Source organism: Nelumbo lutea, chromosome 3 (genome assembly GCF_056320005.1).
Source record: "Nelumbo lutea isolate HS-2025 chromosome 3, American lotus-T2T, whole genome shotgun sequence".
Classification (NCBI taxonomy): Eukaryota; Viridiplantae; Streptophyta; class Magnoliopsida; order Proteales; family Nelumbonaceae; genus Nelumbo; species Nelumbo lutea.
This window is the reverse complement of record NC_142686.1, coordinates 75,883,243-75,955,331: the sequence shown is the minus strand read 5'-3', so window position 1 is coordinate 75,955,331 and position 72,089 is coordinate 75,883,243. Positions and strand designations below refer to the sequence as shown.

Genomic DNA, 72,089 nt, shown 5'->3' with positions numbered 1-72,089 from the left:
TCAGACCTCACCAACTTCCTCAAAACATGCCAAAACCCCAAGAAACCAAATTTTAACTCAAATACCCTCAATATCACCGTTAAATCCATAAGATTCTCTTCCGATGGTCCCGATTAAGCCACATCACCATAATCGTTGCCTGATCAGACCCCATCACATGAAACCAAACCATCAAAAAACCAATCACACCAAATTTCAGCCATAAATTCATTGATCTCGCCATTCACTGATCAAAGATTTCATTTTGACACATATAACACTACGATACTTTTCAAACAAAAACCTATGATCCGCACATCCTTGATATGACCAAACCCTCTCCACAACCTTGTAATTCAAATCCATGCCACTCCACCAATGTCAAAATTAAAATTCCCTCATTTACCCATCCATCAACTTAAGATTCCATTTCAAGCCCATTGCTCGTTACTATCAAAATCATAGATATCCATCACAACAACTCCCCCAAGATGCTCAAATCTTCCTAAAACCTCCATCAGATGACCCCTAATAAACCATCCACCATATTTTAGACCCCAAAATGGCCGTTTTGTCCTGAATTCAAAAACATTCCAAACAAGATTAATCTCAAGCCTAGAACTCAAACAAGCTTAATTCCAAGCCCATTTCAGCCTAATGTCTAAAAAGCTTAGATCCAACCTATCCTATCCTAGTATCCAAATAAATTAGACCCATGACGAACTCGGCATAGCATCCAAATAAGTTAACCTCCACCCCCATCTTAACTTAGCATCCAAGCAAGCCTAGACCCAAACTCATCCTAACTAAAGGCAACTTATGCCTAAACCCAAGTAATCTTAGAGTCAAGCCCACCTTAGTGTAGCATACAAACAAGTTAGACCTGAAAGAATGGTAGGATCTATCTTATGGACGCCAAAGAGGTTGCGGAATGGGTGGGCAAATTTCAAAAATTTTCCTACCTTCTTCCAACTGGGAATCATATTCCCTAAATTTAGAATACAATATTCAAGGATGCTACTTGAACCATAATCGAACCAAATCTGAACCAAAAGGCAAGAGAGGATTTATACCTGATCCATAGAAGCAGTATCTCCCAAAGTTGGTGTTCATGCCCAAAGAGAACACCAAGATCCGCTCATGCTGAAAATGACACAGCAATATGTGGAACGGAACCAACAGAGTGCGTCCTATACACCGAATCATTCGCAAGAATCCTCTGGAAACACCGAGTACCGAAACTTTTCAGATCTTTGATATCAAGAACTGATTTCTTGATTTCTTTTCTTCAAAGATCGAATCTTTTCATAGAATGGCGACGGCTGGAGGAGAACTACTAAAATGAAGATGGCAAAGAATGCTTCTCTTCTCTCTGGAGTGTATGAGATCCTATCTTAATTCGTAGCAAATTTCCTTGCTCAAAATCCTAGGTTCGAATTATGTTGTATCTCTCTTAGGGTTTCTCATCTTTTCTTCTTTCTTAAGAAATCTCCTAATTAGGAGTTATCCCAATCCAAATCAGCATCTGCATGGGGGATGATCTTAATCCTATCTGCATATTACGTTAGCTAACTCCTGCTCTTATCAAGAGATTACCATATTCAAATCTGATTTGAATTTGGTCTCCTATAGTGGATTAGGTTAAAGGCCCAACCCTTTTGCTTGCCTTAATCTCAGATCTGCCCCTATAGTGGTGATCATATCAGCCCAGCTCGAAATAGGCTTTTGGCCCATTAAATAATCAGTGCTCAATTAGTTTCCAATCTGCTGCCCAGTTGGACTTCTTTGTATGGCGTGGGACCCAAACATTGATCTACACTCCAACCACAGGGGTTCGACCCAGCCTTTATTACAAGGCCTAGCTGAATTCACTGAGAAGCCCAGTGAACCCCTGAGCCCATCATATGGACCCTATGGGCCAAACACTTACACTAAGTGGTCCCTGGGCCAAACCATCTTATAAAAACTCGGGGACTGTGGGCAGGTGCAAAATTAGCCCATCAGGTATTATCCTAAATGGCCTTACACTTAACCTCTCAGCCCATAATGATCAAGCACTACTAGACAAGAGAGGACCTCCCCCTCGGCTGCAAGGAACAGTGTTGCACTCTCCACTCACATGGATCCCGGGAATTAAAACCATTTGCAAATTGAAACTATATATATATATATATATCATATATAAATTTTGTAAAACAAAATTCCAATGATTGAAATCAACTGTCAGCAGTTTGGTTTCCAACAGAGAAAGTGCATATCATTACCTTTGTCCGACAAAGGCGCTAATCCTATCACTATGATCACCCACTCAGATGAATTCTCAGACTGCCCCAACATGCCCAGATTTTGACCCCCGCTAAGGATCTCACTAATTGGCATATCAAAGACAGCCCGATCCGACACCTAGTGAAGTATCATAATCGAGTTTAGGGGTCAGGTGTAACTTTCCAATTTTGCCCATATTTCTCTAAGGTCTAGGGCAATACTGGAAACCTGGTTCGGTTCAAGGATTCGAGTAATCCCATACTGCATGTGCCTTGGGTCTTACCCTGGTGGTCGAGACAAGCCATCCCAACACTTGGCGGCACACTAGTATCAGCCTTGGCCGGATGAATCTCCCCAGACTTACCTAATGGCTGTGAACATTTAAAACTTACACGAGTCTCAATAAGTGTCCAATTTTAGGGTCTTACACAGAATCATACCGAACAACATGAATCAAACATGCACTTTATTTATTTACACTAAATGTCAAAAGTACATCAAATCAGATTGAAGCTAAGGGCATACAAACCATTTCCATTGCTCGATACTCTCAAAATCATAGATATCCATCACAACAACTCCCCCAAGATGCTCAAATCTTCCTAAAACCTCCATCAGATGACCCCTAATAGACCATCCACCAGATTTTAGACCCAGAAATGGTCGTTTTGCCCTTAATTCAAAAACATTCCAAACAAGATTAATCTCAAGCTCATTCCAGCCTAGAACTCAAACAAGCTTAATTCCAAGCCCATTTCAGCCTAATGTTTAAATAACTTAGATCCAACCTATCCTATCCTAGAATCCAAATAAATTAGACCCATGACGAACTCAGCACAGCAACCAAATAAGTTAACCTCCACCCCCATCTTAACTTAGCATCCAAGCAAGTCTAGACCCAAACTCATCCTAACTAAAGGCAACTTATGCCTAAACACAAGTAATCTTAGAGTCAAGCCCACCTTAGTGTAGCGTACAAACAAGTTAGACCTGAAAGAATGGTAGGATCCATCTTATGGACGTCAAAAAGGTTGCGGAATGGGTGGGCAAATTTCAAAAATTTTCCTACCTTCTTCCAATTGGGAATCATATTCCCTATATTTAGAATACAATATTTAAGGATCCTACTGTAACTATAATTGAACCAGATCTGAACTAAAAGACAAGGGAGGAATTATACCTGATCCATAGAAGCAATATCTCCCAAAGTTGGTGTTCACGCCCAAAGAGGACACCAAGATCCGCTCCTGCTGAAAATGACACAGCAATATGTGGAACGGAACTAGTAGAGTGCGTCCTACACACTAAATCCTTCACAAGAATCCTCTGAAAACACTAAGCACCAAAACTTTTCAGTTCTTTGATATCAACAATTGATTTCTTGATTTCTTTTCTTCAAAGATCGAATCTTTTCAAAGAATGGCGGCGGCTGGAGGAGAACTCCTAAGATGAAGATGGCGGAGAATGCTTCTCTTCTCTCTGGAGTGTATGAAATCCTATCTCAATTCGCAGCAAATTTTATTGCTCAAAACCCTAGGTTTGAATTATTTTGTATCTCTCTTAGGGTTTCACCTCTTTTCTTCTTTCTTAAGAAATCTCCTAATTTGGAGTTATCCCAATCCAAATCAGCATCTAGATAGGGGATGATCTTAATCCTATCTGCAGATTAGGTTAGCTAACTCCTGATCTTATCAGGAGATTACCATATTCAAATCTAATTTCAATTTGGTCTCCTAGAGTGGATTAGGTTAAAGGCTCAATCCTTTTGCTAAACTTAATCTCAGATCCGCTCCTAAAGTGGGTGATCATATCAGTCTAGTTCGAAATGGGCTTTTGGCCCATTAAATAATCAGTGCTGAATTAGTTTCCAATCTGCTGCCCAGTTGGACTTCTTTGTATGGCGTGAGACCCAAGCATTGATCTACACACCAGCCACATGGGTTTGGCCCAGCCTTTATTACAAGGTCTATCCGAATTCACTGAGAAGCCTAGTGAACCCCTGAGCCCATCATATGGACCCTATGGGCCCAACACTTGCACTAAGTGGTCCCTAGGCCAAGCCATCTTATAAAAACCCAAGGACTGTGGGTAGGTATAAGATTAGCCCATTAGGTATTATCCTAAATGGCTTTACACTTAACCTCTCAGCCCATAATGATCAAGCACTACCAGACCATAGAGGACCTCTCCCTCGGCTGCAAGGAATAGTGTTGCACTCTCCACTCACATGGATCTCGAGAATTAAAGCCATTTGCAATTTGAAACCGTATATATATCATATATAAATTTTTCAAAACAAAATTCCAACCATTGAAATTAACTGTCGGCAATTTGGTTTCCATCAGAGAGAGTGCATTCCCAATCATTACCTTTGTCCGACAAAAGGGATGATTCTATCACTATTATCACCCACTCAGATGAATTCTCAGACTGCCCCAACATGCCCAGGTTTTGACCCGCGCTAAGGATCTCACTGATTAGCATATCAAAGACAGCCCGATCTGACACCTAGTGAAGTATCATAATTGAGTCTAGGGGTCAGGTGTAACTTTCCAGTTTTGCCTATCCGTCTCTAAGGTCCAGGGCAATACTAGAAATCTGGTCCGGTTCAAGGATTCGAGTAATCCCTTACTACATGTGCCTTGGATCTTACCCTGGTGGCCGAGACAGGCCATCCCAACACTTGGCGGCACACCAGTATCAGCCTTGGCTGGATAAATCTCCCCAAACTTATCCAATGGTTGTGAACATTTAAAACTAACACGAGTCTAAATAAGTGTCCAATTTTAGGGTCTTACATAGAACATACCAAACAACATGAATCAAACATGCACTTTATTTATTTACACTAAATGTCAAAAGTACATTGAATCAGATTGAAGCTAAGGGCATACAAAACTGTCTAACAAGACCATGACCCAAGACTTAGATCCATGACCTAGGGCCCAAGACCCTTCATATCCACTATCCAAGACTTGGGATCCAAAACCCACATCCTTGACCCAAGATATATGACCCATATCCTTGACCTAGATCCCATAGCCAATGACCCATATCCATATCCATTACCCATAAACCATAACCCATACCGACCATCCATAACTCATGATCCAGATCCAATGCCCATGACCCTGACCCGAATTAGAACCATGTCCAAATTGACTTACCTAGGCCCACCTCAACCCAACCCTTATACCCTTAAACATTAAGGTGTTTGATATTTGTAGACATATTGTTTATTTCTTATATGATTTGACATGTATGTGCTTGTTTTTTTTTTATTTCTTTCCTATATTGCTTTTGTATATCTACATGCATTGTGTATCATCTTAGAATGCTAGGAACCTATTGTCCTATAGGCAGAGGCTAGTACACAACGGCCATTAGGACTTGGCACCCAATGGTCCTTATGAAAAGCTTCAAACCGTTACCAACCTAAGAAGCCCATCCAATGGGTGAAGGTTTAAAGACTGGCAACCTTGTTGAAACCTTTAGTCTAGGTGTCTAACCCAACCTTCATGCATTGCATATTGTGTATTAGTTAAGTAAGTAGAGAGTCACCCGCCTTTGTTCGTCGATTGTTCCTTTGCATGTTTTTACTTTATTTATTCATTTAGAGGGGCCCAAATTAAAATAAAAGTTCTAAATAAAAAAAAGGAAAAGAAAATAAAGTTAAAATGAATCTATATCTTCCAAGTCTTGCATGTACCTAATCCTATTTGGCCTTAGGAACCATAATCAATTACTCATACCCAGAACCAAATCTAAATCCAAATCCTAGACCTAAATCTAGATCCATACCCATACCTAGTTCCTAGATCCAAACCCAGACCTAGATGCTAGACCCTGACCCATCCTTAAATCCATACATAGATCCAAACCTATGCCCAGATGGAGATCCAAATGAAGACCAAATGTTAGATCCATGACCCAAACCTAAATCCATATCTAGATCTAAACCTAAACCTAGATTCCAACCTAGATCTAGATCTAAGCCAAGATCTTAGATCTAAACCCAAACTCAAGCCTAGATCCAAACATAGATCCAAATGCTAGATATTTAGCTAGGTTCAAACCCAAACCTAGATCCAGACTTAGATCCAAATCGTAGACTCCTATGCAAGCCCAAACTCAGACCTAGACTTAGGCAAACAATACAAAGCTAAACTAGATCCAAATTGTAGACACCTATGTCGACCAAAACTTAAACCTAGACCTAGATATAGATACGAATCCAAAACCTAGTCCTAAACCTAGATCCAAACATAAATCCATGTGCTAGATATCTATCTAGATCCAAACCAAAACCTAGATCCAGACTTAAATCTAGATTGTAGACACCTATATAGACCCAAACTTAAATCTAGACCCAGACATAGGTGCAAATCCAAACCTAGTCCTAAAACTAGATCCAAACTACATCTTGACCCAAACCTAGATCCAGACATAAACCTAGATTGCAGATACCTATGTAGACTCGATGCTACATCTAGATCCTATGCCCATCACCCAGATACTAAGTTTATCTCCTAAATCCATGACTCAATGTAACTTTGGACTGAAGCCTAGATCTAGATTCCACATACCTATACTTGTCCAAAATGCTTATATCACATCAGCTTAAATCCATATCACAAATACCTACATAGATCCAAACCTAGATCAAAACACACATTCAGGTATAGACTCAAATCCCAAATCCCTGACCTAAACCCTTAGAAATAGAACCTAAGCCCGGTCAATGACCCTAACATAAATCCAAATCAATTTATGATAGAAACCTATATTACCAAGTCTAACCCTAGACCTAAATCCAACCTATGATGAACCAAGTCCATAACCCATCTATCCCTAGTCCAAATTGCTAAACCCTCAGCTTGTATCGATCCTATCCACCTAAATTACCCAGCCCATATCCCTTCAAATCCTTTTTGGAATCAAACCACGTAGGCCAATAAGGATCAACCTCAAACAAGCAACCCACATCTTAGGGGACCAAATCCAACAAAAACCAACCTAGATCTCCTACTTAAAGACCCAACCCAAATTGTCCCATCAACACCACCAATAGCTTGAACCTTAATCATCCCATCCTATAATTCTCAAGAATCCAACCCAACATACTTAGGACCAAAGGAGCCTAAACCAATCTAACCCCAATCACACCCATTGAAACTTAACCCACTCAACTCTATTAAACCCATTAGAATTCAACTAAACTAACCTAAATAAAACCAATTATAACCCAAAAAATCATGTACATCCAATTTGCCCAAACCCTTTAGGGTAAACTAGACCGACCTAAAATAGGCTTGTTCAACCCATTTGAACCAACCTAACCAACCTACTTAGAAACAACCCATTTAGTCTTATCATCCTAAACTGAAACTAGCTTGCCTAAACTACTTAGAACCAACTTTTAAACCAATTAGAACTGCCTCCACATAGGTTCAACCCATCGTCCCAGATCTAGAGCTCGAACCAATTCCACATAGGTTCAACCCCCTCCCCCCCGCCCCACACACACAAACACCTTAGATCCCACTTATAGGTCCATTCCATCTAGACTTCCTACAACATAGAGCCAACCTCCAACACCCCCATTCACCTACAATCTAAAGCCTACCTTCTAGCCACCTCCTTACCCATAGTCCTTGGGTGCATGCAAGACCAACTAAAAATAAAAAAGGTGGCAAAAAATTAAGAAAAAAAGTCAAAAATGGGCAAAAGAAAGCGATTAAATAACAAAAATAAATAAATAAAGAGAAAAATAAAAGAGAACCTCCATTCAAATTCGAATGCAAAGATCTTTAGAAGAAATGGAAGCCTTTAAAAGAATCAATCAAAATCATCAATTAAATAAAGAAAGTTTTTAGAACTACAATTGGTTTGATCCATTTCAAGGGGTACGTAGGTAGTTGGAGTAGTGGCTCTTGGGTGCGACTTGGATAAAAAAGGTGAATATAAAAGCAAAAAAAAAAAGAGAAAAAGGAGAATAGTAAGTAATAAAAAAAGAAAATAAAACATGAAAATAAAAATGGGAAAGTTATAAATAAAGCATCCACCTAATCTCTCTTCTAAGAAAATCAATCATTGGTCAATTGGTCCTCAAAGTCATTCCCTTCCACTTTGTCCAACTTTTTCCTTATGGTTGATTACTCATTCTTCCTTTTCATGATTTCCCCAACAGAAGATGGCTGCTAATAGCAATGATAGGCTTGTGACCAATCAAGAGTTTGAAGAGCTCCAATAGATGGTAAGCTTGTTGATGGCTAAGGTTGACTGGCTCATTTCACAGATGAGGGTGAACCCATTTTCCCTACACTAGGCATCGCCACAACTTCATGGCCATGTATCCTCCACACCACCTTCATAAGTAATACCCCCTACCATTCAATATGCCACCATCCTTAAAGCCTCCACCACATGTGCCATCATCTTAGACATTAGCAACCTCTTCCACTCGAACAGGGCCATGAGATAAATCATCCGCAAAAGAAAAGGTATTCACACCACTGCCATGTCCTCCTTCTTAGTTGTTGCCCGACTTCTTTTAAAAGGGTTGTATCTGGTTGCAAACGTGGAGGCCGCCACTTGAGCCAAAGCCAAAGTATTATAATGAAAATGCCATCTATGCCTACCATCGAGGACCTAGACATGATACCGATGACTGTTGGCAATTGAAGTTCATGATCCAGCGCCTCATTGATGATGGGAAATTTAAGCCTAATTTGGGGATTTTGGATGTTATGCCGCCTTTTCCAAAGGGGCATCTTTGTTAGAATCTTTTGTGATCATTTCCTGCTTTGTTCTGTCTTTTTTCTTATGCGAACCATTATAATCAATCTTTTGAATTAATGAAAGTGGTCGCTTTGATTTATTAATTGTTCGAGACTTTCTTTTGGTGTCAATCTTATTTGCAATGGACTAGTGGGTCAATTAGGCTACACCGACCTTAGAGGAAAATGAGTGTCAGCTTTCTTCCAGGATGGTTTACAATCAAAGCCCTAGCTAGACCAAGGACTTGCAATAAGTCCCAAGGGTAGGCCCTTGCAAAATGTAGGTTGTTAATCATGGACCTACATATAAAATTGCTCCATACGAATGGGTACCCTTACTGTGCCAAAACCGGCATTGGGAGTACCAGACCTCTATCGAACGCACCTTCAATAACCCAAGATGGGGAACACAATTCCAAGCCCATTGAGAGAAGAACCATTCCAAGCTAGCACAAGATGAGGCATCGTTAAAGCCCGGTACCTTGCTAATCAATCAAAATAATGGACTGGAGGCCATCCTTAAAAGTTTAATTCCTCACTTGACCCCACCACCTTTATTATCGCTAGTTAGCCAATTGGTCCAATCAATTAGACCTTTCATTTGGTAAGCCAAACCGAGTTCCTTGAAATGCACTTCCCAATGTTTAAGAAAATGATTCAAAGATTCGAAAGAGAGAAAGAAAGATGAAGAGTATCTCCTAAAGACAATCTATCATCAAGTGAACACATGTATAGCTCAACATGTATTCCCTTTATATTTGTCATTTAATCGATAACAAAATGAAGGGAGACCATCTTGGCTGTTTGTCTCGTCTAATACCTATAACCTCATAAAGTTGCAAAGTAGTTCCACTAGTCCCTTTTTGAGCCTTCCACATCAACTTTTGCTTAACTAAACATCTCTGAGCAGGTGAATGTCAAAATCTAGGAGTATCCATGCAGTTGAATAAAACGAAGTAAAGAATGAAAAAGAAAATTGGAAAATACCTCTTTAGAAAGAAAGAGTTAAATAAAGGAAGCCTAAATTGGCTTGCAACATGGAGAAAAGATGAAAGAATTAGGAGGAATTAAAAAGAAGAGTTGTTAGAAAAGTTTGGTGTATACTCAATGGTCTCACCAGCCCTCATCATTGACATTTGTTCATAAGTTCCAACTTCTTGGCCCCCATATACACTTCATCATAACCGAAAGTCCTCATCGATCAGTAAGAGAGCATGACACATATTGATGGAAGATGTGGAGAGCACATTCCATCATTAAGGTTACAAAAGGAGATAACTAAAATGAAAGAAGAAAAAGAAAAAGGAAATGAGAGTGCATCTTCCCATAAGAGTCTTAATTAGTGATTTGATCAGTCAATTTAAGCAGCTTTTGGGCCTATGTACCCTTCATTTCTGAGCCTCGTCCCAATCATGTTTCATCCTAAATGAATAAGTCCTCATCGATCTTTAAGAAATTAGCATTCGGTACCAAGCAGACCTTTTTCGGCTAGTGGTGAACAAACCCAATTAGAAAAGTGTATTAGAAACATTGATTTCCTACTTGGGTTCAATCCACAACCATCTCCATCAACCATGCCAGTTCACCAACCCAAATCGAGTAGTCTTCCATCAAAGTATCACTTCCATCAACCTTATCCACTTATCATTACAAATCAAGGTAGATCCCTTTATCAAAGCCCCATTCCTATCAACCTTGTCCACCTTTTCACCCAAACTAGGGTATGCTCTGGTCACTGAAGTATCATTTCCATCGATCCCATCAATCTGCCCATTTGCACTAAGGCAACCCCCTTTGACTTGAATGTTTTTAAAAAAGTGAGCCCTTGATTAACGGTCTAACATTTCACAAGCTTACCAATAAAGTTCTCAAGGTTTTGAATGTTACCCCTTGAAAGGATCTAGCCACTCTTATCACATCTCCATTCAATGTAGCATTAGTTGTCTTAATTACTCCTTCATGACTTGGTATTGATGGCATCCTCATTGTCTATGCTCATGTACATTCCTTTGTGTCTACTCTTTCTTTGTCCGGCCTTAAAATCATTCAATCAATTAAAGTTTTAAGTTTTAATCAATCAAATCATTTAACAAATCAATCAATCAAAGTTATAAGTTCAATCGATTAATCAATTAAGCTTTAAGTGTCGATCAATCAACCATCAATCAATCAATCAATCAACCAATCATAAATCAATCAAGTTGTTTAAGCTTTAATCAACCATTAATCAATCAAGTTGTTTAAACTTTAATCAATCACCAATCAATCAATCAATCAATCATTAATCAATCAAGTTGTTTAAGTTTTAATCAATCACCAATCCATAAATCATCGATTAATCAATCAAGTGGTTTAATCTTCAATCAATCAGCAAACAATTAATTTATTAATCATCAATCAATCGGTTAAATAACCAATCAAGTTGTTTAAGCTTTAATCGACTACCAATCAATCAATCAATCAATTAATCATTCATCAATTAATTCATTCAATCAATCAAGTTGTTTAATTTTCAATCAATCATCAACCAATTAATCAATCATCAATCAATTGGTCAATCATTAATCAATCAAGTTGTTTAAGCTTTAATCAATCAACAATCAACAATCAATCAATTAATCAATCAATCAATCGATCGATCAATCATTAATCATTCATCAATTAATTCATTAATCAATCAATAAATCAATTAATCAATCAAGTTGTTTAATTTTTAATAAATCAATCATCAATCAATTAATCAACCATCAATCAACTGGTCATTCATTAATCAATCAAGTTATTTAAGCTTTAATCAATCAACAATCAACATTCAATCAATTAATCAATCATTAATCAATCTGTTGATAAAACAATCATACTATCAATCAATCAATCGATCAATCAATTAATCTATCAATCAATCAATCAAGTTGTTTATATTGTAATCAATCGATCAACTAATTAATCAATCAAGTTGTTTAAGTTTTAATCAATCGACCAATCATTAATCACTCAATCAATTAATCATTCAGTCATTGATCAATCAAGTTGTTCAATTTTAATCAATCAAGCAAGCAATCAATCAATCAACTTGTTTAGTTTTTAATTAATCAATCAATAAGTCAATCAATGAGCCAATCAATCAATCAATCAAATTAAAATCAATCAATCGAATAAGCACACAAATAATCAAACATTTTATCAATCAATTATTCAATTAATCAATCAATTAAAACCAACCAATCAATTTGTTGATCAAGTAACCAAAATTAATCATTCAACCTCAGCCAATCAATCAATTGAGCAATCAATCAGCCAATCTATCAAGTAATGAAATCAATCCACCAACCAATCAATCAAATAATCAAAAGCAATCCGCCAATAAATCACAATCAATCAGTTAGCTAATCAATCAATTAGTCAATAAGCCAACTAATCAATTAATCAATCAAATCAATCAATCAACCAACCAATCAATCAATTAATTGATTAAATAATCAAAATCAATCCATCAATCTATTAATCAATCAACAAACCAATCATTTAGTTAACCCTTTAGTCGATCAAATGAATAAATCTAATAATCGATCAAGAAATCAATATCTATCAATCCACCTATTTGTCAACTAATCTATCAACCAAAAGTAATCAATCTACAAATTAGTTAATTAACTAATCATCCAATCAAAATCAAATCAGTCCATTAATTAATCAATCAAATCAACCATGTTGAAAAGTTTTATTCAAACACAACTTTCATTTTAGAGCATTATCGATCATTTTCCAAAGTCCCCTGAACACTCAACGAAGCTGAGAAAGTTTTAGCAGAGAAAGTTTTAGTATAGATAGTTTTGTTTAGCATCCAAAGAGAACAAATCGACCCTATCGAGCTCTTACACCCTTGCATCAAGCATTCAAGCATGATAGTACATCAAGCAAAAAATAAACTTGGGCCCCTTAAGTTTTCTCATATTTTTAAAGTGTTTTCACTTGTACTTGCATACTCCTTGTCTCATTCCCTATAGATACATCATTCCACAGGGGCTAGGTAGGTGTACAACAATAAACCTGGCCTTTTGATAAATACTACCTCTGAGAGGTTGTTCTATAGCCCCTCACAAAAATCTTCCTGTGCTTCATTCGTCTTTGTTATTCCATAACTTGTTACCTCACAACAAAGAGGGGTAGCTGCCAGCACCCAACTTTTGTTCAGCTCCCTCTCTAGCCTACTTTTTGAAGGGATGAAAGATCTATCATATGAATGACCGAACCCTACAGGAAGGTAGGGTGAAATTTTAAAATTTTCTTTCTCTCCCATTTGGGAATCACATTCCCTGTTTTAGAAAAATTGCATTTTTCAAGGATCAATCTTGAACCAAGAACCGAACCAGATCTAAACCAAAATAGTAGGAGAGGGATATACCTGATATGAAGAAACAGTATCCTCTAATGAAGGTGCTCACGCCCAAAGAAGTCTCCAAAAACTGCTCCCAATGAAAATGACACAGTGTAGGGTGGAGCAGAATCAGTAGTGTTCTTCCCAAGAACCAAACCCTTCAACAAGGATTCGGTGGAGGCAGTGAGCACGACTTTAGATCAGCCTTTCTCCAAAGGTTGATATCAAGAACTATTCTTGATCACTCATATAAAACTGGAGATTGAACTGGTAGTAGGTGGCAACGGGATGAGAACGCAGGGAGAAGATGGCACAGTCACACTGTTGATGTCTTCTCTCTGTATGATCTGATATCTGATCTCTGGGATGTTAGGATGGGCTGAATGGTTCGCCCCCTCCTCCTTTTATAGACTTAAAGAGACCAGTTCATAATCCCATTAGGAGTTTCCTGATTCAAATCCTTATTTGAATCTATACTCTCTTTAAGTGATAAGGATAAATTCTTATCTTATCTATAGATTAGATCAGCTCTCTCTTAATCTCATTAGGAGGTTTCCATATCCAAATTCAGATCTGGACTCTTTGAGTGGATAGAGTAAGACCCTATCCTATCTGCTGATCTAATCCCAGATTCACCCCTTTCTTTAATTAGTCCAACTAAACCAGTTCGAAATGGGCTTTAGGCCCAATAAGTCTAAGTGCTCATTAACCTTCCAAACTGCTGCCCAGTTAGGCTTCTTTGTATGGCATGGGACCCAAATATTAATCTATGCATTGGACACATGGGTTCAGCCCAGCCTCTGTTATAAGGCTTGGTCGAATACACTGTTATGGACAGTGAACCCCCTAAGCCCATCACATGGGCTCTTAATGGGCCCAACACTTACACTAAGTGGTCCCTGGGCCAAGCCACCTTATAAAAACCCAGGGACTATGGGCAGATGCAAGATTAGCCCATCAGGTATTACCCTCAATGGTCTTACACTTAACCTCTCAGCCCATAATGATCAAACACTGCCCGACAAAAGAGGACCTCACCCTCGGCTACAAGGAGTAGTGTTGCACTCTCTACTCACATGGATCTCGGGAATTAAAACCTTTTGCAAACATTTTGAAACCGTAATATATATATATATATATATATATATGTATATCTTTATATAAATATATTTTGCAAAACAAATTTCAACGATTGAAATCGGCTGCTGGTAGTCTTGGTTTCCATTAGAGAGAGTGCATCCCTGATCATTACCTTTGTCCGACAAAGGGGCTAATCCTGTCATTATGATCACCCACTCAGATGAATTCTCGGACTGTCCCAACATACCCAGGTTTTGACCCCCTCTAAGGATCTCACTGGTTGGCATATCAAAGACAGCCCAATCCGACACCTAGTGTAGTATCATAATCGAGTCTAGGGGTCAAGTGTAACATTCCAGTTTTGCCCACTAATCACCGAGGTCCAGGGTAATACTGGAAATCTGGTTCGATTCAGGGTTTCGAGTAAACCTACACTGCATGTACCTCTGGTCTCACCCTAGCAGTTGAGACAGGCCACCCCAACACTTGGCGGCACATTAGTGTCAGCCTTAGCAGGAAAAATCTCCCCAGTCTTATCCAATGGTTGTAAACATTCTAAACTAACATGAGTCTCATAAATGTCCAGTTTAAGGGTATTACACAGAAACACACCACTATAACATGAATCAAATATGTACTTTATTCATTTACAATAAATGTCATATGGTACATCATTTTGATTGGAGCTAAGGGCATACACTATCTAACACTTTTTGCACCACAGATGCTTGATCAAACCTCACCAACTTCCTTAAAACATGCCAAAACCCTAAGAAACCAAATTTTAACTCAAATACCCTCAAATGCACTGTTAAATCCATAAGACTCTCTTTCGATGGTCCCGATTAGCCATATCACCATACTCGTTACCCGATCAGACCCCTTGACATGAAACCAACCCTTCAAAAAACCAATCACACCAAATTTCATCCATAAATTCATTGATCTCACCGTTCATCCATCAAAGATTCCATTTTGACACATCTCACATTACATTATGGTATTTGTCGAACAAAAACTTGTGATCCACACATCCTTGACATGAACAAACCCTTTCCACAACCTTGTAATTCAAATCCATGCCACTCCACCAAAGCCAAACTCAAAATTCCTTCATTTACCCATCCATCAACTTAAGATTCTATTTCAAGCCCCCTCATAGGCCAAAATACTCATAACTTATATCCTCATGATTCCCACACCTCTAAAGCCATCACACACATCCATTAGACTCCAAGTACCCCAGGATACCCACCTCCCAAATTTCAGATCCAAAAGTCCCCATTTTGTCCTTCGTAGACAAAGATTCTAAATCAACCATTCTCATTGTTCATTACTCTCAAAATCTTAGATATCCATCACGATAGCTCCCCCAAGATGCTCAAATCTTCCTAAAACCTCCACCAGATCCCTGATCGACCATCTACTAGATTTCACTCCCAAAAATGGCCATTTTGCCCTTCATCCAAAAAGATTCCAAACCAACTATTCTTATCGGTCGCCACTTTCAAAATCCAAGATCTTCATCGAAACACTCCATCTAAGACCCCCAAACTATACTAACACTACCATCAACTTCCTAATCAACCATTCATTCAATTTCATACCTCAAAATACCCATTTTCCCCTTCGTTCAAAAAGATTCCAAATCGACAAACCTTATTGACCGTCATTCCTCGAATCTAGGATTTCCATAACAACACACTAGCCGAGACCTTCAAACTATACCAAAATCCTCATCAACCTTTTGATCGACTATTTTTCAAATTTCATATTTCAAAATGTCTCTTTTATCCATCGTTTAAAAAGATTCCAAATGGATTATCCCTGTCGCCCAGTACTCTCTAAATTCAAGATATCCATCGTTATACATCATCCGACACCTCCAAACCCCATCAAAACCTCCTGATTGATGATTCATTACATTTCAGACCCTAAAATAACCATTTTACCCCTCATCTATAAAGAGTCCAAATCGAGGTCTCTCATTGGTTGTTACTCTCCTATTTCAAGATCTGCATTGCGGTACACCCTTCAATACACCTAGACCACGCCATCACCTTCCTAAACATCTTGATTGACCATCATCCATTTTTAGACCCAAAATGACCATTTTACCCTTTCATCAAGGAAAATCTCAATTTAATGTCCCCTGTTGTTCGACACACTGCAAATCATGATTACTCACTCTGGCACACGCCTCGAGGCCATCAAACCTATCATCACCCTTTTCGAACACCTTGGAAATTTTCATTACAAAATTCCCCATTTTACCCTTCCATCTACGAAAATTCCAATTTGTGTGATCTCGTTGTTCGAGATAAACCTTAACATCTTGAACTTTTTATTTCATCCCATGAGTCTTACACATTATACCCCCTTGGATTTGCCTTCTCATTACAAAAACCCTTCCTTCTATTTTTTCATTTAAGTCCTTGCACATTTTTTAAAATCACCCCAGAGTCCTCACTAGACCTAGAATCAATCCTAGCCCTAGATTTGAGACCCCCTTGCTTCTCCACCCTAGGATCGGCCTAACCCTCACTTCCACACCCCAAAACCCTAAATTCTAAAATCTTAGCCATCCCCTCTAGTTTCGGCTCCTAATTTCGAATTTTAAAACTTAAATTTCAAATCCCCCTAATTCTAGACTCTAAATGAGGGGAAGACAAGTGTGAATGATTTAAGGAGCCTTGTCTAGAAGACCCCATCCGTTAGATTAGCACAAATAGATCCTAACCCTCCAACCACTTTAGCCAAAAAAACCCTAACTATTCTCACTTAAACCCTAACTAGACTCTAATCCAATTCAGACCAAACACAACTAAACCCCCAATTCGATCCCTTCCCAATCGACCGAACCAACCCATCTCCATTCGGTTTTAATGAAAACCTAAGAAAAAATAAAATAGAAAAGTGGAAAACCAATAAAAAAAATCAAACCAACCTTAGAAAAAAAAGGAAGACATTTCCTCCTCTCTCCCAGGGAAGCTCTCTCATTTGGTCTTCTCTCCACCAAGACTCTTCCAACCGAAGCCCTCACCATCTTCCTCTCCATTCTCTCACACTCCCTCTCTCCCAAGCTCCCACCAAACTCCACCTTCTCTCTTAGCTCTACCACCATCGAAATCTTCCTCTAATCTTCTTCCTCATCTCTCTCTCCCTCTCTTTCACTCTCTTGGCTTCCCCTCACCTTCCCCCCTTGAAACCCTAGGACAAACCCCACTTTTTCTCCATTCCTCTCCACCACCAAAATCCCCACCATCCATTATCATTTTCCTCTCTCTAATATGTGTCTACTCACCTGAACTAAAACCTCTCCCCCATTTTCCTCTAAAGAAGCAACACCCAACAGCCTGGAGCTTCCACACTAGGTTCTGACTCAAAACACAATTCAAAACAACAAGAAACAAGTGGAGGTTCAGTTCGGATTTGCAGCCCACTGCATTGAACAAGTTCAGCATTGCTCTCCATCCTCTCTACTGTCAACCACACACTAGGTATTTTCCATTTCTTTCGGTCATCAAACTCTTTCCTATAACCCTTGGCAGCAAGGAAGAAGGGCCGCACATAGAGGTAATCGTCCTCAACCTCTCAAAAGTAATTTACAATTTTTTTTGCATCTTTTGTGCATAGGTTTTAGTTGCCTTATGATCTTTTCGTGTAAGGTTTATGTTTGTTTTATTATTGGCATTACTTTTATTCGTTCTTTCTCATGTTCTTTAACTCATGTCATGCTCTAGTCCATTGTGAAGGACTGTCCATGGGAGATAAGCTCCTTGGAATTCAATCTTCTCCCTCCTCAAGTACGAATGTGGGAGGCTTTGGATAAAAAAGGAGTGGTTGTGTAGTCATCTTCTCCTTTTCTCCTCTAAGAGCCTCCCATACCCGGGAAGAGGAAGATGAGGAGATTGAGTCTCATGAAAGAATGTCCCTCTCATGGTAAGAACTTCATTGGACGTGCTTAGTGCCGACTCTCCTATTTCTACAAGCTGTTCAACCATTCTGCAACTATTGCCACTAGATCTTATCAACCATTTTTTTCTTTTCTGTTATTTTTATTTCTACAATCTTTTATATTTATTCTTGTTTGTTTCTCTATTTTTCATATCTGAATACGTTCAGTTCAAGGCTAAGGTGTCTCGAGGGGTTTGAGGGCTGTAGAAAGGACAGACGCCCAGTTCTTGTCAGGAGGGGTTTCTGCAAGTTGCCTAGTCGATCTACAGCTACCGCCACTGGATCTAGATTCTAGATCATTTATTTATTTATTTATTTTATTTCTTTTATTGATTCTCATATTTTATTAAATTTTGATTTTTATTTATTGTCTTGTTTAAATTCAAAACATTTAATTTCAGCAATAATAGATTTTATTTTCGTATTTTCAGCCATTTCCGATTGCATTCTCTTGTTCGGATCTAAGTATATATTTTTCACTTGCTTCCTTATGGATACAACCTGTTCTCACCCATTTACTACATTAGCAGTTGTTTGAGAAACGGTAAAAATTATAAATGTTTAAACTAGTGTTCCGGGGTGTTTAACAACGCGCTTCCGAGCACACCAGTCAACCTGGCTATTAGAGCCTCGTACTCTGCTTCATTTTTCGATGCCTCAAATGCAAACTGGAGAGTGTACTCTAGCTTCACCTCGCTAGGTCCATAAAGTATCAGCCCAGCTCTGCTTCCTTGCTGGTTAGATAAGCCATCAATGTGGAGGATCTAGGTCTCCTCATCCCAGGCTGGGGACTTCCTTGTCTAAGAGAGGCGCTACACTAGTTAATGCCTCCAATGTGTTAACAGGCTCAGTCACCCTAGGGTCAGTGTGTTGAACGTACACTCAGCGACAAAGTCTACCAAGACCTACGCTTTAATTACTGAGTGCGGCTCGAACTGAATGTCGTACTCAACTCAATTTCCCACTTCATTAACCATCCTGAGACCTCGGGCTTCTAAAGGACATGCCTCGGAGGTTGACCAATTAAGACTATGATGGTATGGGCTTGGAAGTAAGGGCACAACTTCCGAGTTGCCAAGACTAAGGTGAAGCTAACTTCTCGATGTCGAGGAACCTGGTCTCAGCTACATACAATACTTTACTTATATAGTAGATGGGTCGTTGCACCATGTCTACTTCTCTTATTAGTACTGAGCTCACTACCTCATCACTTGTAGAGAGGTAGAGTTTCAATTCGTCTCCTGGCTCAGGTCGGGTTAACATTGGTGGTAAACTTAGGTATCTTTTAAGCTTGTCGAACGTGAGCTGGCACTCCTTGATCCACTTGAAGTCTTAGTTCTTTTTTATTGCCTTAAAGAAGGGTAAGCACCGCCCAGCCGACTTAGACATAAACCGGTTTAGGGCGGCAATTCAGTCCGTTAACTTTTGTACTTATTTTATTGACCTAGGTGATCTCATGTCTAGGATTACATGGATTTTGTCCGGGTTGGCTTTGATGCCATGTCGGTGCACTATGTAGCCAAGGAACTTGCCCAACGTGATCCCAAAGACACACTTGTTCAGGTTGAGTTCCATGTTAAATTTTCTTAAGATTTGAAAAACAATATTTAAATCATCTATAAGAGATTTTGAAAACTGGGTCTTCACGACCATGTCGTCAACATAGCACTCAACTTTATTACCAATCAAAGGTGCCAAAACTTTGTTTACAAGATGCTAGAAAGTTGCTCCAGCATTTTTAGTCCAAAGGGCATAACTTTATAACAGTATAACCCTAGCTCAGTTTCAAAGGTTGTTTTTTCCTGGTCGTCTAAGTCCATCCGGATTTGATTGTAGTCGTAGTAAGCATCCAAGAAGCTCAACAACTCTTGCCCCGAGGTTGTGTCTAATAGGCGGTCTATTCTTAGGAGCAGTAAACTATCCTTTGGGCAGGCTCTATTGAGGTCAGTGTAGTCGGCACACATGTGCCACTTGCCATTGGCTTTCTTCACGAGCACAGGATTGGCTACCTAGCTTGGGTACTAGACTTCTCTAACAAAGTTTGCTGCAAGGAGCTTCCCAATCTCCTCATCTACTATCCTCCACCTCTCTAGGGCGAGGTTCCTTTTCCTTTGCCTGATTAAAGGGTCCACATTAAGCTTGTGAGTAATCACAGATGGGTCTATGCCAGGCATTTCTGCTGTCGACTATGCAAAAGCATCTAAATTTTTAAGTAAAATCTTACTAGTTGTAACCAAAGTGGTTCTGCTACGCTCTAATCTAGTTAGTCTTCGTGGGCTTGGTATCAGAGATTGGGACCAGGACAGTATCCTCCATAGGTTGAGCTCGCTCATCTGTGTGCTCAGGGGGTGACTCCAGCTTGATGTCATCTGGTCACCTCGTACGGCCCCTACTCCATACCTTGTCGGAAACTTTATTGAGAGGTGGTAAGTCAACACCACCGCGTGGAGTGCATGAAAGAAGGGCCGACCTAAAATTGCATTGTAGGGGGATGGGGTGGCGACCACCAAGAAGGTGAGCTCGAACCGAACTACATTGGGCTCCAATCCTGTTGCACTAGCACTTTAATTCAGCCTAAGGGCCTCACCACGTCTCCACTGAAGCCGATGAGTAGCACATCTGCTGGCTACAAGTCTTTTTGCTCTAGCTGCATCTTCTCAAAGGCTTCTAGGAAAAGGGTATCTACTAAGCTCCCAGAATGGACCAGAATCCGCTTTACCTCGAAGTCGTTAATAATCATTTTAATGATGAGGGCATCATTGTGCGGATATTGGATCCCATGAGCATTGTCCTCAGTGAAGTAAATAACCTCCTCCATACGAGGGTGTTTCAATGGGTTCTCTTCCTCATGTTCGAGCTCCCAAATTGAGTTCTTCCCCACCGCTGTGCTATAACCTGCTATGATTGGGCCTCTGGTGATCATGTTGATCATCTCATGAATTGGCTTCTCCGGTGGTGGTGGATCCTGAGATGGCTGATCACAATCTTGATGCATGCTCGATTCTAGTGATTCCCTGGGCTGGTCGGCTAGCTGGCCATCTCTCTTATCGCACTTGATGAATCATTTAAGGTAATCACGATGGATCAGCTCCTCAATCTCGTCTTTCAAATTCCGATAACTCTCTATGTCATGGCTGATGTCACGAAGGAAGTTGGGTTGCAGTTGGCATGGTCGCCTCTCATCCTAGGTGGCCATCTCACATACTTGGTTGTTTTAATCTGCATTAAGATCTCACCCCTCTTTGCAATTAGGACGGTGTGGTTCCGAGTCTAGACTGGTGGGGTTTTGGATCGCATGCTTGATCTAAAACTTTGATGTGGTGATCTGCTTCATCTGCTGTGGGGTGACCGGCTTCTCTTTGGTGACTTTCTTCTTCACCACTACTTACTACTCCCCGCTTCTTCTTCTGCCCGCTTTCTTTCCTAGATAGTCGTAACTCTATCTGGGACCCCAACACCTCCTCCGCCTTCACGAACTTATCGGCTTCAGTGAGGAACGCCTCCATAAAGGTTGGGGGTTCAATTCAATCTCCCAACGTAAGTTGGGGTGGCGGATGCCCTTCACCATTGCAACGAGTTATACTGTCAGGTCGAGGTTAGGAATCTGAAGACGCTCAAGGTTGAACCTTTTGATATAATCTCGAAGAGTCGTACGGCCACTGGATGATGTTTAACAGACAGGTCATGGACTTAGGGTACCTCTTGTTGGTGGTGAAGTGCATACTGAATAGATCCACGAATTGATTCCAACTCTTAATGGAGCCCGCGACCATTCCTGAGTACCACATCTGAGTTGTACCTTGGAATGTCATCGGGAAGGCTATATAGAGGCTCGCATCATCTGCCCCATGAAGTTGCATCAGGGCCTGGAAGCTATTAATGTGACCCATTGGGTTGGTCGTACCGTCATACGATTCCAGGCTTGGGGCTTTGAACTCCTTTGGCGAGGTCTAGGTCATGCGCGATGCTGTTGGTTGCGTGATGACCTAACTAACTTGTTCTTTTTTCTCAGCCTCCTCATTGTTGGTGGAAGCGAGGTGGCTTTTTCCAATGCTACGACATGAGTGTCAATGACAAGGTGTCATGGCTTTGCTGTGCTCCTCTACTAAGACCTGGTTTTGGTTGTTAAGTTGATGAGGTGGGTCTAGGACCTAGTCCTGGTTTCTAATATTGGGCGGATGGTCGCCTAGCTGTTGGTTGCTCTGGTTTACATTTGCTGGTTCAAAGGATTCTGATTTGCATTCAGGTTTTGTTGTTGGTTCATGTTCATGTTCTGCTGTGGTGGTTGTGGCTGTTGTGGTTGTTGTGGCTGATGTGGTCATTGTGGCATAATGAAAGCGGCAAAATTTTCCTCCCAATCCTACATCTAAAGGTTCATACTATGGACGTATTGCACCAGTTCGTGGAACTATTGCACATCGATCCCTGCGGGAACCATAGATGGATCAACCGTGGGGAGAGGGGCGTTCACCTAGTGCAATAGGAAGGCCTAGTTTGGCACTGCTGGTATTCCATGCAAGGTCAAGGGCATTGTAAGCTGCCTGATGGTCACAAATAGGACTTTTAGGTTTACTGCGGACTATTCTTGCCCCCCTGTGACTTGGTTGTTGATGTTGGCGAGCTAGTTTTTGCTTGAGGAAGCCATTGAATCAGTAGATGGAGAAAGAAGGTGAGAACTAGGCTTTTTGTTGCTCGTTCCCATAGATGACACCAATTGATGTAGTGCGATCTGGACACTCCCTATTGGAGGGCAGCTCAGACGTCGGTCTGCTACGTGGCTGGGTTGAACTGCAAGAAAGTAGGATCAGAAGTCCCGGGGTACTTTACCCGATTTGGGCACTCCAATGCTTAAGTTAGTGAAGAGTTTTGGTAGAGAACTTGATTGCTTTGAAAGCTAGTGAGAGAGCTAAATCGTGTGTATGTTGTGAGGCTGGAGGCGATGCCTTTTTATAGGCGAACTGCCATGGCCCTCACAAAACATGTCTAAGATCACCAGGCCACGTAACTCGAAGTCCGTTCTACACCCGAAGGTGGACTCCGTGTAAGCTGATAAGGCTTATCCGAGTTCCTCCGATCTAGGCAGGATAAGGATAAGATTTATTGACATGCGGTGTGATCCCGAAGAGATCGGAGACAATTGGCTCACTTCTAGAAGGAGATTATGTGGCATCCTCGACAGGTCAATGTGACGAGCTACTTAGGCCTCGGTCTTAGCTAAATGACCTGAGATACCCAAAATGACTTGGACTGCTAAAGTGTCATGAGGTTGACAGGTCGCTCTATGTCCACCATTAGACCTGTTATTGAAGGCTTTTGCAACTTTCACCTATAGAAATGAAACAATATAATGAGTGAGCAAACTTAGGAGCCTCACAATAACCTCAATGCCATCTTTCCAGTGGTCTTGGTTCCGATTCTTTCCACCATTGAAAACGCAATAACATTAGAATATGGCCTATTGTTTTGTAATAAATGGAAGACGACTCAATTCATTGTCCATCCACTTATGTACGAATAATGTTAGAATATGGACCAGGAGCGGAGCTGTACTAAAGACAATCAAGTGGATGGAGAGAATCAAGTACCAATGCAACTACATGCCCTCTTCTTGTTCAGTCTCAAGGTAGAAGACAATGAACAGTGCCTTCTTTTGAAGGGTTGTTTTGATATTTTTAAAAGTTTTAAGTCACACATGCCATCATGTGATATAGATAACTAATGGGCTGCTAATGGCAGGGACTAAATTGATAGTTTTTAGAGTTTAGGTACTATAGTGGCACATTTTAAAGTTTAGGTACTAAACTAAGACTACCCCTAAGAAATTGGCTTTCCTCTCAAGTTTCTTTATTTTAGATTCCATTCACTTTTTGTGAAATTACTTACTTGGGTAAATGTTTCCTAGGAAATACTTACTCAAATAAGTGCATTACTCATATTATTTTATTTCCCAGGTAAATATGACAATGACCATTTTAACCATAAAAAGCCATTATTAAAAGGGCAATTTTGTCCCATCAAAGTATTGGAATTTTCTCTCAAGGTGAAAAAATTACTTACCCACCTGAGGGCCCTTAATGAGGGAAAAATATTTTTTTCATGAACCCCACATAAAATTGAAAAAAGAACATAGATATCTAAATCAATAAGAATTAAAATCTCATTAACCAACTTTCCCCTTTATCAAAATGAAAAAATTGAACGGGCTCTTGTTGGCTTCTCAAAAGCAATTCGATGAAAACTTCAACCCTCCAAACAGGCCTTTTTAGCTATCGGGCTTAGCACTTTTTATTTTGGATTTCCTCTGACGAAAGTGGTCCTACACGGCTAGAACCACCTCACTCATACTCCCTTACCTACTTCTTTCGGACTGATTCAGGTCGGCCTATTTTCAAAATGCAAGTTTTATTTTCATGTCCGTAATAAATATAAAATATATGATACCGAAAGGTATGATACCACCGAATTCGAATGTGCTTCTTGCACACCGCTTCTCACACCGACCTCATGTTTCAACCGCACATGGAAACATCTTCCGTACCTTGTGTTATTAGTTAGATGGAGATGATTCAAATACACGGTGGGATGCGACTGTGAAGTAAGTGTGAAGTGCGCTTTATGAGCAGCAAATTTCGATTCGATACCACCCGCACACCACCACGTGGAATATTGATGAATACCACCTGGTTAACACTTTTTTCGATACCGGTTGATTGGTTAAAGTTTTCCGATATAACAAGTCGAAAACGCGTGGCGATATCATTTTTACGGAATAATACAGAACTGCAGATTACAGATGCAGTAGAGGATTCGAGCTCACCGGCATTAACCGTAACATCGAGTTCCCGACATTTTTTTTTGGTAGAAGAGTTCCCAACATAATTCAATCACGATTTACGACGTCTTCGGCGCGAACATCTTCCCTGCGCAGTTCACCAGATCTAGTTTTATCAGAAGATATTCATTTCTGTTACCGAGAATTAGACGTTGCAGGCGTTGGATCAGAACTGAATAGCAATAAAAATGAGGAGGTCTGCATCTCCATCTCTCTCGATCCAATATCACATTTTGATGTTTTTCTTCAGTTGTGTAGAGCTTGATTTGGATCTCGTGTTGCAGGGCTGGAGATGCGTTGGGAAGGAGAGGGGGGCATAGGCAACTGAAGCAACTGAGCGGGGGAATGAGGGGACTGTTGGGGCGGTTGTCGGTTGCAGTCGTTGTTCTGCTGATCTGTACCATCTCTCTGCTCTCGACGATGAAAGGAAACACTGCAGACTATGGATCGAAGGTTCGTTAAATCAAGCTCAGTGTCATGTAGACTATTTAATTGTTTGTTTACTCCGGGTTCTCCGTTGTGGCCTTCTCTTTTCGTGAATTTGATTCTTGAAGGGGATCTCGATATTTTGGTGACCCATGAGTGGAATTAAGAATGTTTGCCTAATACAATTAGCAGAAACACAGTTCGTATACGACTTAAGTTGGTTTTAGATGGAATTTAGATAAGAAAATGGTGGACATGCTTGCAAAGATAATGTGCGCATTTCCCCTATGCTTTTCAGAATCAGAGAATGAAAAGAATTTCTCATCAGCAGCTAAGCGTAAACTTGAAGAAAGAGTCTTATACCTCCGCAGACGGGTAAATTGTAAACCAATGAAAAATAAAAAAAGAAAAAAAACTTCAATTAGGAAAACTACCAAAGCCTTTTCAACAATTTCGTAGTATAGACTAAGCTCCTTCACGTAATCAAATCTCCATGGGCATAGAAGGGCCAAATTTTAGAAATCTGGGAGTTGAAGGAGATTCAAGAGTTTTAAGTTTTAACAGGATGGTTAACTGGAAATCAGAAAATCTCTTGGAGATACATATATGCTGTGAGAGAAATAGAAAAGATATTGTGAGTTAGGCTCCATTTGGAAGGAGTATAAATACAAATATGTAGAGCGCAAATCCTTGTATTTTGTATTATTTTGTATGTATTTGTACAGTACATATTTGTATTTGTACTCCTTCCAAACTAAGCCCTAGGAGCAAATGTAACATGGCTACCTCGTTCTGCCAATGGGTTGGCAGATGAATTGTCATAACCAGGGGTTGAGGGATCAGATGTATTGGGGTCACCTACTGTGAAAGGAAATGAAATTGCAACTGTGGGGGAGTAAGCTGAGGCTAACCCAAATATATATATATATATATAGCTTTTATAGAAGGTGTTTCATACTAGGATTATCATCTTGCTTGTTTGAATATTTTGGTAGAACTATCACATCAATAGCAAGTAGTTGTAAATCAGTAGATATACTTGGATGGGTTTCTAGACTTTTATTCTATTTATTGGCACAGAGCTCATTTGGAGTTTGTTCACAACCAGATCAGTTGTATCTTGATCATTGGATTCTTTAGTCTATTTTCTGTAGGGTTTTGAGAAACCTTGTATCGCATGATGCCCTCTAATGAATTGTGTGAAACTAAGGAAGTTTCTATTTTTTTCCTCCAAAGAATCTTGTAAACCAACATACTCTTTAGTGTTCTCAGATTCTTCAACTTGAAATTAAAGCAATTTTTGTTGTTGTGGGATCTCAATCTCTTGAATATAGACTTTATTTGGCAACTCTTTGCAAAGATCAAAGTTTCTTTTATTTTATCCTTTAATTTTTTTTTATAGGAAACGGTAACTTTCATTAGATAAAACCAGAGGAACAACTGTCACCTTCTAAAGTAAAAGGTGACCCCTGTATAACAAATAACTTACAACACTGCACAAAACAAAACCTCCCGATTCACCCCTTGTTTTGCTAGGTTGTCAGCTAAAGCATTTGCTGACCTCCTAGACCAATATACTTGCTTGTGAGGCTCAATAATTCCCTTACATGTTGTCTAAGGGACCATGTTCCCAAACTATTTGATTGCAGCCAACCTACTACTAATTTGGAATCCCCCTCCACTTCTAACTGTTGAAAACCCAATTGCTTGGCCCATCTGAGCCCCTGGAGGAGAGCCAAAACTTCACCTTTAAGCGAGTCCCTCAAACCTATTGGACCAGAATACAAAGCTAGGATTTTTCCTTCCGCATCTCTGAACACCCCCCCCCATTCCAGGAGGTCCGGGGTTCCCAATAGAGCTGCCATCAAAGTTCAGTTTGACATTACACTGCATAGGAGGGGACCAAACTGCTTGTATGGTAGGTGATGAAGTAGAAGACCTTGGTAAAATACTCCAGCCTCTAAACAAATCATCTGTAGAGACATCTTTGAACAGTTAAAGAGTTTTCAGCCAATGTACTGCCTTGATGGTGATCCCTTCAATAGCTTCAGGAGCTAATTTTTCTTTCCCTTGGAAAATCCTATTATTTTATCCTTTAAAATTCTGAAGTATTATTGATAATGGCCTTCTTGTTTCTTTGGCAATCTAGACACATAGGGAATCTTCTTGTCAAATCGACATCTTGCTTATCCCTATGGTCAAACTTCCTTAAGACGTATAAGTAAATTCTGTCTCCTTGATAAGCAACAAGTCTAGGCCTATAGGATCAATCATTTGTAAGAACATAGTGATAGACCATAGACTCTGATAGCGATCTGATGCCAAACTAGTGAAGGAAAAACTTGCAAAATGTGAAGAAAGAAATAAAATAACCAAGGTTTAAAATTCTGGTGTTTGTGAATATGTCGCATAGAAATATTATAAGAATTATAGATATGGAAATATTATAAATGTGATAGTTCAGTGGACTCCAAGATCAGCCAATTGTCTAGCTGACCAGTTGGCAAAACAAGGGGTGAATAGGGAACAATGTTTTTGGGCTCAGTTGTAAGACAAAGATATTAAGGCTTTTCTTGTTTTTTTCATGAAGGTAGCTGAGGCTACCCATGATTTGTACATGCATAATTTCTTTAAGGAATAAATTTTGATTCTGTTACTGATAAAAAAATGTGAAATATGTAGAAATATATAGTGATATTCGATGAAATGATAAGCAAAACATGTAAACACCTTTTCACATTATTATCTTTTTTTTTTTCTTTTGAAAAAGGTAAAGTATTGTATTAAATATCCAAATATGAACACCCATGTACAAAGATATTTTGTACATCATCCATAGGGCATCGGGGAGAACTATCCAACAAAGCCATGAAACCATGGTTAATAGAGAAAACAATACTCTACAAAATTGCCCTGTAAAGTTTAGTTTTAACTTTTGTCGACAAGATATGATTTGCTGCAAATTTAGAAAGATTTGATTTGATTGATTACAGATTTGAATAAATTTAGGAAAGATTAGATTTGAATAAAATTAGGAAAGCCATATCCTATGATTAAGGGAAAGATTTAATCAATCCCTAATTGAGAGAGATTCTAGGAGTAATTGAGAGAGATCCTAGGAGTTTGTCTCTCCTATCTTTTCTTATTTAAGTTGTATGCTCAACATGTTTTATCAACACATTATCAATACAGAAGTATTTCTTTTTCTCTCCCTCTTCATTTCTTCTTCTCTTCCTCTTTATTTTTCCACATGGTATCAGAGCTTTAGGGTCCGATCATGAATTTTAAGGCCGCCATGGTTGGCTCTGGTTCAGCCTCTTCGGATGCTACCAGTGGTGTGACATCTTTGGAGGGAGGTATTCAGTCAACGGCCATCTCTCTCTTTGAGAATTCTCTTCAGATTACCATTCACAAATTGAATGGAAAGAATTATCTTGAGTGGTCTCAGTCCGTGCGGTTGGTGATCGACGACAAAGGGAAACTCGGCTATTTGAATGGCGAAGTAAAACCGCCAGCCACTAATGATCCAAAGTACAGGCAGTGGCGTTCTAAAAATTCTATGGTTACCGCTTGGCTGATCAACTCTATGGATCCTGTGGTTGGAAAACCATTCATGTTCTTGCCGACTGCTCGTGATGTGTGGGAAGCTGTTAGGGAAACCTATTTAGATCTGGATAATCATTCACAACTATTTGAACTGAATACCCGAATGTGGAAGATGCAGTAAGGTAAGCGTGACGTAACTGCTTATTATAATGAGATGATGGCTGTTTGATAGGAGCTAGATTTATTTGAAGAAGAAGAATGGGAGAGTCCAAGTGACAGTGCTCGGTACAAAAAGAAGATAGAAAGAGGCCGGGTCTTTGTCTTCTTTGTCTTCTTGTTGTGAACTTAAGGATTTAACCTCGGGGAAGATGATTGGGGGTGCTAAACTAGATGGTGGCCTCTACCTCTTTAATAAATGATCAACCTTTGGAAGGCAAGACCGACATACTTGTTTCAGCTCTATCTCGGTTTCTAGTGACAGTGAAGTTTTGTTATGGCATTATCGGTTAGGACATCCTAGCTTTCAATATTTAAAACATCTATTTCCCAAGTTATTCATGAATAAAAATCATTCGTGTTTTAAGTGTGAATCTTGTGAATTAGCAAAACATCATCGTGCTGTTTTTCCGTCCCAACCATATAAAAAATCAAAACCATTTATCATGATTCACAGTGATGTTTGGGGTCCTTCTAGAGTAACAACTCTTTCTAGAAAGCGTTGGTTCATTACTTTTATTGATGATCATACTAGGGTCACTTGGGTTTTCCTTTTAAAGAGAAATCAGATGTTGAAACTGTGTTTAAAACTTTCTATAACATGGTTTAAACACAGTTTCAGACTCAGATTAAAATTTTACGAAGTGATAATGGAAAGGAAATTTTTAACAATGTGTTAGGGAATTTTTTTGCTGAGAAAGGAATTGTACACCAAAATTCGTGTAATAATACACCTCAACAAAATGGGGTGGCTGAAAGGAAAAAAAACATCTCCTTGAAGTTGCTAGAGCCCTAAGTTTTCAAACTAAGGTTCCTAAGTATCTTTGGGGAGAAGCTATTTTAACAGCCACTTATTTAATTAACAGACTGCCTATACGAATTTTGGATTTTAAAACACCCATATAGGTTTTCATTGACTGTTTTCCACTCTCGGTTAGTGACAAATATTCCCTTAAAAACTTTTGGAAGTGTGGCCTTTGTTCATAACCATGATCCTAAACGTTCAAAACTTGATCCAAAAGCACATAATGCATTTTGTAGGCTATCCCACTAATAAGAGAGGTTACAAATGCTTTGATTCAGTTTTGAAAAGGATGTTTGCGATTATGGATGTCACATTCTTTGAAGGAACCTCCTACTATAGACACTCCCATTTTCAGGGGGAGAGCAACACTAGTGAAGATGGTCTTTTAGTTGGTTTTGATTTAATGTTTGAATTTGTCCATAATGATGTTCCTCACAACCAGTCACCGAAAGAAAGTAAGGTAGAAAATACAAAATCAGTGGAAACAAATGAATTAAATATTGAAAATGAACAACCTTCGGTGATGCCATCTCAAAATAAAAAAGCCGAAACAACAGAGATGTGTGCGAAACAGTATAAAGGCCTTGTATATTCAAGGGAAGATCTAGCACTGAAAAGGAGAGGCACTATTATGCAGCATCAACAAGAATTTGATTTGAGGGTGGATCATGAAATTCATAATAATTCTCCAAAAATATCTGAAAATATTCCTCCAGGTAATTCTAATTCTTTCAGTCAGCTTGATCTTCCCATTGCTCTTAGGAAAGGTGTTAGGTCTTGTACAAAACATCCTCTGTCAAATTTTGTATCTTACAAAAATATTTCACCTTCATATTGTGCCTTTATTTCACAAGTGTCTAGTGTTTCCATTCTTAACAGTATCCAGGAGGCTCTAAATGTTCCCGAGTGGAAAGAAGCTGTTTTTGAGGAGATGAGAACTTTGGAAAAGAATGCTACTTGGGAGAAAGTGGATTTGCCGGATGGAAAGACAATGGTTGGTTGTAAATGGGTGTTCACTCTGAAGTACAACTGAGATGGATCCTTGGAGAGATATAAGGCTCGCCTAGTAGCTAAAGGCTTTACTCAGACGTATGGAGTGGACTACTCTGAGACCTTTTCTCCAGTGGCGAAACTAAATACAGTTTGAGTGCTCTTATCTGTTGTAACTAACCTTGACTGGCCACTGAATCAATTGGATGTGAAGAATGCCTTTTTGAATGGAGACTTGGAAGAAGAAGTATATATGGACCCTCCACCTGGTTTCACTAAGAAGTTTGGAACTAAGGTATGCAAGTTAAAAAAGTCTCTATATGGACTTAAACAGTCTCTCAGAGCCTGGTTTGAAATATTCACAAGGTTCGTTAAAGGTCAAGGATATAGTCAAGGACAATCTGATCATACTCTTTTCACAAAAAGATCCACCGAAGACAAGGTATCGGTTCTGATTGTCTATGTTGATGACATAATCTTGACTGGAGATGATATTGAAGAGATGGGCAAACTAAAGCAGAGCTTAGCCAAGTAATTCGAGATTAAAGACTTAGGCCAGCTAAGGTACTTTCTTGGAATGGAAGTGGCTAGATCAAAGAAGGGCATTGTGGTTTCGCAACGAAAATATATTCTAGACCTCTTGAAAGAAACTGGAATGAGTGGATGCAAACCTTCAGACACTCCGATAGAAGCTAAGGCTAAACTCGGAGAAGTTAAAGATGGGTTTCCAGTAGATGCGGGTAGATACCAAAGGCTGGTAGGAAGATTGATTTACTTGTCACATACACGTCCTGACATTGCCTTCGCTGTGAGCATGGTGAGTCAATTTATGCACTCCCCGTACAAAGAACATCTTGAAGCTGTGTATCGAATTCTTAAGTATCTAAAAGGCACACCAGGAAAATGACTCTTCTTCAAGAAAAATGAGAAGAGAGGGGTTGAAGTATATACATATGCGGATTGGGTAGGCTCAATCACTGATAAAATGTCAACTTCGGGGTACTGTACATTTTTTTGGGGAAATTTAGTTACTTGGAGAAGCAAGAAGCAAAGTGTAGTTGCTAGAAGCAGTGCTGAGGCTGAATTCAGATCAATGGCTCAAGGAGTGTGTGAGGTTCTTTGGCTAAAGAGGGTGCTAGCAGATCTTAAGAGACCAGTGAGTTTTCCTATGAAACTGTATTGTGATAACAAGGCAGCTATCAGCATTGCTCATAATCCGGTTCTACATGACAGGACTAAACATGTTGAGATTGATAGACACTTTATAAAGGAGAAACTTGAAGAAGGAATAATTTGCATTCCGTTTGTACCAACCACTCAACAAGTTGCAGATGTTTTGACTAAGGGCTTGTTGAGACAGCCATTTGAATTTCAAGTTAGCAAGTTGGGCATGATAGATGTCTTTGCACCAACTTGAGGAGGAGTGTCGACAAGATATGATTTGCGGCAAATTAAGAAAGATATGATTTGCTTCAAATTTAGAAAGATTTGATTTGATTTGATTGATTACCGATTTGAATAAATTTAGGAAAGATTAGATTTGAATAAAATTAGGAAAGTCATATCCTAGGATTAAGGGAAAGATTTAATCAATCCCTAATTGAGAGAGATTCTAGGAGTAATTGAGAGAGATCCTAGGAGTTTGTCTCTCCTATCTTTTCTTATTTAAGTTGTATGCTCAACATGTTTTATCAACACATTATCAATACAGAAGTTTTCTTTTTCTCTCCCTCTTCATTTCTTCTTCTCTTCCTCTTTATTTTTCCACAACTTTTAATACTTAAGGTGACATGGAAATTAGCATGCCGGAGAGGAGAGGTGAAGGAGAATTTCTTCCTGCGACAAGATGGAGGTGTGAGCTTGGGGTCAAAGCAAAGGAGTTGATTCTAGAGGAGGGTAAAGGTAAGAGCAACTGTCATTGAAGTTCAGGGAAGGTAGAAGAGCAACCATTTTTCTTCTAGGAAGCATTATGCAATGGCTAAAAGGTTTCATTGATGGAGCATCCTACTCAGTCAAGTTCAAAGGTTGGAAGAGCTCTCTGGAGATTCAAAGGAGAAGATATACAGTTGAGCTGAAAAGAAATCAGAAGGGCTGGTTTGTGGTGGTTACTGAACTCTTTGGCAATAACAAAAAACAAATGGCTTAAGCAAGCTACTGGTTGGAAAAGGGTTGCAGGAAAACTGCAAGAGTTCTTGCTAAATAAAGAAACAGAGAGGTTGAAATTTGAAAGGTGATGGAGTGGATGGTGAACAGATGAAGTACAGACAGGCAGAAGCTGAAGAAGACATTTCTGTTGCATCTAACAGCAGAGGAAATTCAGGCAATGGATTGGGAAAAAATCAACAGCAGAAGCTTTCAGTGGCATGCTCAAACAGATTACAGAAATTGACATTGGAAGGAGAAGAAGCTGAGTGGGAAAGGAAGTTAGTTGTAAAGGCAGGGAAGAAAGTGAATGATTAGAGTTCTATTCGAAATACCATTGTGAACAAACTCTATATTAGCTCCAAGTCTTCCATTTGGCCTTATGATGACAACAAATCCATTCTTGATGTTGGGGATGAAATTGTGGATTTCTCAGCAGTCGAGACTGAAGCGGGGTTGATTTTGGTGGAGAGGTAGTTGTGTTCCTGCAACAGTAAGGAGATTGAAGATGCAGCTATCACAGTAAAGCTTTAAGTGCTACCATTTACCCTTTGGAAGGAGTCGTCTCTTGACTGAATCAGTGTTTTAAAAGCAAAAGGCGCAAAAAAAGTGCAAGGGCCATTTTGCGCCCAAGGTACAAGGCGCAAGGCAAGGCATGTGCCTTTTTGAAGCAAGGTGCAAAAATGCAAAAAAATTAAAAAAAAAAAGTGAAAACAATTCAAAAAATCCAAAAAAGTAAAAAAAGGCAAAAAATTCTTAAAAGTGCAAATTATTAAAATATTAAACACATTATTAATTAAAAATATAAACTTCAATTTTAAAATAAATGCTTTCAAAAACCTATTATATTAAATTAAAATACATAAACATAACATGTAAGACATATTTAAAATAAATATTTGAAAATAAAATCAAGCATAAAATGTAAAACATATTCAAGCATGTAAACTCTTGATCTCTTTATTTTTTTCCCAATTGCATTATTTCAAATAGCTAATGTGTTGTTAAACATTATGCATTCTTGATTCTACGAGCCACCTTTGTACCAAGCCCCTCGAGGCAAGTCCAAACAAGTCCATATTAAGGTCTAAAATTTGTAATCCCTATAAAAAAGAAAGGTTTTATAACTTGAAGTGTCTTTTAAAAATATCTTTTATGAGGATGAAATGATGAATGAATGAACAACATTAGCAAATATGAGGTTCTTTTTGCTAAACAAAAAAAATGTACAGATTTTCAAAACATGCACGTTTGGGCTGAAGCACAAGGCACACTAGGCATGCACCTTTTGAGAATACTCCACCTGGGACCTAGGTGAGGCGCATACCCTAAAATGCACCTTGCTTCTGTGCATAGGCGCACCTTTTAAATCATTGGACTGAATCACTAGAGCCCTCAGAGGAGTTATGATGGCTTTCAATACCTCCAATCTTGAAGCAACAAAAATAAAAATCGCAGGGATGAAACCAGAAGATCTACCTCACACTTTCAACCTATTCTTTAATGGTGTCTGGAGCAAGGTCTAGTTGGCGATGAGAACTGAAGTGTTGCTCTGGAAGGAGCGTCTGGGAGTTGAAAACGAAGATAAGGTGGAGGGGTGGTGCTTACATGGAGGGAGGAGAGAGGCTGGACCATTGGAGAAGAGGGGATGAAGGTTTATTTTAGGGAAGCTGAACAATTGAAAAAGGGGGAGAGAACTGAGGTTGGCATGGGGAAAGAAATAAATTTAAGCAATTTTGAACAAAGAGAGGAGGTGGGAAGACCACTTTCGTAGAAGTGGTTAGAAGGGGGACTACATCAAACCCTATGTGGGGTCCACATCTTGTGAAGAATGTTAAGAGTTTTGGTGGTTTGTGTGAACCGTTAAGAATGTGGTCGGGCTTGAATTGTGACTCGATTAAGGAAGTTTGTGGTTCATGTGACTCATTAAAAGTTTTTGAGTCAGATCTCATTGGGTTCGACAAGAGATGATAAGGTGTATCTTCTTCTTCAATAAAAGCTATGGAGAAGATTGTGTCAAGCTCCCAGTGTCTGAGTTTGATGTGATGGATACTGTTAATGGTTCGATTAACACTAGTTCAGTCCTAGGTCTGAAGTAAGAAAGAAAGAGAGAAGAAGAGAAAGAAGGAAGGAGAGAAAGAAAGGGATTAGCTAGAGAGAAGATCAAACACTCTCTCAGTTGACCCACCTTTTATTTATAGATTGTGCATTAGAATACAAAAGGCAATTATGTCCCTCATTAAGTATGGGATACACAACTTAAGCATAGACAAAATAGACAACTCACCTTTAATTAAATGACAAAAGACTAAACTACCCTTATGCTGCTGACTCTAACACTCTCGCTCAAGATGGTGAGTATATATCATATAATCCCAACTTGTTACATATGTAATCCACTCTCCCCCGACTCAACCCTTTTGTAAACAGATATGCCCACTGATTTCTTGAACTCACATGTGCCATAGTTACTCCACTAATCACCTTTTCTCTTACAAAGTGGCAATCAACTTCTATATGCTTTGTTCTCATGAAAAACTAGGTTAGAAGAAATGTGGACTAAGTTTTGGTTATAACAGTACAACTTCATAGGCCTGTCAATTGAGAACCCCATCTCTTGCAAAGGTTTTTAAGCCACACTAGTTCACATGTAGTATGTGCAGTGATTTAAAAGGCGCGCCTAGGCGCACAGGCAAGGCGCATTTTGGGGTATGTGCCTCACCCAGGTCCTAGGCGTACCCCTTTCAAAAGGCGTGCGCTTGGTGTGCCTAGGCATGCGCTTGATGTGCCTTGCGCCTCAGCCCAGGCATGGTACAAAGGCGACTTATAGAATCAAGAATGCAATATGTTTTACATCACATTAGCTACTTGAAGCAATGCAATTAAGGAAAAAAAGGAGATTGTGGGTTTTACATGCTTGAAAATGCTTTATATGTTTGCTTTTATTTTTAAATTTTCATTTGAATACACTTTACATGTTATGTTTATGTATTTTAATTTTAAATAATTGGTTTTGTAAAACATTTTAAAATTTATGTTTATATTTTTAATTAACATTATGTTTAATATTTTTGAATTTTTTTTTGCATTTTAATTTTTTTGGCCTTTTTTTTAATTTTCTAACTTTTTTTTTATTTTTATTTTTTAGCTTTTTTTTTTTTTTGTAGTTTTGTGCCTTTCTTAAAAAGGCACGTGCCTCGCCTTGCGCCTTGCGCCTTAGGCGCAAATTGGCCCTTGCGCTTTTAAAACACTGAGTATGTGCCATGGCCCTGTATTCAACTTTAACACTATTTCTTGCTACTAGCGTTTGTTTCCTGCTCTTCCATGTCATTGGATTTCCCCCAAGGAAGGTACAATATCTTGTAGTGGGTATCCTGTCAGAAATAGATCCGACCCAGCTAGCATTTGTGTACCCCTCTATTTCAAGAGTTCCTCCATTCTTGTATAACAACCCATGGTCTGGAGCTCCCTTCAAGTATTTGACAATCCTTAGAATTGCATCCCAATGTGGAACTCAAGGATGTTGCATAAACTAACTCACCACTTACTGCAAATGATATATCTGGCCGAGTAATAGTCAGGTACTTCAACTTACCCACCAACCTTTTGTACCTCCTAGGATCTTTAACTCTTCATCTACATCGGTACTCAACTTGACATTAGGTTCCATAGGTGTTTTAACTTGGTTTGGCACCTAACAATCCTGTCTCCTTGAGCAAATCAAGGACATACTTTCTTAGGCACAAGTTAATACCATGTTTTGATCTTCAACTTTTATTCCCAAAAAATATTTTAGCTTGCCTAGATCTTTTGTTTGGAAGTGATCATGCAGAAAAGTCTTCAACCTATCAATCCCCATGCTATTGTTACCAATTACGACAATGTCATCTACATACACCACTAACAAGATCTTTCTAGACTCCAATTCAAGTATCACCTCTGAGAGTAGCTTTTGGTTTCAATGTGTTAGTCAGTCAGTCGTATTATGTTATGTTATTATCGTTTGGGTCATAATTCTTTTTCTTCATCAAGTCTTTTGTTTCTAGCTTTATTTAAAGAAACTAAGTTGTCAAGTCTACATTGTTAGTGAATTGTCAAAGCATTGTAGAAATTCTTATTCTACAAGTAATAAAAATATTTACAATTCCTTTTCATATTGTTCACTTTGATGTGTGGGGGCTATACCATTTACCTTGTATGGGTGGTTATAAATGTTTTATTTTGTTTATTGATGATTTTTCTCGCTACACTTGGCATTACCTTATGCGTTCCCGTGCTAACGTATCCAAACTTGTAAAACAGTTTCATGAATTTGTGCTTACCCAATTTAATACTTGCATCAAGATATTCCGATAAGATAATGCTAAGGAATATTTTAAGAAGGATCTTGATTCATACTTTGAGAAGTTTGGGGTTATACATCAAAGTTCTCGTCTTTGTACTCTAGAGTAGAATGGAGTAGCAGAGAGAAAGAATCGACATGTTGTTCATAGTTTTTAAGGTGCCAAGGCAAGGCTAGGTGATATGGGGGCGCCTAGTCGCCTAGTTGCCTAGGCAGGCGCCTAGGCGTCGCCTAAGCGATGGATTTTTTTTTAAGTGAAAACATGTATCCTAGGGTAATTCCTTAGGTTCCCTAATCATATTTCCTTAATAAATATCCATAATTTTCATAAGAAAAGTATAAACATCATGTTAAAATATGGAAAATCAACATATTCATGAGAAGCAAAAGAAGAAAGAAAAGAAAATTCGAAAAATATGGGGGCTGAACCCCTATTTCTGTTATAGGAAAAGAAAAGAAAAGAAAAGGTGGTTCAGGTTTTAAAGTTTTTGAGGGTTCAATACAGCATTTAGCACTGTTTGTGTTGATTAAACCCTAACAAAAGGAAATTAGTATATAAACACACAAAATGAATATTTTAGTTTAAAAATGTCTATTTTTATAATTATAACCTCAAAAAATTAAAAATATAAAAGTTTGTTATAACATGCTATAGAAAACTGCTTGGTGATTAGGCGAGGCGAGACTCCAAGGGTGCCTTTGTCTCCTAGGCATCTCCTTGACAACTATGATGTTGTTGAAGTAGCGAGGAGCACCCTTCTTGCCTCCCATGTTCCAGTGATATTTTGGGGTGATGCAATGATGACAACTACCTACCTTATTAACCACATGCCTTCTCGAGTCTTGGGGGTTCAAGTCTCCCTTTGTTGTCCTGTATCTTGAGAGTGAATTGTTTCCTATTCCCTTGTGTGTCTTTGGGTGCACATGTTATGTTCATGTCCGTAGTTCTCAGAGACATAAGTTTGAAGCCAAGGCCTGAAAGTGCATTTTCTTAGGGTATGCCTCCACACAAAAGGGCTATTGCTATTTTGATCCCACTAGTGGAACTCATTTTGTCTCCATGGATGTTATCTTTGTAGAGTCACTTCCATTTTATGGTAATTCTTATGAGGGGGAGCATTCCGTTGAACTGTTTTCTTAACTGCTTCCTCAGCCTTCTCTTGTTGATCCTGAGGTTGAGTCTCTTGTGGTTCCTTTTGTTCCAATGCCTGAGCTTTCATCTCCCAATTCTACCATTCTTGCTTCTCCTTCTCTTACTAGTCCTCCATTTTCATTACTAATCCTATTGTTCAGAGGTGGTATCAGAGACAAAGGTTACGGCATGATCAGGTTGTTTCCTCATCTACAGTTGGGCCTTAAACACTCTCAACCCCTGAAGAGAGGACAAGTCTTTCACTGCCTGCTCCAAAACCTCCATTTCTAGACTTGGACCTACCTATTGCTATAAGAAAAGTAAGAGGAAATGTACAACATTGTATTTCCAAACACCTGTCTTACAGCCTGTTATCCCCATCTTATTATTCTTTCTTAGCCTACATTTCTTCTTAGCCTATACCCAAGTTAGTTGCAAAGGCCTTGTCTAAGCCAGAATGGAGGGAGGCTATGAGAATTGAAATAGAAGCACTTCGTAAAAATCATACTTGGGATATTGTAGATTTGCCTCATGGGAAGGAACCAGTGGGATGTAGAGATGTAAGTGGGTGTTCACTATCAAGTATCATGCTGATGGCACCATTGATGGGTATAAGGCTCGGCTAGTAGCCAAGGGTTATACTTAGGTATCTGAAGTTGATTGTATGGAGACATTCTCACCAGTTGCAAAAATGACCATAGTGAGAGTTCTGTTATCCTTGGCAATGAGTTATTATTGGCCTTTATATCAATTTTATGTGAAGAGTGCTTTATTAAATGGAGACTTGACTGAAGAGGTTTATATGTCACTTCCATCGGGTATGTATGGTAAGGAAATGCAGGGCAAGGTCTACAAGTTGAAGAAATCTCTTTATGGCCTCAAGTAATCCCCACGAGCTTGGTTTGATAGATTTAGAACTGCACTTGTTGAGTTTGGCTATACACAGATAGTCCGACCATACCTTGTTTGTTAAGAGGAGAGGCACTCAAGTTACCTTCCTCATTCTTTATGTTGATGATATTGTTGTTACAGGGAGTGATACAGAGGATGTTCAGGCACTCAAGACATTCCTTAACTCAGAATTTGAAATTAAGAATTTAGGGGAATTGAGATGAATTGAGACATTCCTTAATAGAAGTAACAATAAACTCTCAGCTGATGATGGTGAGCTTTGGCAGACAGGGGAGTATTCTAGAGACTTTTGGGGAAGTTGCTTTTACCTTTGCATGACACGACTAGATATCCCATATGCTGTTAGTGTGATCAGTTAGTTTATGCATGCCCCTAGAGACACATATGGCTGTTGTAAAATGAGTTGTGTTACTTGATGGGAATTCCAAGAATGGGTCTCCTCTTCTTTAGGCATGGACACATGAAGCTAGAGGCTTACACAGATGCTGATTGGGCTGGTAGTATTGATGATAGGAGATCTACATCGGGCTACTATGCCCTGATTGCAGGGAACATTGTCTACTGGATGAATAAGAAACAATCAACAGTAGCTAGGTTTTTGGCTAAGGCAGAGTACAGGGCAATGACACATGGAGTTTCAGAGTTGTTAATGGATCAGGTCACTTCTAGAGGAGATGGGTCTTACACATGATAAGCCCTTAATGCTTTATTGTGATAATTAGGCTGCGATAAACATAACTCACAAGCCAATTCAGCATGATAGGATAAAACATATTGAAGTTGATCGACATTTTATAAAAGAAAGGTTAGCTTCCGAAGAAGTTTTCATTCCTTTTATTGGCTCAGAGCAACATTTAGTAGATGTTCTGACCAAGGGTGTCCCCAAGGCAAAGTTACAACATTGTGTAAGCAATCTGGGTATGATTGATATCTATGCTCAGTTTGAGGGGGAGTGGAGATAATGGGCCAAATGGGTCTTAGTTTCTTTATTTTTTTAAGTTATATTTATGACTTGTGTTAGTAGGTAGTGGGCCTGTTTTCTTGTTTTTTATTGTTGTCTTTAGTAATGGACACCCTTCTAAGGACACCCTTCTAAAGAGAGTTTTTCAACTACTCTTTCTTCTTTTTTCTTTTCTTGCATCTTCTTCCTCCATCACTTCTCTCTCTTCAATCTCCTTTTCTCGTTTCTTTTCTTTTAATTCAGATTATTGCGGATGTTATTTACAATTGTAGCAAACTGGGACTATATGACATATACTCACTAGCTTGAGGGGGAGTATTAGAGTCGACTATAGAGTGGTAGTTTGGTAATTTTGCTTTATGTTAAGAGTGTGGTGTAATATCTGTTATATCCTGGGGTTGAGTCCCGCACTTAAGTAGGGGGCACAACTGCCTTTATGTTTTAAATTAGAAACCTATAAATAACAATCCGGACAACTAGAGAAATTTCTCTTGTTCAAACCTGTCTTTCTTTTCTACTTCTTCTTCTCTTCTCATCTCTTCCTTCTATTCTTTCTCTCCTCTCTTTTTCTCTATTATTCTGGAACTAAAACCAGTACAGATCTGAATTTTATCACTGTAGTTTTCATTTTTCTTAGTTCTAGTAGGACTGGTTATTTTCTACATATCATGTTTATGGTAAGTGGTTCTAAGCACTACATTAAGTGATTTTAGGTTTTCTCTCTCTATTTTTCTTTGATCTTTCAAGAATCCATTACAGCCATTAACAACAATAAGCGCTTCGTCAATAGATGTTCGTTCAACTTCTTAAAGGACTGGAATTGATCTAGGTCAAATTTTCTTTAATTTTCACCAGAACATGATGTGGGTGACGGCAGCAGCAGCAGTAATTTAGTGTTCTCATCCTATCTTATCTATTCAGTATTCTTACCTTATCTGCTTTCAGTAGCAGGGATTAGTAGGAGTCTTATCTATTCAGTATTCTTATCTTATCAGTTCAGTAGTATGGATTAGTAGGGAGTCTTATCTTATCTTATCAGTTTAGTAGGGTAGATTAGTAGGGAGTCTTCCTAATTAGCAAGGAGTCTTCCTAAAAGTAGGACTCTTATCTCTTGTAATCTCCTATTTAAGGAGCTGAGAATATTGAATAAAACCATCGAAAATTTCAGTCAAGAAAAGAGAGCAAAGGAGAGTTGGTGATCTCTTGAACAAATCACCTTTAGGGCAGCAAGATAGGTTCTTCAAGGAAAGGGAGGAACAAGGGAAAACAGGAGGTTTTCCTCGTGGACCGACCCGTGATGAGATCCTATTTGTGGGCCCATAACAATTTGGTATCAGAGCAAGGCGTCATGGGTGACCTTGAGCAGTTGAAGACTAGGGTTCAGGATCTGGAGCTCAAGATCGTGGAAAACAGCACGGAGGTGCGCGAGATCAAGGACGGCGTCCGAGAATTAAGGCGCTTGATGGAGTTGTACTTTTCCAGCAGGGAACTCGAAAGGGGCTGCAACCACAACCGGCCGCCGACCAGACGTGGCAGAATTGTCGGGCGAGCAGTAGGTCGTTGCCCTAGCGCAGGTTTGCAACACCCAGAATGTCCCGATTAAGCAGGAATCCGGTGTCGAGGTGTTGCGGAATCTTGGGATTGCATATCTTCAAGTTGTTGTAGGTGCTGGGGCAAGTGCTGGTGAAGGAGCTTGTATGCCTCATGTTGCGGCTGTAAATGTTGCAAAAGAGTGTTTGTTAGCTGCAGTCACATCAGATCCTAGGGCTGCATATATCTAGGTGAATCTTGCTAATGCATACTATTTGGCTGGTGATCATAGAATTGCTGGAAAGTGCCTGGAGAAGGCAGCAAAACTAGAGCCTAATTGCATGTCAACTCGATATGCTGTTGCGCTTCATCGTATCAAGGATGCAAAAAGGTCTGCGAATGAAATGGCTTCAATACTCAGAGAAGGGGACTCTGCAACAATTGAGCTTCGGATAGCATGGGTAGGACTTTCCATGGTTCACAAGTCTCAGCATGAAATTGCAGAACGTTTGGAACTGGACATAATGATTTGACGGAAATGGAAGAGCGGGCTCTGTACACACTAAAGTAGGCAATAGAAGAGGATCCAGATGATGCGGTTCACTGGCACCAGCTTGGCCTTCACAATCTTTGTACTCTACAATTCAAGACATCTCAGAAGTACCTTAAGGCTACAGTTGGCTGCGGCAAAGAATGCAGCTACGCATGGTCAAATCTTGGTATCTCACTACAGCTGTTTGAGGATGAACCCTCTTCATTGGAACCCGATCCAGGAGGGCAAAATCATTCCACCTATCCAGGATTCCTTTGACTGTGTTTCAAGACACCCATCCTGAATTCGAGCTTGAGGACAAGCTCGTAGTCCAGGAGGGGAGTAATGATGTGGGTGCCGGTAGCAGCAGTAGTAATTTAGTGTTCTCAGCAGCAGCAATTTAGTGTTCTCATCCTATCTTATCTATTCAGTATTCTTACCTTATCTGCTTTCAGTAGTAGGGATTAGTAGGAGTCTTATCTATTCAGTGTTCTTATCTTATCAGTTCAGTAGTATGGATTAGTAGGGAGTCTTATCTTATCTTATCAGTTCAGTAGGATAGATTAAGGGAGTCTTATCTTATCAGTTCAGTAGGATGGATTAGTAGGGAGTCTTCCTAATTAGCAAGGAGTCTTCCTAAAAGTAGGACTCTTATCTCTTGTAATCTCCTATTTAAGGAGCTGAGAATATTGAATAAAACCATCGAAAATTTCAGTCAAGAAAAGAGAACAAGGGAGAGTTGGTGATCTCTTGAACAAATCACCTTTAGGGCGACAAGATAGGTTCTTCAAGGAAAGGGAGGAACAAGGGAAAACATGAGGTTTTCCCCGTGGACCGACTCGTGACGAGATCCTATTCGCGGGCCGCCCATAACAGAACACTAGAATTTTTCCATTTTGACTATTTTTGTCTTTTTATGCCAAATCATTTCGAGTCCCTCTCATAGTTGTAGACCTCCATATATCCCTACATCCTTTTACTCTAAATATTATCCAGAAATTCCACTTAGAACTCTAAATTCCTTAGTTTTTGACATTTCTTCTAGTCATAGGGCTTTTGTCATTTTGTTCAAAATGTACTCCAAATAACCAAATTTAGTTGCCCTCTACAACTATCCATTCTAACCCTGCCTATGAAATATCATTTTCCTATTTTGAAGTTTTTCTCTGTCCTATGATAAATATATAAACCTTACATATATGTCCCTAGGCCTTTTATAACCTAACCAATCTTTGTTTTTAGTCTTAAGTCATCCATGATACATCCTAACCTTCCTAGGCTCATCCTTTGACCATTTAAGTAGGGGTATAACTTGGCCCGAGTTAGCATTTTACACTGCTTTGTGCTCGGGTCCATTCAAATTTTGACAAAATCCCAACCCGAGCATGCCCAAGTTACACCCCTATATTCAAGTACTACATTGATTAGTATCAGAGCAAGTAGTCCTACATCAATTAGTATTGGAGTTACCGAGTTACATATCCTACATCACTAGGACTTGGATTTTAAGTAAAGTAGTGAGGTTGGCCTACCCTTGCTCCTTGTTTTCCTACCCTAGAACCAACAGAGATATACTAATAAGACTCTAACTAGGAATATGACAAACACTAGTTAAGTTTGGACTAGGACTTTGACTAAAGACTCAAATATGACAATTTCTAGTTGACTTAGGACTTGGATTAGGACATCCTACTTGAGAATATGACTCTATCGTACTGATATAACTTTGAATTGCCAATATAACTCTTAATCCAATTAAGTAAACTATCTCTTATTATAAGGAATAATAATTTGGTAACACCTAATGCAACTAACAAAACTGCAAATAATTCATAATCAGAAGTAACTACTGAAAACTGAAGACATTAATCCTTCCATCAATAAATACATAGAAATTTAGAAAATCCCAGATTTGACATGTAGACTCTTGCATCAGATGGACACCCAAGCCAATGGAATGGCTGATGCTTTAGAAAAGTAACCAGAAATGAGCTACTTTAGGGGACCTTTTCTATAGATGCATTTGTAGACCACCTTGATTATTTCTTTGAGTTAGTTCTTTATTTATGTCAACACTTGGCTGTATTGTACCTGTATCTTTTATACCATAACCATTGGGATGAGGGGTTTACTACCATTTTTAATAAAATCTCATGATTATTATTGCTGATAAAAAAAGATACTGGTAAGAAAAACTAATTCTATTAGTGGAAAGAGTGAATAATTGCAAGCCCCTGTAAATAATGAAAAGGCAGAAAGCTCATAAAAATTATGTACCTTATACCAGATATAAAAAACTTCAAAAGTACAAGCTATCTCATCAATATATGCCACAAAACAACTTGCACCTTGTTATACCCTCTCTAACAAGGCTGTCAATAGTCAAATTGGCGTGTCTCTAAACCATCTAAATGATAGGTTGAGAGTAGTAGCAAGGATGCCTCTTTAATAAGCTTTCCTCTAGAACCAAAGCATCTTCAGCGTGGCAAATTAGTTTGTAACTCATAAGGAGTCTCTAAGTTCCTCTCTTCATGTTATTCCTGGAAAAGATTTTGGCATGAACACTTTGTCATGTATCCAAATAAGTCCACTTTATAGGTAAGTTTGTGTTAAAAAATTTATAACTTTGAATGTCTCATTTTAGTTGTGAAAACCACCAATACTACAATCCCACGGGGGGGGGGGTGTTCAAGGCTCAAGATAACACCCAACCGTAGCCTTAACTTATATAACCAACACTACAGGAGACAAATTAAGAAACAAGGAACTGATCAAATCAAGAAAATTCCAAAAGTTCTCTCCCAACTCTGCTCTGCTAGTCTGATGAAATTCTGGATGCACCAGAATCGAATTGGACAATGAATTTTCAACCATAGCTATCAGCCGTCCAATGTTAAAAAAAAGTGAAAACCACCAATACATATGGATGATGTGGACTGCGGGATTGAACATGTAGGAAATATAGTAGGTCCCCTTTCTGCTTGACAATTTGGATCAGCCCTAAGATCCCATTCCTTCCATGTGGCAGAAATAGGTTGGTTTGTGTAGGGAAAGCTCCCTACCTGAGCCAACTAGGATTTTTTGTATATTTATATATATTCTAGTATTTCTTTTTCCTCTTTAGGAGGAACTTCAACTGTTCCTATCTGCAAGAGATTTTTTTTCCCTTTTGGTTTATATTCCTCTCTTTTTGGTGGTGTGAAGGCAAAGATATTTTGGAGTATGATTATGATATTGTTTGAACTTTTGGAGAGAAAGGAATGGAAGAATATTTGAAGACAGTCAGAAGTATTCTTTTCTCCTTAGGACCATGTGTAGACATTGGTTTCTTTATTCTTGAATAGATTTTGGTTTTTCCAAACTTGAAGATCATCATCATCATGTAAACATTTTCTGAACAATGGGGTTGTCTACATGAATCCTGCTCTGCCATTCCATTCTGTTAAATGCCATTTTCATTCTTTCAATCCATGCTCTTTTATCTGCCCCTAGTTCTTCTCACTGGTTCCATAGATGGTCATCTTTGCACATGTGACATGCCCACCATCTTAATCTACTTGAGGATGTAGACAGGAATTCTTTTGGCAGAGCTTTTAGGAGCATCCTGGTTCTCATTAAATATGATGTTGTATAAAATTTTATTATTATAATCATGTCTAGGCATGTGGCCTTTGTCCTTGCTTTCTTTTAGTGTTGTTCTTTCAACATCACATCCTATTTCATATCTTCTTTACTCTAATAAAATTTTATGTTTAATGTATATTTTTATTTAGTGAAATTTTTATATTTATTAAATCTGAAAATGCATGAGAGATTAGGCCTATTATGGTTAACTAAACCATCTAATAAGATAATGAAAACATAGGAAATGCTAGATGAATGAGAAATAGAGCACATGGTTCTTATATTTAAAAACAAAGGTGATCATGGGGCTAAACTCATGAACCATATGAAAATTTAGAAGAATCATTGATCAATAGTTATGGCTAGTATTGCATGGGCTCTCCCAAATGGATCAAATGTCCATGTTGTACATATGTTGGAATGCAACACTCCATGAATAATTGAGGGACACTTCTATGTTACATTTTTCTTCTTCTCATTGCTTATTTGACATAAGTAACAGTTATCGTATACATTGAATGCCATCTTTCCTACAAAATGTTATTTAGGCTGATGCTTTAAACTGATGAAAATGGCACACTACTTTATTTCTTTCAGTTTTTATTTATCTGTACTAGCTTACTTTTTTTTTTAACTATTTCCATTAATTGATTTCCTTATTTTATTTGCAAATTAAACAGATCAGTTTGGGTGACCTTTGGCAGTCTGCTGCTTCAGGTGGTTGGAGACCATCATCTGCTCCACGATCTGATTGGCCTCGTATGTAATTTTCCTTAGTCGCAGCAAATCTGCTCCTTATGGATCTCATATAGTAGATACACCTTTTCTTTTCAAACATCAAGCATGTTTAACCTGTCCTTACATATTAGCATGTGCATTTGTTTCCTATCAATTTTGAATTCTGTACATCATCCTTTTATGGCAGCTCCCCCAACTGAGACCAATGGTTATTTGCGGGTTCGTTGCAATGGTGGTCTAAATCAACAACGCAGTGCGGTTTGTGCTAACTTGTTACAAGCATTTTCACTTTTTTTCCTACTTATACATACATATGATTGTTTTCATACTAAAATGCTTTTTGTTTAAGCTGTTCAAATAACTTGGTTGAATGTTGAATTTGTATAACTTGATAATATCCTTATGATTATTGAGAACTGGATGAAGTCATCTAAAGAGATAGGGGTGCAACTTGGGTGGGCCCAACTTGAGCCTGGACTGACCCAACCTGCAATTTTACAGACTGGGCTTGGAAGTTTGGTCCTTGGCTGGGCCTGAGCCCAAAATTTTGGGCTTTTATATTTTTCGAGCTAGGCCCAGGCCTAGCCCTTAGGTAGCTTGACTGGGCCTGACCTTATCCCAACCTAAGCCTGGCCTGACTATATACATACATTTATTCATATATAGACACATATTTGTATGTAAATGCATATATGCATACTTTTTTTGGTATACCAATATATATATATATATATATATATATCAAATTTTAGTGTTAGCTAATTGATCAGCCCGAGCTGGACGAACCCAAGTGCATCAATTTTTAGTGTGCAGATCCAGGTGATATATATATATATATATATATATATATATATATATATATATATATATATATTTGATCAATAATATAGCCCAGGTGATATTATTTGTTATTCTAGATCTCAATGGTTCCTGTAAATTCATTTCTTATTCCCTGGGTCCCAACTTATGATATAATACCTCTTGTACTCCACATAGCACAGGCAGTTTCCATTGGGGAATACGTTGGTTCCTGTAATATTTCATGTTGGGACCCAGGGAAATTAATATATTCTGTGGGAATATTAGGAAAAACATGGACGTTTTAGATCATGGTCAGTTGTAAAATCATATTTTTCATTTGTTATTCTAGATCTGCAATGCGGTTCTTGCTGCACGAATCATGAATGCTACACTAGTGCTCCCTGAGTTGGATGCGAACTACTTCTGGCATGATAATAGGTATCTATTTGCAACCTGTGCTTACCTGTTTCCATTTGAAGGTTTTTCAATTACCAAACTACCACTGCACTACTCCTTCATAACATAACAGTCTTATTTGTATAAACAGTTATCCTCTATTCATTATTGCATTATTAATCATTCTAGTTATGGACTATCAATGTGTTAATTGTGTTCGCTTTTGATTATAGTATATGAAAAAAAAAATATCTTAAAGGCCTTCAGAGAAGGTAGATCAAGAGGCTTATGATAGACATGGAGAGAAAGCATACTGGCAGATATAATATGATAAATTTTAGAGCAATCTTGGTGAATGATGATAATATTGATGGTCTGCTTTCTGTTGATCACCATGTGTATCTCTGTGTATTATATATGCTCAACCTGCCTTTCTCTATCTGTGTCCATATTGTTACTTTATTTTTTTATTATTATTATTACTTTTTTTTGGGGGGGGGGGGGGGGAGGGGGCAGATGGGTTGATTTTGAGTTGTTTTATGAGCATCACATCTTGAATTAACCAAGGTGCTGGCTTCAAAATTGCACTCTCCTATGGTATGAATAAGCAATTGATCTATTATGTCAACTGCCAAACCTTGAAGTTCCTACCTGTACCACCAAATTATCATGAAATTTGGGTTCTTCCTGACAGCATGTTGATCAATATAATGGAGTCATTTTCAAATCTCCAGCTTTGAAGAACTGGACAAATCAGAAGTAGAAGCATGTTGAGTTTCCATCTTCTTACTATCATATAGGTACTGGAAGACCCTTTGTAGTCCCATCAACATGTAGCTTATATGAATGTTTTGGAGTCTACTTAGGAAGACTGTTGTCATATGAAGTTATGGACCCTCTATGATGGTATTGGATTTCATCCATAGTTATTTTTTGAAGTTGGTTGCATTCACCATCAAGACCTTGGCTCCAGAAACAAGGAACAACCAATTGGAGACCGTCTTCCCAGCAGAGAGTTTCTTTCCATTGTATCCTCTTCTGTTCTTCTCATTCTATAGCAACCAAATTACTTTAGAGGGAACACGATCCCAAATTTTCTATGTGATTAACATTGGTTTGAGATGTAAACCAGTCCTCTAAAACTGATATAAACTTGGTAAAATTTAGAGAGAAAAGAAGAAGAGAAATAAAGAACAGCAGCACAAAGGAAGAAGATGGAGAAAAGAAGAGGAAGAAGAAGAAGAGTTCGAATGTTTCTTCCCTCCCTTCTCTAATCCTTTTACTAAACTTCAATCTTAGGTTAATTACAAGTATGCCCTTAAGTGGGCGGCCAGCTAGGCAATAACATGAAGAGAACTAACAAAAAAGAAATAACAGGCCCATAAAGATAGGCCCATTAGCTAACAAATAAATAAATAACATACTACAAGAAAAGATACTAGGGCCCATTCGGCCCAGTCTCTCTACACTCCCCCTCAAGCTGAGCATAGATGTCAATCATGCCCAGCTTGCTTATATAGTGTATCAGCTTCCCTCTTGAAACTCCCTTGGTCAAAATATCAGCCAACTGTTCTTCTGAGGTGATGAATGGCAAACAAACTTCTCTTGAGGAAACTATTTCCCATATAAAATGTCTATCAACCTCAATGTGCTTAGTTCTGTCATGTTGAACAAGATTATGTGCAATATTGATAGTTGCTTGGTTGTCACAGTAGAGCATCATTGGCTTCTCATAGTTAGTTCTGTCATGTTGAACAAGATTATGTGCAATATTGATAGTTGCTTGGTTGTCACAGTAGAGCATCATTGGCTTCTCATAGTTAACCCCCAATTCTTCTAAAAGTGATTGTAGCCATAGTAATTTTGACACACCATGTTCCATTGCCCCGTATTCTGCTTCAGTAGAGGATCTAGCAACTACATATTGTTTCTTACTCCATGGAACAATGTTCCTTTCCACCAAAGCACAATAATTCAAGGTGGATCTCCTATCATCAATACATCTTGCCTAATCAGCATTATTGTATGCTTCCAGTTTCATGTGTCCATGTTTGGCAAATAGAATGCCTTTCCCTGGAGTACCTTTCAAGTAACACAAAACTCTTTTTGTAGCATCTAAATGAGTATCTCTGGGAGAATGCATAAATTGACTAATAACACTCACTGCATAGGAAATGTCCGGTTGAGTCATGCAGATATATAACAACTTCTCAAGCAGTCTCTAAAACACTTCCCCATCAGATAAAAAGTTCACCATCTGTGGTAGAAAGCTTATGATTGGGATTGGTAGGAGTGGAGGCTGGTTTAGCACCAAGTTTACCAGTCTCAGCAAGGAGGTCAAGGACATACTTGCGTTGAGAAATGAAGATACCATCCTTAGATCTAGCAACTTCAATGCCCAAAAAATATCAGAGATCTCCTAAATCATTGATTTCAAATTCAGAGTTAAGAAACCTTTTGAGTTTACTGACCTCCTGGGTGTCATCACCTATGACCACAATATCATCAACATAAACTATTAGAAAGGTCACCAGAGAGCCACTTCTTTTCAAGAACAAGGTATGGACAAAAAAGATTAGACAAGCTGGTCATATGGTCTGATGCACAGAAATCAATGATCCAAGGGATTTTATGATTACCTGAAACTGAAGCATGGTTTGCAGAAGCACGAATACTTGAGTGAGCAAATGTTGTTGATGATGATGTGTTGCTTGAAGAGTGAGATGTAGAGACAGTAGCTTCCAAGTGATTTAACAATCTTCCATACTTTTCAAAGTCTGCCTTCATTGCTGCCAATTGTTCCATGGTTGACTTCTCTTCACTCTCCTTACTTCCTCCTTCGGGTACTGTGGCAACATTAGCTATCTTGGGCTTTCCTGTCTAAATGGTCTTCTTAAAATTGTTCTTATTCTCAAACCGGTCAGGTAGGTGATCAGGATGAAGCTTCCAACAAGTGTCCTTAGTATGCCTTGGTTTTTTGCAATATTCACATACATGCTCTTTCTTCTCAGTTGGACCCTTCGACTTTATTCCAGCATGTGCAAAGTGTTCCATAGGTGGACTCTGTAACTAAACCTGCCGCCTACTCTCTTCACTGTTTACCATAGCATATGCTTGGTCAAGAGTTACCTCATCCTTGGCCAGAATATTCTGCCTAATGATGTCAAACTCAAGGTTGAGTCCTGTAAGAAACTCAAAGACCCTGTTTTGTTCCACTAATTTCCTAAAAGTTTCTACATCCTTCGTACTCTCCCATACAACTGTTTCCATAACATCAATTTCCTACCATAGAGATTTCAGCATAGAATAGTAGATTGCCACTCTTCTCCCCTTGTCTCAAGTTCTTCACATCACTTTTCAACTTGTAGGCTCTTGCCACATTTAACTTCTATGAATAGGTTTCAATGACATTGTCCTAGATCTCCTTGGCCAAAGACATGTAGAGATAGTGCTGACTTATATGGGGCTGCATAGAGTTGACCAACCATCCTATGAATGTATAGTTCTCCTACATCCATTTCTCAAATTCAGGGTCTGTCTCTTCGGGCTTCACCTACTACAGACATAAATCCTTATAGACTGTGCCCAAGCAAGATAATTTGTTTCATTTAGCTTAATTGTGGTCACACCAGTCAAAATAGAATCTATCGAGTCAAGCCTAGAAACTGGCACCTGCTTGAACTTCCGTATTGCTCCATTAATCAAACGAAAATAAAAAAACCAGAAATTTGATCTTTATAAACTTACTTGAAGTCAAACCAATACCTAGATGCTTGAAAAACTAGGGTTTCATTGCACCCGACTGTTGGGGAGAAAGAGAGAAGATGCTGCCCCTCCTACCAGAGCTTCCCAATCTCTTCCAAAACTGAACCACCCTCTTTTAGAAGTCAAAAGGCACCTCCCAAGCACAGGGCGCCACAGCCAAAGCTTCACTTTTACCTATAACTTCGAACATCTCTAATTGACTAGGGTTTTGGGTAGAAACAGTACAACATCACTTCTTGGCAGTTTCTGGCTAGAATTCAACTCTCCAAACCCTCAACCAACTAGGTAAAAAGTCCTCTGAACTATAGAGAACCTATCTCTCCATACACTCTCTTAATCAAAGGGTGTATGGGAAAAGAGAAAAAAGAAAAAGAAGGAAGAAGAAACCTGCTCTGATACCAAGATGTAAATCTGTCCTCTAAAACTGATATAAACTTGGTAAAATTTAGAGAAAAAAGAAGAAGAGAAATAGAGAACAGCAGCACAGAGGAAGAAGATGGAGAAAAGAAGAGGAAGAAGAAGAAGAGTTCGAATATCTTTTCCCTTCCTTCTCTAATCCTTTTACTGAACTTCAATCTTAGGTTAATTACAAGTATGCCCTTAAGTGGGCGGCCAGCTAGGCAGTAACATGAAGAGAACTAACAAAAAAGAAATAACAGGCCCATAAAGATAGGCCCATTAGCTAACAAATAAATAAATAACATACTACAAGAAAAGATACTATGGCCCATTCGACCCAGTCTCTCTACAGTTGAAAACAATGACAGAGGAGATGGTTGGGGTTGAACATTCCAATATTCCACAAAGAATGGATTGTCCCACTGATTGGGTCATGCTTGATGCTATTCCTTTTTCTACTGCTTAATAAAGTTCTAGTAGTAGTTGTAATACAACAACAAGAAGAAAATTTGATATTTCCTCTAAGTCAACTAAAAAAAGTGTCTACTCAAACTTTGGTATACTTTTTTGGTCCACAAACCTTTCTAGTTTTGATTATTATGCTTGTAAGCTAACAGGGATAAGGATGGAGAGAGGAAGATATAACCACAAAACTTAGCTTAGAGTGGTATGAACATCAGATCCCCTTTGCAGAGGACGGCCTCCCTATTTATAGAATAAGGGAGCAAGATTGCGTGCATGAAACAAGAATTCCTGAATATTCCTTAACCCGAATAATGCCTGGAGACAGATCTTGTCAATTTCACCCCTCAGGGCATGTGTCTCTTAGCGCCACAAGGTTGTTAGAACATCTTGGGTCTCCTTAGGAGGTGATGCTTGTCAGTACAACACCTAGGTACAGCCAGTTGTGGTTTTCCTATGGTATTGATCACTCGTCTAACACCTTTAGCATGACCCCTGCCGCACTCAGGCACCGGTTCATTAGTATTTAACTTGTCTCACAAGACATAATGCATATTTGGCTTTGAACCCTTCATGAGACATACACACATATTTGGCTCGCAAGGTAACATCATGAACTTGCTCATGACTTACGAGGCTTAAACAACTTGGTTTTTCTTCCGTGTTATGTTGTTATGCCATGAGGCCTTTGTTTTGTTATTTTCTCTGGGTTTTGTCACGCATATAAGTGAGGCTTTACTTCTTTACCCCTAAATACATATTCACCATCTTGCATTAACCCTTTGCTTGACAATAGAGAGAGTTTGTTTGTTAAGCAGAAAATTGGGTTGAGCAATTTGACCTTTATTACTTGTCATTAGCCCCCATTTTTTGGGACGAAATTTGGAGGATTGAAACTTCCAAAATTAATGTGCTTATTGAAGAATTTTCCAAAAGATTGGTCCCCAGAATTCGAAAACAACTTGGTTTTGGATGATAATTTGTTTGAAAGATTAGCCCCCAAAATTAAGATCAGCCCTTGAAATTTTGAGGAGATTTATTTGAAAGATTAGCCCCCAAATGTTTGAAGAATTTTTTAAAAAATCAGCCCTAAAATTTTGAGGAGATTTATATGAAAGATTAGCCCCCAAAAGTTTTGAAGAATTTTTATAAAGATTAGCCCCCAAACGTCTAAGCAGATGTATTTGAAAGATTAGCTTCCAAATTTCTAAAGATTTTTTTAATAATCACCCCCCGAAGTTCTAAGCTTTATTTGAGAGGTTAGCCCAAAATGTTTGAAGAACTTTTGGAAAGATCAGCCCTCAAAATTCTGAGGAGATTTATTTGAAATATTAGCCTAAAAATGTCTAAAGAAGTTTTTAGAACCCCAAAATTCAAAGGAGATTGAAGAATTTTTAGAATGATCAACCCCCAAAATGTCTGAAGAATTTGTAGAAAGATCAGCCCTCAAAGTTCTAAGGAGATTTATTTGAAATATTAGCCCCTTCATACTTGTTTTTGTGAGGTTGTTAATGGGAGCCATAGTTTTCAGGGAGCCATAGTTTTCAAGGCGCCAAGGCAAGGCTAGGCGACAAGGGGGCGCCTTGCACCTAGTCGCGTAGGCGATGGGTTTTTTTAAGTAAAAATCTCATATCCTAGGGTAGTTCCCTAGGCAAAGGCAGTTTGGGAAGAGGCTTGCATTTTAGTGCTGGTTTTGGTGAGGCAATTTGAAATCATAACTCTCGCTTAAATGGGAGATGTAACATTAGTAACTTAGGAAGTTTCTTATTTATGAGATGCTTTTGATAAGTGCCATGTGTATGATTGATGCATGTTAGGCTGAAAAAGGATGTGGAAGGGGATAAAGAATTTAGTGAGTGGAAGGGTAGGGGAAAGGAAGGAGAAGTGTAGGAGAAAAGTTTAGGGCTGGGGGTGGATTATTATTGGAGTGATGAAGATTGTGAGCTGGAATGTGAGAGGCTTGGGGAAAGTAAGGAAGAGAGCACTAATAAAGGAGGTCCTAAGGAAAGAAAACCCAAATATCTTCTTAATTCAGGAATCTAAGCTTTTATGACTTTTGATAAGAGATGGGCTAGAAGTGTGTGGAGAGCAAATGGCCTTAGCTAGGTTATGAACCCTTCGTGGGGCTTATCTGGAGGTTTAGTCACGATGTGGAAGAATGAAGTTGTAGAGGGAGTTGAAGAATTAATTGGAAGGTTCTCAGTGTCTGTCAAATTCAAGCAAGTGGGAAATGGATTTGAATGGGTCTTAACTAATGTTTATGGCCCCACTGGTTATAGACAAAGGAATAAATTGTGAGAAGAACTGGAAGACATTAGAGGTTTGTGGGATGGGCCTTGGTGTCTAGGAGGGGATATCAATGTGATTAGATTCAATGAAGAGTGCAATAAGATGCGGCAAAGGAGTACAACCAGTATGAGGAAGTTTAATGAGTTTACTAATGTTTTTGAAGTCAAGGAGCTTGACCTCCTACATAATAGATTCACATGGTCAAATCTCCAAGCTGATCCAATTTGCTCCAAATTAGACAGATTCCTTTTTACTATAGATTGGGAGTAGCATTGGTGTGACATGGTGTCAAGGGCTTTATCGAGAGTTACTTCTGATCATTGGCCAATCTTACTTTGCAAGTCTAATTTTGGAAATAGAGGACCCTCCCCATTCAGATTTGAGAATATGTAGTTGCTTCATCCGGATTTTAAGGAGAAAGTGAAGAAGTGGTGGAACGAAAGTAACTCGAAGGTTAATTGGGCAGATATGAAATTCCATTGGAAATTAAAAGAGCTTAAAGTTAAAATCAAAGAGTGGAATACTCATCACTTTGGGAGATTAGAAGAAAGGAAGCAGCAGTTGATTAACCAGATAGAGGATTTAGATGCAAAGGAAGAACAAGGCTGCCTTGGGGAAAGGGATAAAGAGTTGAGGTGGGAGTTGAGGAATAATTTGGAGGATCTTCTGTTTGAAGAAGAGATCAGTTGGAAGCAAAAATCCAGACACAAATGGGTGAAGGAAGGAGACAGGAACACAAAATTTTTCCATGCTATAGCTAATGGTAGAAGGAAGAACTCCATTTCTAAGTTGGTGGTTGATGGTATAACTTTAACCCAACAAAACAAGATTGCAGGGGCTTTTGTGAATCATTTCAAATCTGTTTTTAGGAGACCTCTGAATGAGAGATTAAGGATTGAAGGCTTGGATTGGCCTAGGCTCCCTGAAGAGCTGATGGAATGGGTGGAAAGGGAGTTTGAATTGGAAGAAATAAGGGATGCCATTTTCTCTATGGATAGAGCTAAAGCCCCAGGACCTAATGGTTTCACGATGGCTTTTTATGGAGACTGCTGGGAGATAATTAAGGATGACATCCAGATTGTGTTCTCAGAATTCTTTGAAAGAAGGGTGATTAACTCAGTTCTGAACTCTACTTTTATTGCCTCAATTCCAAAAAAGAAGGGAGCTTGTCAGTTGTCACCCTAAGGAGTTCAGAGTCATCAGTTTGGTCAATAGCCTCTGCAAAATTATTGCTAAGGTTCTCTCGTGTAGAATTAGAGAGGTTTTCCCCATAATCATCCCCCCTAACCAAGGCGCATTTGTGAAGAACAGACAAATTGTGGATCAAATCTTAATAGCAAACGAGTGTGGAAGATCTAAAAAGAAATGTGAAGAAAGGGCTGGTGTGTAGACTAGATCTAGAAAAGGCTTATGACTTGGTTGATTGGTTTGTGTTGTTGGAAGTTCTAGGGTCTTTTGGGTTTGGGCAGAGGTGGTGTAAGTGGATAAAAGGGTGTATTAGGACTTGCCACTATTCCATTCTGGTGAATGGTAGGGTGGTAAACCATTTTCTAGCTACTAGGGCTATTAGGCAAGGGGACCCCCTTTCCCCTTTTCTATTTACCCTGATTGCTGAATTTTGGGGAGGATTGTTGAGAGCATATTCTAGAGGTTTGGTAAGTGGCTGGAGAGTTGGGAGGGACGGGGTTCCGGTCACCGATTTACAGTTTGCGGATGACACAATTCCATTTTGTGGAGGGGATGAGATTAGGTGGGTTAGAGAAAAAGTGACCAACCTCAAAGTCAACCTTGATAAGAGTTGTGTGATTGACATTAATATGAGTGCTGGAGAGGTGGAAGAAAGGGCCCAAGTATTGGGATACGAGATTACTTAGTGGCCAATGAAGTATTTGGGGCTTCCTTTAGGGGATAATCCTAGCAAAAGGGGCTTTTGGAATTCGGTGATTGAGAAGTTCACAAGTAGGCTTGCTTCATGGAAGAAAAACTACCTGTCTTTGGGTGGTAGGATAACCTTGATTAAAGCTACTTTGGTGAACCTCCTTATCTACTTTCTGTTTGTGTTTAAAATTTCCGAGGGAGTGTGTGGGGTGCTGGAGAAACTTATGAGAGATTTCCTATGGGAACTTGGGGAGGAGAAAAGGGATCATAGAGTTAGGTGGGCTCTTGTCACTAGAGCTAAAGATGATGGCGGTCTTGGCTTGGGTAACTTGCAGAAGAATAATGAAGCTCTGCTGGGGAAATGGTTATGGAGACTAACAAAGGAAAGGGATAACCTATGGGCTAAAATTATCCTAAGTATACATGGGCAAGAGGTAGATGGTTGGGACACGGGTGTTTCATCTAGGGCCACATGAGCTTCTCCCTGGAAGTCTATTCATGCTATTCTTCCTTCCTTCCTTTTATCAGGTACGACCTTTGCTCTGGTAATTTTGTAAGATTTTGGGAACTTATTTGGGTGGGTGACACCTTTGAAAGAGCAATTTCCCTCTTTGTTCTCTCTCTCAAGGTTTAAAAATGTTCCTCTTGCTACTTTCCTAATCTTTTCTAATTCTGCCCATGATTGGAACATGGGCTTTCGAAGGGCTCTTAGAGACTCTGAATTTGATTCCATTTCTAATTTACTTAAGATTCTGGAGGAGTTGGTTGTTGATCCCTCTAGACTGGACAGTAGGATTTGGTCTCCTACTCCTTCGGGTATCTTTTATTGCTCTTCTTTTTTCAAGGACTTAACCCATTCCCAATTGGCCCTTGATTTTCCTTTCCCGGTTCCGGAAGTTTGGGGTAGACCAATTCCCTCCAAAGTAGGTGCTTTTTGCTGGGAAGCTATCCTAGGAAAGTGTAACACTTGTGATATACTTCAAAAGAAAAGGCCAAGTTGGTGTTTATTCCCGCACTAGTGCATCTTATATAAGAAAAATGGTGAGAGCTGATACCACTTATTAGTTTCCTGTCCTTCTGTTTCAAAAATCTGGTGTTGGTTTTTCTCTCTCTTTGGTTGCAGGTGGCCCGCCCCTCCAAGTGTGCAAAGCTTGTTTATTTCTACTTCAGTGAGGGGTTTAAAAAGAGAGGTAAAATCTTGTGGAGATGTGTAAGAGTAGCTGTATGCTGGAGAGTATGGGAGGAAAGGAACCAACGTACTTTCCATCAAAAAGAAAAGAACAAAAAAGTCATCCATTGACTTGATTTATGTTAGGGTGATCCACTGGGTCAAGTCTATGAAGCTATTTGAAGGATTCTTAACAGGAGATATCATTAGAAATTGGAAAGAAGTTTCCTGGTCCACTCGGTTGATTAATTCCCCTGTTCCAACTTGGCCTCCTCCAACTTTGGGGTTCACTAAATTGAACCTTGATGGCAGCAGCGAAGGAAACCCAGGCCCTTTAGGTATAGGTGGAGTGTTTAGGGACGAAGAAGGTCGAGTTTTGGCCATGTTTTCAGGACCTAATAGGTTGGGGGGTTCTCTGAGAGATGAAATTTCAGCAGTATTAGAAGGAATAAAAAGAGCCAAACAGCTGAATATTAGGAAGTTGCTGGTGGAGGGTGACTCTAGATTGACTATTAACTGACTGCAAAAGGAAGATGTTAGTTTGTGGAAATTCTCGAATGAATAAAAGAAATTCTACCAGCTTACTCAAGACATGCAAATTCAGTTTCAGTGGTCAAAGAGGAGTGCCAATTCTTTCGTAAACTTTTTAGCTAAACAAGGGGTGGGAAGAGCTAGTTTCTTTTGGGCTGTGTTGTAATATGAAGTTTTACTTTTAGGGTGGGGTAAGGGATTTTACCCCCTCCCCCCCCTCCTATTGTATTTTCTTCCTTCTCCTTTGTTAATAAAAGTTTTTGTTATTGATAAAAAAAAAGTTTTTCACAAATTGATGTGTAGTGCAATGTTTTCGCCTTTGTAACAATTATATAGGTTGCAATGTTTGTTGAGGGTCTTCTTTATTAATTCTCTAAGTCTTAACTGTATATTGTGGCTTTGTTTTCCTCATAGTTGTCAAGGTGATGCCTAGGCGACAAGGCGCCCTTTAAGGCTCGCCTCGCCTAATCACCTAACAGTTTTCTACTTCCTACTATAATATACTTTTTGAGATTATAATTATAAAATAGACATTATTAAGCTAAAATAATCATTTTGTGTGTTTATATACCAATTTCTTTTTATTATTTTCTTATTTATTATGGTTTAATCAACACAAACATTACTAAAAGATGTATTGAACCCTCAAAGACTTAAAAACCTGAACCAATAAGTAAGGAAGAACTAAAAATTTTATCTAATCAGCACATTTTCCTCTTCCATATATTCTTCTTCTACTTCTTCTTCTTCTTCTTCTTCTTCTTCTTCTTCTACTACTACTACTACTACCAATACTTTTTATTTTCTTCTTTTCCTATAACGAAAATAAGGGTTCAGCCCCTATATTTTTTGAATTTTATTTTCCTTCTTCCTTTTCTTCTCATGAATATGTTGATTTTCTATACTTTAATATGAAATTTATACTTTTCTTATGAAAATCTTGAATAATTATTAAAACCTAAGGAACTACCCTAGGATCTATGTTTTTAACATAAAAAATCCATCGCCTAGGTGCCCCCCAGTCGCCTAGCCTCGCCTTGGTGCCTTGAAAACTATGGTTTTCCTATTGCTTTTTGTTTTCTTGCTTGTGCATACTTTTGGGGTTCATTCCCTATTTCTTTGTGAAAATGGTTCACTCTCCTAAATTTCTTCTTTTTAATGACATTTTGGGGTCTGGCATCTCTTCTTTGGATGTTGTCATGGTGATTAGTACATTGGATGGGGCAAGGTCTTGTGCAAATGTAGAGACGTTGAACCCTCTATACAAATATATTCTCCATCAAGTAGTGGTGGAACCTGGCCATGAGTTACCTTATGACTTTGTTCCTCCTAATACAATTATCAGTTTTCTAGATTTGAAGTTGGCAAAGCAGCATTTCCTAAATTTTATGCAGAGATCTTATGATTCTTTCCTCTTGCAAGCAATTGGCGAGTTGGTGTAATCTTATGCTCACTGATCCTATTTTTGTTAGTAGATTAAGGTCTGTTGGACTATGGCAGATTATTGAAATAGTTGTCTTTGGTTGTAATAAGAATGTGGAGTTAATCAGGTTGTTGGCCTCCAGGTGGTCCTCCCACAGCCATACATTTGTTACTACTTGAGAGGAGTTTTCTATTACCTTGGAAGATGTATGTGCCATTACTGGTTTGCCTGGTTTGGTGATGGGTCTACTTCCTACCTTTTTGAAGAGACTATTAGCCTACATCCTCCATTGAAGCCCATATTCAATTGGTTAATAGAGGATGAAAAATTGGATGCCTTGCTCTCTGAAACTGGTTGTCACGGGAAGAGGTTCTACTAGTTGGACGAGGCATTTTTTCTTGTGTATTTTTTTCTGGTTTTGCATTAGCCTTACTTTTGAAGTTCGTGGAGAGTTATTTCCTCTTGCTTCTTGATTTTTGGGGTATTTGTATCGATGTCTTGATGCTGTTGTTGATGAATTTTGGAATGTAGGGGGTTGTGTCCCTATTTTTTGTTTTGTAAATACAAGTTTTATTTTCATGTTTCTTTGTAAGCATTTCCCCCCAGTTGGGGATTTCTCCTACAAGGTTTGAGTCTCGCGAAGTGGCCTTTCGTATTGATGGGCAGCTGGTTGTATAACAGTTTTTCCATGCCTGCAGTTGTAGGTGGATCAACTGTAAGGACAGTAAATTATTGACTCCTAATACTTTGCTTCAGTTGTTTGACAATTGATCAGCCTCTGTTTGACAACTGATCAGTCCTTGGCTGCAAATTTTTCATGGCCTATGTTCCAAATGGACGTCAAGAATGCCTTCCTCGATGCTGACTTACAGGAAGAAAGTCTGTAGACTCAAGAAAGCATTGTATGGTTTAAAGCAATTTCCAAGAGCTTGGTTTGATAGGTTTAGACTTGCTTTAGAGAAATTTGGCTATGCACAGGCCTACTTAGACCATACACTTTTTATCAAGAGAAGTAGTTCCTTGACACTTCTTACTGTATATGTGGATGATATTGTGGTAACAAGCAATGATGTTGATGAGATTAATTCCCTCAAACAATTCCTTCATAAAGAGTTTGAGGTGAAAGATTTAGGTCATCTCCGGTATTTTCTAGGAATTGAGGTGGCTAGATCTAAACATGGTATTTTCATCTCTCAGAGGAAATATGTCCTTGACCTTTTGGAGGAAACAGGAAAATTGGGGATTAAACTTGTAGATGCTCTCATTGAATTGTATCATAAGAGCCTCTTGATGACAAGACCATGTATTAACGGCTGGTAGGGAAACTTCTGTATCTTTGTCTGACTCGGCCTAACATTTCTTATGTTGTCAATGTTGTTAGTTAGTACATACATTCTCCAAGAGCCACCCATTTGTTGGTTGTTGAGAGGATTCTAGTATATCTCAAACATAATGTTTATATGAAGATTGAGGTGTACACTGATGCGGATTGGGTTGGATATGTAGATGACAAGAGGTCTACATCCGGGTACTGTGCCTTTGTTGGAGGAAATTTGGTTTCATGGTGGAGTAAGAAACAAATTGTAGTTGCTCGTTCAAGTGCTGAAGCAGAATGCAGATCCATGGCTCATGGAGTGGTAGAAGTACTTTGGTTGAGATCCTTACTTGAAGAGTTTGAAATTGATCATGAGAAGCATTTAATGTTGTATTGTGGCAATCAAGCTGTCATTAATATTGCCTATAACCCAATACAGCATGACAAGACAAAACATATTGGGGTGGATCATTGCTTTATCAGGGAGAGGGTTGCCTCTCAAGAAGTATGCTTGCCATATATTGCCTCTGATATGCAGCTTGCGGACCTCTTCACCAAGGCAGTCACTAAAGTCAGAATGGAGATAGATTTATGTAAGTTGGGAATGCTCAATATCTACTCCCAACTTGAGGGGGAGTGTAGAGACATTGATAGGGACACTTGTTTTTTATATGTTTTTATATGCAGTTATATGCTCCCCATCTTTATTTGTGATTGTTTCAGGCTTCTGTTTTTGTTTTTCTCTGTCACAGTCAACAGAGGTATTTTCGTCATTGTACATTTTGCTATTAAGTCATAAATGAAAGCCAATGAGGGGGCGGCAGAACCTATTCATTTCCTCTCTCTATCTCTCTCTCTCATTCCTTCTCTTCTCCATCTCTTCTTCTTCTCCTCTGTTCTTTTTCTTTTCTTTTTCCTGAATAGGTTTCGTACTAAACCTAGGACTGCTACATCAATCTTCCAAGTGATACCTGTATAAGGGTGCTTTATTGTGTCGGATATTTATCTGGGTAATATATATTGGCATTCTATAGGGGTAGAACTGAATAGATTAAGAGGCTCTAATATAATATTTAAAATGAAAGTTCAGCTGGATAGCTTTCTGGTTTTTGAAATTGAAAGGATTTGGTTGGGGATTATGGATGGTACAGTGTTTTGGAAAAGGATTTGAAGTGTTTAGATTTAGCCAGTTAGGTTTGATTGAGGTTCTGGTTTGAAATGTCTGAAATTTCAGACTTAGAGAGAGAAAGTAATAAACTATAATAACTTGAGTTTGAAGGGGTATGTTGGGCTGAAATTATGTGTTAGTGTTATATAAAGGGTGGTTTTATGTTTTTTTTTTTTCTATTGAGTTGGGGTTTAAAAGTCTTGGTACAAGGTCCAAGGAGAACAGCCAGGTTTTAGAAAGAGAAACTGGAGAAATGTCAAGGAAAAAGTTGCAATTTCTGAAATTTCTTAGTTATCTTTTAACCAGATCCTATGGCAGTCCCAAATTTAAGTTTCATTTGGATCTTAGATGGCTACTATAGTTGTTTGACTAGGATAAGAAAGAGGAAAGAGATAACTCTTTATTATCAATTCTAGATCCAATGCCACGTTTATAACCTTAATCCCCCTCGGAAAATAAAAAGAAAAAAAAAAAGAAAAAGAAAAAAAACCTGAAACCAGCCATTGAAATGATTTTAGACCAATAAGCATGATAGGTGGCATATATAAAATAATTGCTAAGGTGTTTTCACTTGGTCTCAAAAAAGGCCTTCACCTCCATTGTGTCTTGGAGTGTGTCCAAGAGATGAATAAATTGGGGAGAGAAAAGGCTGGGCGTGTAAGTTGGATTTGGAGAAAGCCCACAACCTAGTATATTGGTCTTTTTTGGAAATCATGTTAGAAATGAATGAGTTTGGGGAAAAGTGAAGGAGTTGGATCAAAGGGTGTGCAGACTCCTTCCATTACTTAATTTTGGTCAATGGTTCAGAAAAAGGTTTCTTCCTTGCTGAGAAAGGACTTGGACAAAGTGACCCTCTATCTCCACTCCTCTTTATTCTAGTAGCTGAATTCATTAGTCTACTTTAGAACAGACAATTGTGGCTTAATAAGAGGTATGAGGGTGTTGATGGATGACATTGTGGTCTCTCATTTGTAATTTGCAGATAACATTATCATCTTTTATAAGGATGTTGACGAAAGGGAAGTTGGGAATCTAACTCCTACTTTTATGCTTTCAAAGAATCTCAAATTTGTGAATAAAGTTGGGGAAGTGCTATTTAGTAGGTAATAGGTGTTAACATAGGATAGAAGAAGAGAGATATGTTGAGAATTAGGATGCCCTATATTGTCTTGGCCCACGAGCCATCTAGGATTACCTTTAGGAAGCAACCCTGGATGTGTTTGGTTTGGATAGGTTGTCTAGAAAACTTGACTCTTAGAAGAGAAATTACATCTTGTTGGATGATCAAATCAACCCTTGCAAATTTGGTGGTTTAGTTTTTTTTTTTTTTTTTTTTTAAAACCCTGCAAGTGATAGCAAAAAGACTAGAAAGAATTATAGTGACATCTTCTGGGAAGTAGGTGAGACCAAAAGAGTATCTTATCAACTAGAAAATTGCAAATAAAAGGACACAAGATGGAGGTTGGGGCTGGGGAACTGGCGGGTGATAACTCGTCACTTTTTTGTAAACGGTTTTAGAGATTCCCACTTGATTCAAATAAGGCATGGCATGCGGTAATAAAAAGTGTTCATGATTGAACTTCTGTCTATGCAACTTGAAATTTAACTAAATAAAGACTAGACAAACTCATAGTACTTATGTCGTAGCAGTAGAGAGTCCTCACTTACCTGAAATGAAATCTAGATATAAGTACTTTATTTAGGTTATGGTCACATGAAGGTAGAGGTGTATATTTATGCTGATTAAGCAGGGCCTGTAGATGATAGGAGGTTGATTCTAGTTACTTCACTTTCAAGGGTGGAAATCTGATTTCATGGAAGAGTAATACTCCATTGGTGTCTGAGGTTCTATGGTTATCACTCCTGGATTAGTTAATAAGTATAGATTAATAATCTGTTGGTGCTGTGTTGTGATAATCAAGTTGAAGCATAGCACCAATCAACCCAGTACAGCATGACAAGACAGAGCATATTGAGGTTGATTGCCACTTTATTTGGGAGAGGATCTTGTTTAGTGAAGTTTGGCTCCCATTTGTGAAAACAGAATAGTAGTTGCTGAATGTGTTTGGTAAAGAATTTTGAAAAATCTAAAGCTGAATGGTATTCTGAGAAATCTGGGCATGACTAGCATCTTTGCTCAGTTTGGGGAGTATTGAAGAATGAGTAGTTAATTTTCTGTTTTTATTTCATTTACTAATGACTTTATGAGTTTATAAGGGGAGAGCAGCCAGGGGTGAATTAATCATTTTATTGTATTTAACAATCGCTGTAAGTATGGAATAGATGCTGACACCTCACACTTTTGACTCTCTTCAAACTGGATTAATCTTTGCTCAGGGCATGACTAGCATCTTCATCTTCTTCTTATGTTTACGAAGTTAAAATCAAGAAAGACAAGGATAGAGACATCTTTCTTCCGATGCTTAATACAACTTAGTTATCTTACTGCCAGTAAAATAACCTCACATTATTCAGCAACAAAGCTATGTCATAAGCATGATGCTGTGTAGACAATCTTGTGGCTGTTTACTGAAAATATATCATTCTATTATTCTCCTATATGGTCATCTTTCTGTCAAAATTTATTGTATTTAACAATTGCTACAAGTATGGAATAGAGGTTACACTTCACACTTTTGATTCTCTTCAAACTAAATTTCTTTCTTACTCTTCTCTCATCTTGTTCTTCTCTTCTTCTTCTTCTTCTTCTTACTTTTTTTTATTCTTTATGCTCTTATTGATGTTTACAAAATTAACGTCAAGAAAGACAAGGATAGAGACATCTTCCTTTTGATACTTGATACAACTTAGTTATCTTACTACCAGTAAAATGATCTCAATATATTTTGGCAATAAATCTATGTCATAAGCATGATGCTGTAGATGTTCTTGTGGCTGTTTACTGAAAGTATATTATTCTATTATACTCTCTATGATTGTTCTTCTGAGTTTAAATTTGACAGAAACCTACATCCAGTGGTTTCCAGGGTATCTATGATGTTGAGCATTTCATTGAGTCACTAAAGTATGACGTACGGATTGTGGAAAGCATTCCTGAAATTCACAAAAATGGGAAGACCAAGAAATTGAAAGCATACCAGGTTAGATGTTGATATTTGAGTTTGTCTTGCCCATGGAAATGAAGATATGTTCTAGGTTAAGTGGTTTTTTAACTGTTTTTTTTTTTTTCTTTTCTCATTGCAGCTTCGACCCCCTAGAGATGCACCAATCAGTTGGTATACAACAGTTGCTCTAGAGAAGATGAAGGAACATGTTGCTATTTATCTCACTCCCTTTTCACATCGTTTGGCAGAAGAGATTGACAACCCTGAATACCAGCGGTTGAGATGCAGAGTGAATTACCATGCCCTCAGGTTTAAGCCAAATATTATGAAATTCAGTAATGCTATTGTCAATAAACTCCGAGCAAAGGGGCCCTTCATGGCAATTCATCTTCGGTTTGAGATGGATATGCTTGCATTTGCTGGGTATGTTATAACTTCATTTTGTCTTTTTAAATTCTGTTAATATTTTTTATTAATAAGATACAATCCAAACAGCACAAACAAAATGAAGTTTTTGTGGTACATGTAAAATATTCACACATGAATGCAGGAGTTTGGTTTGCATTCTTTCTGTTATTGGTTTACCAACAGGCCTCCTGTCTTAAATGTTTTAGGTTATTAGTATATTGAAAATTGTTGCATTTTACTGTAAGTAAAGATGATTCATCCATGGTTCCTTATGCTAGTAAATGTTAACAAAAGTATAGCTCCTTTAAGTGTCTCTTGGTTGGAGGTTTCTGTTAAAAGGAGGCCTTGTATAGAATGGTGGTTCACAAATATGAGGTTGCATGGTTTGTGTGGGATTTCAAGTTCATTTCAGTAACTTATGATTTTTGTTTTGGGAAAATTGGAGGAGTGCATCCCGAGTCTTATGTGATAGATGAATACCACTTGGATTGAAAGAAAATTTTATATAACAATCGTAAGGCCAGCTATGTTGTATGCAATAGAATGTTGGGCTGTCGAGAACAAGTAAACATGTCTGGAAAATGAGAGTGGAAAAAATGCATATGCTGAGATGGACAAGTGGAAAAGCTAGAAAGGATAGGATCAGAGATGAAGTCATTTGAAAGAACCTGTAAGAAGTAATTTCTTGCAAGTTGAAGGGGCTAGAGGGGCTAGGGGTAGACCAAAAATGGGCATGGTTGGAGTAGTTAGAAATGATTTAAATGCCCATAATTTAACAATGAATATGGCATTAAACATAAAAGAACGGTGAAACAGGATTCATGTTGTTGACCCCATATAGTTGGGATAAGGCTTGGATGATGATGATGAAAGTATTATGAAATTCTACCAACCATTTGCTGGCTTTACTAAACTTTTGGTTGGGATAGTTCAATAATTAATTTTATTTATCAAAATAGTAGCTCAATAATTTATTTTTGAGAAGATTCTTTTTTGATGCATGAAGATTTTAGTAAGATGAATGTTGTTGATTAGGAGATCTTTTCGACTTATGCTTCAGACTAGCATTAGTGCCAAAGATATTGCAGTTAGTGAGTGTTTTGACATCAGAAATCATCAAGAGATGTGGTATCCTACATTTAGAAGACTATTGTTGGATAGGGAATTTGAAGAATGCATAAATCTGTTTAGAAATATCTTCTTGCTGAAGTATCTGCAAGGATTTACTCTTCTCCAGTTGTTATCTTTACAGTACCTAAAGATTTATCAAAACACTGAGGTTCTATAGGTTTGTGCCTTTGTGAGTCTGTCACCCCCTCTATGTATCTGATACTGATGAGAAATACTTCATGAAATTAGGTTAATTTATGTGGCTGCATGCTTGATGTTGAATTGGATCATATGCATTTCTCAAGAGGTTCTTGAGCTATGTTAAGTAATTCTTACACAAATAAAAGCTTATATCCATTTGTTCTTTACCTTGATTCAGAGGACTAATTTGTTTGTTTAAGAAAAAGTGCTTCAATCATGACATACAAATGGTCTCTTAATTTGATTTGAAAAATTACAGGTGCTTTGATATATTTACCCCTGAAGAGCAGAAGATATTGAAGAAGTACAGAAAAGACAATTTTGCACCAAAAGAACTTGTCTATAGTCAAAGAAGGGCAATTGGAAAATGCCCATTAACTCCTGAAGAGGTAAATTATCTTGCATATTATCCTCCTGAAATTCTCTTTCCAAGAAATTTTGTTATGCTACTACAAACTGAAGCTAACTCTGCTAATAGAAGATAAACACTCTGTATAATTTCTTTTTGTTGTTGATTAAGCTTCTTTTTTTGGATCACAAATCTAAAGCTACATGCCAATAGTGCTATAAAACAACAGATATTTTGGATTTTACCTTGTAGTTTTATTGACTGGGATCATGCTTCTGGTACTTATTTATGTGTTTTCCTCTAACCTGTCTTACATTTCAGGTGCCTAAACCGAAGTTGAAATACCAGTATCACAAATATTATCCAAAAGGCAATATCAAGTGAAGTGTCAGAATAAGCTATGGGAAAACATAGATACAGTGGACATATTAAGATATGTGCAGATATGCTAGGGAAAAATAAATCGTCAAAATGCATCACTAAACTTAAGGCTCAAAGGACCATAAATAAGGTTTAAAAACATGAGAAACATACATGTTAATAGTTTATGTGAAGCGTGAACTACCAGAATACATGTGGGGAATGCTTGAATAGAAGAATTAAAATATGTATGCATACCATAAGAAACCAATACAAATCTCATTAGTGCTTAAGCAATTACTAATTTGCTTGGTACTGTGGTTGAAGCCATGGATGGCTCGCAAATTTTAGATATCAACTTTAGAATATATAAATCCTGACTATATGGGACAGTTATATGAATCCTGTTTCGCCATTCTATTCTGTTCAGTGCCATATTCTTCGTTAGATTCAATAACTATGATGTCACTAATAGATTTTTTTTGGTAACAGACTAGTAGACTTGTTTTGTTCATCTACTCTAGGTACCGGTGTTTATGCTGCAGGGATTTTGTCACCAATTGTTGGAAGCATGCCTTGGCCCGATATTTATTTTCAGTAATCAACTGTTGTTCCAATCGTAGTACTTCAATATTTCTTTAACAAATCGGACTGTGATGGCTTTCCTTGCAGGTTGGCCTCATCTTGCGTGCCATGGGATTTGACAATTCTACCCGGATATACCTTGCAGCAGGTGACATTTTTGGTGGAGAACGTTACATGAAACCTTTAAGGTCCCTGTTCCCTCACCTTGAGAACCACAGCACGGTGGGCCCTGCAGATGAACTGGCAGAGAACACCCGGGGACTGTTGGGATCTGCTGTTGATTATATGGTTTGTCTCCTCTCAAATATTTTCATGCCCACATATGATGGCCCAAGCAATTTTGCAAACAATCTCATGGGCCATCGCCTATACTTTGGCTTCCGGACCACAATCCAACCTGACAGGAAAGCTCTTGCTCCAATCTTAATTGATCGAGAAAATGGTCGGGCTGCCGGTTTTGAAGCAGCTGTCAGGCGTGTGATGTTCAATTCAAAATTTGGTGGCCCCCATAAGCGGATCCAACCTGAGTCTTTCTACACAAATTCATGGCCAGAGTGTTTTTGCCAAATGTCAGCACAGAATCCTGCTGATAAATGTCCACCAGATAATGTCATGGAACTTCTCAACAGCCGGTTATTCGGTGAAGAAACCAATAATGTGGAACAAATGAATTCGAACATCACCAATGTTTCTCTATAAGTTAAGAATGTTTGGAAGTCATAATTGTTGGTTATTCTTCTTCTCAGGGAGCCGACCTCAGCCAACCACAGAATTCAGAGAATTGTTCAAGGATAGAGAGTCTTGAAAGAGATGGTGTAGGGATGTGCTTTGTAGCCTGTAATATAGATAGATAGAACAGTGTACACATTCTTTCTTCACCGATTTAAGGGAAGAGAAAAGACATTCATGCATTGGAAATTCTGTAAACTGAACACAAGCATAGGAAATGTAGTGTAAAGAGAGAATGAAAGATCCAAGGGCATTTTGTTCATTTTCAGAAATATGGTTGAGCTCTGAGCACTCCGTAAGTCTTCTCCGTACTCATTTTAACACCTCATCAACTTCGGAGCCAAAAAGAAGAGATCATAGTATCAGCTGCAAGCCTGAAACAAGATTTGGGCTACCTAAACCGAAACAATTTAAAAAATTTACAAACTAGAAATTAACGGGTCAGAGTTGGATCTGATTGGGATGAAGGCAGTATAGAACAATAAATAACCATTTCAGATTGGATTGAGTCTCTATCTTTACGAGGTTGCAGATGTGAAGTGCCTGTCCGATCCTACAGATAATTTGATTTGATCAAATTACTTAGGCTCAGTTTGGAAGGAGTACAAATACAAATATGTAGTGTTCAAAAGCTTGTATTTTGTATTATTTTGTATTTATTTGTACTTCACATATTTGTATTTATACTCTTTTCAAACTAAGCCTTAGGGTCATTTGACTGAAGTGGATGAGAAAAAGCTTATTGCTTTGTCTTTTAGGTCATTTTCTCTTTTCGGTAAGTTATTTATCCGGTTAAATGCAATTACCTGGGTAAGTTTTTCCTAAGAAACATTTTTTCAAGTAAGTGCATTCACTCATGTTCTTTTATTTCCTAGGTACACATAAATCTGAAGAAAGAACATGAAATTCTTGGTCAATGGAAACCAAAATCACATTGACCAACTTTCCCCTCTCAAAATCAAAAAAACAAGAAGGCCCCCATAGTGAAAACAACAAATCCTATCTTCAGCGCATAACATGCAAGTGTGAATGATTGGACATTATCTCTTTCAGTAATTTTTACAATCAATTCCCTAATCCTATCATTGCTTGCCATGTTGCAACCGACCTATAAGTAGGGCTACAATTGGATTGAGCTTTAATTGAATAGTTCAGGTTCAAGTACAATTTGGGTCAATTCAATTTCGAACCTCAGGGTAAGCTCAATTAATTATTCTAACTCAGCTCAATCAATAAAATGTTTTGGTTTGAAATCTTGTGAGCCTGACTTGATTAACATATATTTTCATATATAAATAGATGCATATATTATATATTATAGAATATTAATATATACTTTTATGTTCTATATATAATATAAGAATATATTATATTATAAAAATATATTCATTTTCAAGCTTTCAGGTCAAACTCAAGTTTAATCAAATCAAGCTCAAGCCGGAAAATATAGTTCGAATTGAATTTGAACTCGAACATGAAGATAGTAGTATTTTAATCGAACCGAGCCAAAACATGTTGAAGTTTGGTTCAGCTTTGCTTGATTGCATGCACCCTTACCTATAAGGGAAGATGTTAGTCTTTTTTTTTTTTTTCCTTTCTTTCTCTCTTTGTACCTTTCTTTCTTTTTTGTGAAATTAGATCTCAGATCATCATTAAACAAGCTCAGGACACCCATTTGCATAGCACCATCACTAGGCAACACAAGTAACCAAGTTCCTGGTTTTTAATTATGTTCAAGTGTCCATCTTGAATCTCCATGGGAATGAGAAGCCACTAATCAGATTGAGTATTTGAGATCCCTTTTCAAAAATCATGATACTAGACTTTAGTATCGATTTTGTAAAAAGACTTGGTTCTCTCTTAATCTGAAGGAGTGGTAACTTGCTAGTTTCTTTTGTAGTTTTACTAGAGAATGACCCTAGGCCAGTGTTCTCATGTTTTTTATTAAATGAGTTTTTCTTTTCTTTTCTGAAGGTAACCACCACTAACCTTTTTGAGAAGAGGTAACTATCATTTGAAGATCTGCTTTTTGTTTTTTTTTTTTTTTGAGTATGTAGACATAGGTCTAAGGAAGGAAGCATAGTCTAAAGTTCATACTTTTTTCTCTTTCTTGAGAAAATAAGGTGCAAGTCCAATCTGAGTTCCATCTCATCCATTTGCAATCCTACTCTAAATCTAAATTGGCTTGGCCATAAAAGCATGTTAAGCATCCAACTGCACATTAAGACTATCTCCGCATGAATGTAACATATAAGTATGAGAGGTGTTTCCTATGTGCAGATGGATGCCATGCTGTCAATTTATTACCATGCTTTTTTTTTTGCGGTCAACCCCTCTATCGCCTATAGTCAGTCAGTTTTATTTTCACAATAAAGGCTAAATTACGTAAGTCTCCCCTATAGTTTCAAAAAACTCCCACCACATTTTTGATAAATGTGTAAATAGATCACCTTGTTAAATCTCCCATAACAAAGACATTGGAATTACAACAATACCCTTATTACCCATCATTAAGGCTGAA

At 38.4% G+C, this 72,089-nt stretch overlaps 1 protein-coding gene across 1 annotated transcript; it reads left to right on the top strand.

Moving 5' to 3' along the window:
* Positions 1-25,154: 25,154 nt before the first annotated feature.
* On the top strand, positions 25,155-69,840 carry LOC148865512 (O-fucosyltransferase family protein). Its single transcript, XM_088981109.1, has 9 exons — positions 25,155-25,466; positions 25,555-25,723; positions 47,109-47,187; positions 47,354-47,424; positions 48,317-48,405; positions 65,739-65,862; positions 65,966-66,249; positions 67,805-67,934; positions 68,927-69,840. Exons 1-9 carry the CDS (start codon positions 25,459-25,461, stop codon positions 69,536-69,538), a joined length of 1,566 nt encoding a protein of 521 aa, XP_088837235.1. The 5' UTR covers positions 25,155-25,458; the 3' UTR covers positions 69,539-69,840.
* Positions 69,841-72,089: the final 2,249 nt, after the last annotated feature.

Coding starts and splice junctions, on each gene's coding strand:
- LOC148865512 (XM_088981109.1), top strand. Junction 47,188..47,353: donor TCCACGATCTGATTGGCCTC/GTATGTAATTTT, acceptor CTTTTATGGCAG/CTCCCCCAACTGAGACCAAT. Junction 66,250..67,804: donor GATATGCTTGCATTTGCTGG/GTATGTTATAAC, acceptor GAAAAATTACAG/GTGCTTTGATATATTTACCC.